The sequence below is a fragment of the Schistocerca gregaria genome, chromosome 8 (genome assembly GCF_023897955.1).
Source record: "Schistocerca gregaria isolate iqSchGreg1 chromosome 8, iqSchGreg1.2, whole genome shotgun sequence".
Classification (NCBI taxonomy): domain Eukaryota; kingdom Metazoa; phylum Arthropoda; class Insecta; order Orthoptera; family Acrididae; genus Schistocerca; species Schistocerca gregaria.
The window spans coordinates 306,173,175-306,245,263 of record NC_064927.1 but is presented as its reverse complement, the minus strand read 5'-3'; the positions used below and the strand labels follow the sequence as shown (position 1 = coordinate 306,245,263).

Below are 72,089 nucleotides of genomic sequence, written 5' to 3'. Positions count from 1 at the left end.
GGTGCTACAGAAGAATGCTGAAGATTAGATGGGTACATCACATAACTAATGATGAGGTATTGAATAGAATTGGGGAGAAGAGGAGTTTGTGGCACAACTTGACGAAAAGAAGGAACCGGTTGGTAGGACATATTCTGAGGCATCAAGAGATCACAAATTTAGCTTTGGAGGGCACCGTGGAGGGTAAAAATCGTAGAGGGAGACCAAGAAATGAATACAGTAAGCAGATTCAGAAGGATGTAGGTTGCAGTAGGTACTGGGAGATGAAGAAGCTTGCACAGGACAGAGTAGCATGGAGAGCTGCATCAAACCCGTCTCATTACTGAAGACTACAACATCAGTAATCAAATAATTGAACGACATTCAGGCAATGTCTCTCTATCTTCTTTTCATAGTTGTGAACTACCTTTGGTATTCTCTTAGCAGGACTAAAGTTTGTTCAGAGAATTCTCCTGCTGTTATCACGTCAAATCATTACAGTCGTGTTCGGAACACTATGAAATACTTTTCGTATAGTACCGGTTAAAACCGTAACGAAAACTGCAAGAAGCCTCAATATCTATACGATCGAGGTTACCGTACAGTTCGGCTTCTGTGTTAACAATCCCTCCATCAGAGGTCAGAACATTTATAACTAAAAAATAATTGATGAATTTCGGCAGTTGCCAATTTCTTCAGATGGCGAATTACTTGCGATTCTAGTTGTCGACTTACATATGGAATGTTTTGTTCCTATTGCACTAGCGTTTAACACTTGCAAACCAACATATTTCAACCGGATGTTCACGACACACTTCTAGTGTGAAGACAAGTATTGCAGTACAAGGGTGCCATTACGCTTCTCTACGGGAAGAAAGCAAGAGGGTGTCCCTGTGTTCTGGTTAACGAGAAGACAGGTTCTCAATGCTTATAGCAAGACCATTGATTCTGGTTTCACACCAGAACCCTCCCACTAGCTGCCTATCTCAGCATCTTCCCCATCTCTGTCTATTTCCTCCTCTCTTTCCAACTTTTCATGCCCACCTCTTCTCTTTCGCTCTCCATTTCTTTCTTCTGCATCTTCATCCATCCCCATCCTAGCTATGTCCATGTCTTCCTTCCCCTTCTCTGGCTGCCCGTCTTCCTGCCCCCCCCCCCTTATTCTCTCTATCATCATGTCATCATCCTCACTCTAATAGGGAGATCGTGGTTCTGGTCCCTACAGTATTCCCCCCCCCCCCCTTATTATCTCTATCATCATGTCTTCATCCTCACTCCAATAGGGAGATCCTGCTTCTGGTCCCTACAGTATTCCCCCCCCCCCCCTTATTCTTTCTATCATCATGTAATCATCCTCATCATGTATTGCAGTACAAAGGTGCATTACGCTTCTCTACGGGAAGAAAGCAAGAGGGTGTCCCTGTGTTCTCTGTCCAGTAATTCATCTGCCGATTCACAGACACGGAAAAAGTATCGAGGTACATCGCGTGTCAGTGACCACCCTGAGAAGGCGCGACAGCTGTGGACGCCCTGGCTAGAGAAATATCGTGGTTCTGGTCTCTACAGTATTCCCCCCCCCCCTTATTCTCTCTATCATCATGTCATCATCCTCACTCCAATAGGGAAATCGTGGTTCTGGTCCCTACAGTATTCCCCTCCCCCCCTTATTCTCTCTATCATCATGTCATCATCCTCACTCCAATAGGGAGATCGTGGTTCTGGTCCCTACAGTATTCTCCCCCCCCCCCTTATTCTCTCTATCATCATGTCATCATCCTCACTCCAATAGGGAGATCGTGGTTCTGGTCCCTACAGTATTCTCCCCCCCCCCTTATTCTCTCTATCATCATGTCATCATCCTCACTCCAATAGGGAGATCGTGGTTCTGGTCCCTACAGTATTCTCCCCCCCCCCCTTATTCTCTCTATCATCATGTCATCATCCTCACTCCAATAGGGAGATCGTGGTTCTGGTCCCTACAGTATTCTCCCCCCCCCCCTTATTCTCTCTATCATCATGTCATCATCCTCACTCCAATAGGGAGATCGTGGTTCTGGTCCCTACAGTATTCTCCCCCCCCCCCCCTCATTCTCTCTATCATCATGTCATCATCCTCACTCCAATAGGGAGATCGTGGTTCTGGTCCCTACAGTATTCTCCCCCCCCTTATTCTCTCTATCATCATGTCATCATCCTCACTCCAATAGGGAGATCGTGGTTCTGGTCCCTACAGTATTCTCCCTGCCCCCCCCCTTATTCTCTCTATCATCATGTCATCATCCTCACTCCAATAGGGAGATCGTGGTTCTGGTCCCTACAGTATTCTCCCCCCCCCCTTATTCTCTCTATCATCATGTCATCATCCTCACTCCAATAGGGAGATCGTGGTTCTGGTCCCTACAGTATTCTCCCCCCCCCCCCCTTATTCTCTCTATCATCATGTCATCATCCTCACTCCAATAGGGAGATCGTGGTTCTGGTCCCTACAGTATTCTCCCCCCCCCCTTATTCTCTCTATCATCATGTCATCATCCTCACTCCAATAGGGAGATCGTGGTTCTGGTCCCTACAGTATTCTCCCCCCCCCTTATTCTCTCTATCATCATGTCATCATCCTCACTCCAATAGGGAGATCGTGGTTCTGGTCCCTACAGTATTCTCCCCCCCCCCCTTATTCTCTCTATCATCATGTCATCATCCTCACCCCAATAGGGAGATCGTGGTTCTGGTCCCTACAGTATTCTCCCCCCCCCCCCTTATTCTCTCTATCATCATGTCATCATCCTCACTCCAATAGGGAGATCGTGGTTCTGGTCCCTACAGTATTCTCCCCCCCCCCCCTTATTCTCTCTATCATCATGTCATCATCCTCACTCCAATAGGGAGATCGTGGTTCTGGTCCCTACAGTATTCTCCCCCCCCCTTATTCTCTCTATCATCATGTCATCATCCTCACTCCAATAGGGAGATCGTGGTTCTGGTCCCTACAGTATGCTCCCCCCCCCCCTTATTCTCTCTATCATCATGTCATCATCCTCACTCCAATAGGGAGATCGTGGTTCTGGTCCCTACAGTATTCTGCCCCCCCCCCCCTTATTCTCTCTATCATCATGTCATCATCCTCACCCCAATAGGGAGATCGTGGTTCTGGTCCCTACAGTATTCTCCCCCCCCCCCTTATTCTCTCTATCATCATGTCATCATCCTCACTCCAATAGGGAGATCGTGGTTCTGGTCCCTACAGTATTTTTTTTTCCACGCAGGATATAGAATGTGATCAAGTTTGACGGAAATCGATCTAGGTCTTTTTACCCGCGGTTTAGTACGGGTTCACATTTACTTCATATATATTTGAAATATTTCGCACGTATTTGTATATATATTTCCCCTGTATTTCTAGCGAATTTCTCCCTGCACGATATTTATGGCGACGTATCTCCTCAACTAAGTGTCGTGCAACGAAAAAAATTTGTAGGGCAGTAATTGGTTTGTGTAGTTAATGTCCGCGAAGTTTGTTTCAAATGGAGTTAGTAGTAAAGAAGCAATAAATTAAAACGTCATTCGTAATGTGGCAGTTCTTCTCATGTATCAGTGTTTCTAATATATCTCCAAAACATATAATTTTGCATATAAGTTAAGTGGAATACGTAAATAATGCCTGTAAAATTTTTTGGAAATATAGTTAGTAGTAAAGAACTAATAAATTAAATCTCCATGCCTGATGCGGCAGTTTTTCACGCATATCAGCGTTTATGACTTCATATGTCTTGAACAATACGTCAAAAAATGAAAGTGATATATTCTCGCGAGTATATTCAATGGTATATGTGAATAGCAGCTGCAAAATCCGGCGGAATAAGGACTGTAGTAAAGACGTAATAAATTTAAGTGTTATTCCTGATTCTTCAATTTTAATGCATGAACACCGAAAATGTAGAAAGCGAGAAACTTCTTTCATCATTTGTACTTGCTGTCAGCGAGCATGAGTCTCGAAAAGAATTGAAATAAGGTGGAAATTTGGTTGTAAGTCCTTCAGTGCTTTCCATCTCATATAGTTGGTGAATATATTCTGGCAATTTGCGTGTCGTCAGCTGCGCTTCTTTTCCACCCCAACCCACCTCTCTGAGAGATACACAGTTCTTACATCCCTCAGTGGTTCATTCCAGTCGGTAAGTTATATGTGTACCAAGTCTGACTGAAACTGACTGAGCGGTTTCGGAGTAGATAAAAATACAATTACTTCATGCAAATAGATGTGATTCGCCGTAGGTCCCGCTCAGTCGAACGCCAACGTCGAACGTGTTGCCTTCGAATCAGGCGTAAAGCTTGACAAGTAAAGACACTGGGATAAAGCAGTCGAAGTTGAAGCTTCCACCAGTACAACTCAAGTGAAAGGGTAAAGTTCTTTATGCCGAGGCACACAAATGTCTATGTTTATATATATATTAATATAGAAGGCAGGTGTGTTAGATACTCCATTGAAACTATAATCCACATTGACGCAACAGACCGAAGCAACAGATGTATCGTTTACTTCCCTTTGGCGAATCAAGAGAAGACTGGAAAGAGTACAGGTGATTCAACCCTCGACTGTTTCAAAGCATCTTATGGGTTCACTGGTTTTCTTGCTTCATGTCAATCTCCGCTAATGAAGAGAGGGAAAGCAGTGGTGCGGAACGAATGTAAGAATGAAGCAGGAAAACCAGTGAACACAGAAGATGCTTTGTAAATAAAAGCCAAACCTTCTGGTGTGAAACTCTTTTTCATTAATTGCAGGAAGCTTAAGACGGCAAAGGTAACAATAATTAATTATACATATCGTTTACTATAGTGTTTCTTAGCCACATAAGCAATTTCAATGCGCATCGTGTGTGTCCAGTAATTCATCTGCCGATTCACAGACACGGAAAAAGTATCGAGGTACATCGCGTGTCAGTGACCACCCTGAGAAGGCGCGACAGCTGTGCACGCCCTGGCTAGAGAAATATTCAGCACAGGGCGTGCTCGGGCAAGCGTCGAGCTCAGCCGCAGGCAACTGTCCATGGGGTCAGCCTTCAGCGCAGGTACCAGGATTAGGCTTCCCCTAAGGCGCGCTCGTCCCTGCTAGATGGAAGCACGGCTGCAACTGCCAAAGGGCTACTTTGTAAATTTAAACACCGTTCTAGTAAGTACTAAATTATTAACCGCACTGAAACTCTGGAAGTAATGTATTATTATATTCTAGTACACATGCCCTGCTCCTGATGGTTAGAATGTGGCAGTTCCAAAGACTGGGTTATCTCGTTTCATATCTAACTGGAATTATCGGAGGCAGAAGAGTGGTTACCGCAGTCTTTGCTGTTCAAGGCGTCTCTGCCCGACCCGTACAATGATAATATGGTTCCTGCTCTCAATTAAAGCATACGAATTATCTTCAATTAACAGCTTAAACAGCAATTAATTAACATAAAACATATTGAATCACTTCAGGAGAGATATGTGAACAGGGTGCAGCAAGTTATTTCGTGAAAGACACGCAAACAAACTATAGTCAACAAATGTCAACCACGTAATTATTTATTTTAGCTGTTAGAGTTTGATTTTATTTTATAACTTTCGCTTCGACTCAAATTTGTGCTACAGCAACACAGTAACGTTTCTGACTTATTTGCCTGGCATAAATGTTTATTTATCAGTAACTCTCTGCACACACATTCACCTATCCTTCTCTTCCCTCTGTCGAATAAATACCAGCTTCACTACACATGTCTTTTCTATCTTCCCATCCACCCACAACTTTTGAATGAAAGTCCAATCAACTCTCGCTCTTCTTATCTCTTCAATCATCCCATCTTTCTGAGTAATCTTCTGTGTCGACAAATTTTAGCCCAGTCTTCGTTCTTCTCCTGGTATTCTTCTCTTTCCATTCGCCGTGAAATTTTCTCTGTCGAATGCTTTAGAAATATAACGTTTGGCAGAGACATGCCAATATCTCATTGTAATATGATGCTACTACCCTGTCTTTAGCAACATCTTCGCTACTCTCACTTCTTATCTTCCGAAACTGCTTCTGTTTAAGTAATTGTGGGAATAATGTTCCAGCAGCAATCTTCTCGACAGTTTACCTTCCGTCTGTTGGCATAAATTACGTCTTCAATACACAAAATACGTCTTCAGTCCACAAAATACAAATCTTTCCTTGTCAACAGACTACAATATATCAGTCCTTCTTCCACCTGCCGCTGCAACTATGAATTATTCTCCTTCTCGTCTTTAAATTCGGAGCGAATCCATTATCCTTCTGGACAATAGCACTTCCTTTGTATCACAATAATACAAAATTGAAGTTAACTTAATAAAATGTACTAGAACACACTTCCTGATATCACATTCCTTGAATTATGAACCTCGTTTGAAGGTTTGTGTAAAAACGGGTGTTACATAAAATCAGTGTTACAATAGTAAAGCATATACGAAAGATACTAATTGAGTTTACTAGGGAGAAAAGGCTACGTAACAATTAGGCTCAATGTAAAAATTTTGTAGTTGTGACGCAGGGGCGATGACATACGGATGTTTGGTTCTGACAGCCAGTCGTGCACAGATAGCGAAAGCGGTGTCGGCACGACAACTAAACGTGCTCGGTCAGGGTGGTGACTGACCTCGGTAACTTAAAAAAAAAAAAAAAAAAAAACAAAAAAAAAAAAAAACACCTGAGTGAAGTTTTCGGCGATGAATCTGAAAGGGTGTCACGTGTCACTTGACGTCCACTCACACCAAATTATTAGTACAATGGCCAACAAATAATAATAATAGCAATAAAGAAGTACAATAAAGAAGTAGAAATTAACGTGGACGCAAGCGTAAAGTGCGGAATCCGTTTTCTAGTCCCGATATGGCACAGATCTTCGTTCCCTTATTCAGCTAGTGGTTATTACTATTTGCAACTGCGAGTAAATTTCGTCTACAAATTTTATCTTAGCAGTTCGTAAACTGCTCCATTGAAATGCTAACCGAAGTAGATATAAAACCTGCAACCACTCGGGGTTGTGTGGCTGACTGACCACCTACACGACCGATGACGTGCCAGTCAATCTGATATCACATTAAAATCTTCTTTCCAATAATTGTGGTAGCAGGGCAGACATTTTGAAATATTTTGAAAGTCGTACCACATTCGTCTGATCGTCTGGTTAAGTAGAGGGCAGTTCTGATCGTCAACTAGCCCCTGCCGTCTTTCCTGAACGTAATACAGATTCACTAAAACGCGACAGACTACTTTTCCAACGACTTTACACCACAAGCACCACATATGGATTGTTCCTCTCGCCAGACTTTGTCTTGCGTCATTGGACTATTTGGATTCTGGTCTATACGTGGGTGAATGAAATGGACATAACATGTTTGGCCGAAAAGAGGTATTCTATGGGCGAGTTGTTAATTTTAGTAACCACAAAATAATTTCGTTCAGTGACTCTACCTTTGATAATGATATCGTAATGTGCGATCAGGAATGAACGTCACGACAATGCCATTAGAGTCGGTGAGCTGACGATACCGCTGTTATTTTGCGAAGGAAACCAACGAGATAATTTACTTTCTCCGAATGAGGCAGATCATGGAGATCCAACATTTGGATTGGCGGAGGGTCCATGAACCAGTCAAAGTCTGTTTTCTTAGAATGAACGTCTATAGAAGCAGCTGCCATCCGTATGGAGTTTTTGAAATGTATGGAATTCTCAGTTACCTGCAGGCCATGACATAAATTGCCCTTAGAATCGTGACTATACACCTCAGTTCTAAGACTGGACGCTATGGTAAACGTTAACTGTATCATACGATGGGAAGTCAGTTATTGTCCGCCAAGAAGTCATAAAATTTTATTGTAATAAAATGTTAAATTTACAAGAACATCATTTTTCGACTTAGGCTCCTTGCCTCTCAATGCATTTGATCCATAGTTGTACAAGCTTCCTGATGGCCGGATTGAAGAAGGTTCTCGGTTGAGCTTCGACCCAGGAATGCAGCGCTTCTTTCACTCCTTCGGCAGAGGCAAATCGACGGGCCCTTAATGCCTGTTTGAACAAACAAAACAAGTGATAGTCAAAAGGCGCAAGATCGTGACTATATGGAGGATGATCAAGTATTTGAAATTTGAGTTTCTGGAGTGTTTCAACAGTGTTGGCAGCAGTATGTGGACGGGCATTGTCGTGTAACAACATAACTACTTTTGACAGCAATCATTAGCGTTTGCTTCGAATTACCCGCTTTAGACTGGCAGTAAGCAGCTCACTGTAACGTACACTGTTTATTGTTGTGCCTCTTCCCCAGTAATGTTCCTGTGTTGGACCCTGTGCGTCCCAAAAATCTGTAAGCACCAGTTATCCTGCGGACGGTTGGGTCTTGGACTTTTTCTTGCACGGTGAATGTGGATGTTTCCATTCCATACTCTGCCGTTTAACCTACGGCTCGTAATGATGGTTACATGTTTCGCCACAAGTAATGATCCTGTCTAAGAAGTTGTCCCCTTCGTTAAAATAGTGATGCAAATGTTCTTTGAACATATCCAAGCGCGTTTGTTTATGCAACCGTGTGAGTTGTTTCTGGACCTATCTTGCAAAAACATTATGAAACCCAAGTCTGTTGTTGATGATTCCGTAGGCAGAACAGTGACTACTTTGAAGACGATAAGCCACTTTGACAATAGGTAATCGTCTGTCTAAGAGAATATTTCATGGGAAAGATTAATGGTTTCTTCATTTGTGGCGGTAAACTTTCGTCCGCCTGCTTCATCGTGCGTCACACTTGTGCGGCCATTTCGGAATTTTTCAGTCCATTCTTAGACATTCCGTTGTAGCGCAACAGAGTTCCCGTACTGATCCTCGATGAATTTCGACCCCTGATAACGACATCTGACCGCAAAAAAAAAAAAGGATCATTGAACGTTGCTCTTCTTTGGTGCAAATAGACAGCGGATCAGCCATGATTAACAGCACGTCAGCGATAACGAAACTAACGTAGCAATGTGTAAATTGCCAAGATATAACAACAAATAAACAAAGAATGCATCATCAACATAAAGCGACAGTACTACCAAAACGACACAGGAATATAATTCAATTGCGGATAATAATTCACTTACCCTAGCTCTTTATGTTGTCAAGTCTGTCCTGTATACCACTGATCATAACGAATTAAACAATGGATTGTACAATCAACTACTTGGGTGTGGGAGAAAAACCGTACACGAATATGATATGTATAAAACTGCTGTATTTGTGCCAGAAGTGATAAAAGGCCAAAGACATTACTCGAACTCTTTTTATTGGAAAAAACACCACTAAACAAAAACATTGCTGATGTCGATAAAGTAATCGAAAAAAACACAATTTAAGCAAAAAGAAAGAAAAATGTTTTCCTCACAAATCATTTCCTCTAGAAGATTCGCCAAATAAAGGACATAAACAGAACTACTAGAGAGTGGTGAGCACAGTATTACCACAAAGTTGTCCGTGGTGGCCAGACGAATGTTACACGACACTCTTGAGTCACAGACGTAATTGGAAATTTGTCGTAAGGTCTTATGGGACCAAACTGCTGAGGTCATCGGTCCATAGGCTTACGCACTATTTAATCTAACTTAAACTAACTCACACTAAGGACAACACGCACACCCATGCCCGAGGGAGGACCCGAACCTCCGAAGGGGGCTGGGTTGGGGGAGTCGGGGTGACTGTGACAACGCGACTCAGACCACGCGGGCAAAAGCTACAGCGTCTGACGATCCGGGACTACATGCAGGCGAGGCGCTAGGATCTTGCAGCCGGAATGGCAGATCCATATAAGTAGAAATGTCTTCTGTCCGGCTGATAAGGCCGATTGGCGGGTAGATCTTCAGGGAGTGTTTCCAATCACGTGATTAACGTAGGAAAACAGTTCACTTTTTGATCACGACCTCTGGCACTGCTATCGATCCGTAGTGCTCAGGTAGTGGGCCGTGGAGGAAGCTGTCTGAGACAAGAAGCTGTATTTTCCTATGCAGCAGTGACCTCGGTCGCACCGTAATCATCTGCTTTGGTTTCACGCGCTGTAATGAAGGCATCTCGGATCTCTGTTCTGTCATGCGGGTAGCCAGTGTCGCAGGCGGACGTGATGAACGCTGCAAAACAGCCAACCGGTTGCAATGAAATTTTAATCTTACCAGGTGTCTTGATCACAAAATCCAAAAGTACCTACACAATTTAACAATAAAAATCAACTTAGAGAAAATCTATGGAATAAATAGATTTCATTCAGAGCAGATTTTGTGAAGGCTGTACTCACATGCAGTAACTGGCGAATACATTTAACAGCAATAATGCTCTCGTCACTTAAAATACTTGTTAATGAAGTTATTATTAAGATCACATAAAATTAAAAACACTGAAACTGATAAAGGCTGGTGACTGATAGTGGAAATGTAGCTATGTGGCATAGCACAGTACACGCCGCTAAGGACTGCAAGTGGTAAGACATTGGAAGAGAAATCAGTTTAAGAGACTCACATGACGAAGTCGCCACAACGCGGACAAGAAACGTGTTGCGCCATCTAGTAATAACCGATAAGGCCAGTTGCATACCGTATTTTACTGTCTATTAGAAGCTAAGCACTATAAGACACATCTTAATTTTTAACAAATAAAAAATAAACTTTTTACCATTTATATTATTAGATTTCAAAGTCAGACTAACAAAAATTCTTAGTTTACAAAATGGAACTGACTTTCAAAATCCCTGAAAATCGTGATCTGAACTTTCTACTTCTTCCTCTTCGTTGTCATCGTTACCTCTTTGATTGAGAGACGATCTTCACTGTCACTGAGAGCATTACTAATCCCGCAATTCTTGATAGATTTGACAACAATGTCTTTTATCTCTCTAAACTACTGTTGTATTATCCAATGAGAGACTTGCTTGATTGTAGGTCGTTTTAAAGCCTCCTAGGGCATGAATTAGCGTTGGGCTTCATCGTCTTTCGTATACACTTAATTTTTTTTATTTTTGAGACATGTAAGTGTTGCATTTGTGAAGACATCCCTGAATAACAGCTAGCCCTGTCTTTCCCTGTCTCAACTTCTCTTTTACAGTGTTTTTTTAAATGACTACTAAACTAATTTAGTACAAGTAGATAACTCTTTTTGAATGAAACATCTCCTTTCCTTGTCTCCCATACTCTGATAATCGATAACTTCATACCAGCCTCGTCCATCAAGCCCTAATCATGTACATAAACAGCAACGCTTGATAGTATTTAGGAAAGTTTTAACATTGTTTTGAGCTTTAAAGTAATCATTTGATTACGTTTAGTGCCATCAGCACAGAATAAAAGGACAACAGTGTAGTGCATTTTCTTATAGCTACTTGTTTTCATAGTTACAGTTTCTGCACCTTTCATGATGACAGTTCTATTACTCGTCACATCCAATGTCAGAGAATCTCAGATGAATGGAAGACAGCTCTCACCAACACACCCCGAGAGGAATGATCCAAAATAGACACCAACAGCTACAGAAACTGGCTGGTTGATTTGGGGGAGGCTCCAAAAGAGAAACGTCATAGGTCGCATCGGATCAGAGAAGGACGGGGGAGGAAATAGGCTGTGGCCTTTCAAAGGAAACATGACGGCATTTTCTCTGAAGCGATTAAGGGAAATCACAGAAAGCTTATATCAGGATTGCCGGACGCGGGTTTGAACCGTCGTCCTGCTGAATGCGAGTCCAGTGTGCTAACCACTGCGCCACCTCACTGGGTAACTACAGAGGGATCTCACACAAAGCATACTATATATTGTCTGAAACACTGCTGAACCTCCAGTTAGACTATCAAATTGGGAAATATTAAGCGAGTTTCTGGAAATGGAGAAGCTGCCCGGAATATATCCAAAAACTCAAAAACCCAATGGCCTAAAAAAAAAATTTTAGAGAAAAATCATATGTAATCACTTTCACTGACTACACCAGGAATCCACTCATCTCTACATTAAAAGAATAAAATCTAAAATGAAGAAAATACAAAGTCAGGTTCATGACAGAATAATCTGACACTATTGAAATAAAAGCTGGTGTACACCAGAAGACAGATTCTCCAAGGCTGTTTAACTGAACCCTAGAGAAAGTAGCTTTAAAACGGCGTACAGTCAAACAAGTCTGTCACTGCATAATGCAATGTAGTCTAGAGTGAGAAAAGACATTATTGTCAAATCTTCCAAGAATTACGGCAAAAGTAATGCTCTCGATGGCAGTGAAGACCGTCTCGTAATCGAAGAGGACAACCATGACGACGAAGAGGAGGAAGAAGAAAGTTCAGATGACGATTTTTAGGGACTTTGAAAGTAAGCTCGTTTTGTAAACTAAGAAAGTTTGTTAGTCTGGCTTTGAAATCTAATAATAAAAATGGTAAAAATTAAATTTTGTAATTGCTTAAAAATAAAGGTGCGTCTTATAGTCCGTAGCTTCTAATAGTTATTAAAATACGGTAAGCAACTGGTCTTATCGGTTGTTACTAGATGGCGCAACATGTTTCGTGTCCGCGTTGTGGTGACTTCGTCATGTGAGTCTCTTAATCTGATTTTTCTTCCAATGTCTTACCTCTTGCAGTCCTTAGCGGCGTGTACTGTGCTACACCACATAGCTATAGTTTCATTATCAATTACAAGCTTTTATCAGTTTCAGTGTTTTTATTTTTATGTGATCTTAATAATAACTTCATTAACAAGTATTTTAAGTGACGAGATCATTATTGCTCTTAAATATATTCGCCAGTTACTGCACGTGAGTACAGTCTTCACATAATCTGTTCAGAATATAAACTGTTTATTCCGTAGACTGTTTAGAAGTTGATTTTAACTTTTATATTGCATAGGTAATTTCAGATTTTATGGTCAAGACACCTGGTAAAAGTATAATTTCTTTGCAACTGGTTGGCTGTTTTGCGACGTCCATCCTTTCCGCCTGCGACACAGGCATCCCGCATGACGGAACATAGATCCGGGATGCCTTCATTACAGCGCGTGAAACCAAAGCAGATAATCACGGTTAGACCGAGATCGCTGCTAGAGAGGAAAACACAGATTCTTGTCTGAGCCAGCGCCCGCCACGGCCCACTAAGCACTACGGATCTGAGCAGCAGCGCCAGAGCTCGCGATCAAGAAGCGAACTGTATTCCTACGTCGCTCACATGATTGAAAATACTCCCAGAAAATCCATCCGCCAATCGGCCTTATGAACCGGTCAGAAGGCAGTCCGACGCACCACCCGGATCGTCAGGAGTAGTAGCCTTGGACTGTGACTCAAGAGTGTCGTGTAACAGTTCTCTGGCCTCCTTAGACAACTTGTGGCAATGCCTTGCAGACCACTTTCTAGTAGTTCCGTCGTTTCTTTGGCAAATTTTCTCGACGAGAGACTTGTGAGAAAAACAGTTTACTTTCTTTTCCTTCTATTATAAGATCAGAATAGGAATCCATACATAGTTTCCTGCTTGAACTGTAATTTTTTTCGACTACTTTGTCGACATCAGCAATGTTCTTGTTTATTGTTATTTTTCCTTATAAAAAGTGTTCGAGAAATGTCGTTCACCTATTGTCATTTCTGGCAGAAATACAGCAGTGTTATACGTATCATATTCTTCTACACTTGCTATCTCGCACCGCCGGCCGGAGTGGCCGAACGATTCTAGGCGCTACAGTGTGGAGCCGCGAGGCCGCTGTGGTAGCAGGTTCGAATCCTGCCTCGGGGCCTCTGGCTTGGATGTGTGTGATGTCCTTATGGTAGTTAGGTTTAAGTAGTTCTAGGTTCTAGGGGACTGATGACCTCAGAAATTAAGTCCCATAGTGCTCAGAGTCATTTGAACCATTTGTCTCACACCAATGTATGTGATTGTACAATCCATTGTTTAATTCGTTATGATCAGTGGTATCCAGTACAGACTTGACAAAAGAAAGTGCGAGGGCAAGTGCATTATTATCCACAATTTAGTTATATTCTTGTTTTTTTGGTGGTACTGTCGTTTTACGCTGATGACGCATGCTTTGTTTATTTGTTGTTATATCTTTGCAATTTGCAAACGGCTAAGTCAGTTTCGTTATCGCCGGCGTGCTGTTAATCATGGCTGCTCTGTGTCTATTTGCAGGAAACAGGAGCAACTTTCAGTGTTCCTTTTTTTTGCGGTCGGAAGGTGCATCAGGGGCCGAAATTCATCGAAGACCAGTACAGGAACAATGTTGCGCTACAACGGAGTGTCTACGAATGGACTGAAAAATTCCTAAATGGTCGCAGAAGTGTTACGCACAATGAAAGAGCCAGACGACAGTTTACCGCCACAAGTGAAGAAACCATTAAGCGTTCACCTGAAATATTCACAAAGGTAGAGTCACTGAACGAAAATATTTTGCTGTTACTAAAATTAGCTCTTCGGCCATGGAATATCTCTTTCCGGCCAATCATGTGATATCCTTTATATTCGCCCACGGATAGACCATAGTCCAAGTAGTTCAATGACGCAAGCCAAAAAAATTGACGAGAGGAACCATCCATATGTGGTGTAAAATCGAACGAAAAGTAGTCTGTCGCATTTTAGTGAGTCTCTATTATGTTCAGAAAAGGCTGCAGAGGCTAGTTGACGATCTGAACTGTCCTCTACTTAAACAGACGATGAGACGAATATGGTACGACTTTAAGAATATTTTAAAATGTCTGCCCTGCAACTACAATTATTGGGGAGAAGATTTTAATGTGATATCAGATTGGCTCGCACGTCATCGGTTGTGTAAGTGGTCAGCCAGCCACAAGACCCCGAGTGGTTGCAGGTTTTATACCTACTTTGGTTACCAATTTAATAGAGCAGTTTACGAACTGCTAAGATCAAACTTTTACACGAAATTTATTCGCAGTTGCAAACAGTAATAACCACCAGCTGTTTAATGGTACGAAGACCTGTGCCAAATCTGGGCTAGAACACGGATTCCGCAATTTACGAGTGCAGTCACCTTAGTTTCTATTTCTTTATTGCTATTATTATTTGTTGGCCATTGTACTCATAATTTGGTTTGAGTGGACGTTGCGTGACATCCTTTCAGGTTCATCGTCGATAACATTACTCAGTTTTTTTTAATTATCGAGGGTAGTCAGCTCTCTGACCGAGCACGCATAGTTACCGTGCCTGCACCGCTTTCGTTATCTGCGCACAACTTGCTGCCAGATCCAAACATCCATACGTCATCGCTCCTCGTCACAACGTGCCCGCATGTCTGAAGGAAGGCCTGCATCGTTATTCTTAATAACACAGACATTGCAATATCGTATCCGAATTTTACATTCAGCGTAACTGAGTTTTTTGTCGGAGTTTTTTCTCCCTAGTAAATTCTATTAGTATCTTTCGTTTATGCTTTAAGATTGTAATGTTGATTTTATGTAATACATGCATTTATACATTTTTTATACAAATCTAAAAAGGAGATTCATAATTCAAGGAATGTGATGACATCTGGGAACGTGTTTTGGTACATTTTATGTAAAGTTGTCGTAATTTAGTGTAATTGTGATACAAAGGAAATGCTGTTGTCCAGTAGGATAAAGGATTCTCTCCGTACTTAAAGACGAAAAGGAGAATATTTCATAGTTGCAGCGGGCTGAGATATTGCAGTCTGTTGACAGAGGAAAGATTTGTATTTTGTTGATTGAAGACTATTTTGTGGAGTGAAGACGTATTTTGTGCCAACAGATGGAAAGTAAACGGCCGAGAAGATGGCTGCTGGAATATTATTAGGGCAGTTACTTAAACTGAAGCAGTTTAGGAAGGTAAGAAATGAGAGTAATAAAGATGTTTCCAAAGCACGGTAGTGGCATCATATTACAATGAGCCACTGAAATGTCTCGGCGGAACTTTATGTTTCTAAAGCATCCGACAGAGTAAATTTCACGGCGAGTAAAAAGAGACGAAGCCCAGAAGAATAACGAAGAGTGGGCTAAAATTTGTCGACACAGAAGATTATTCAGAAATATGAGATGAATGAAGATATAAGATGAGCGAGAATTGATTGGACTTGCATTCAAAAGTTGTAAATGAATGGGCTGATAGAAAAGACAATGGGGAGTGAAGCTGGTATTTATTCGACAGAGAGACGAGAAGCATAGGTGGACTGTGATTGACGAGTGAATGTGTGTACAGAAAGTGATTGTTAAATGAACATTTATGCCAGGGGAGACGAATTAGAAACCAGGCAAATAGGTCACAAACGTTATTGTGAAGCCGTAGCACAAATTTAAGTTGAACCGAAAATTATTAAATGGAAGCAAACTTTGCCAAATGAAGTAAATAATTACGTGATGGGCATTGTTGACTTTACTATGTTTGCTTGTCTTTCACGAAATAACTCGCTGCATCCTGTCCACATATCTCTTCTGAAGTGATGCAGTATGGTTTATGTTAATTAATTGCATTTTAAGCATTTAGTTAAAGAAATTTCCAATGCTTTAATTGAGAGCAGGAATCATATTGTCATTGTACGGGTAGAGCAGAAACGCCTTGAATAGCAAAGATTGCGGTAACCGATAATTCCAGTTCTCCCAGATATGAAGAGAGATAACTCACATCTTTGAAATTGCCACATTCAAACCATCAGGAACAGGGCATGTCTACGAGAATATAATAACACATTACTTCAAGGGTTTCAATTCTTACTCGAGCAGTGTTTACATTTACAAATTAAATAATAAAAACTAAACACTTTTGTGTTCCCAGAAATCGTACCAATAAATTCATGTTATGAGTACTCTCCATACAAGTAACTGGATACACTGTGATACGGTCTTTATCGCAGTTAATTGACAGTATACAGGATGGTTTTTTCCACCATGGTGTTTAATGGATGAGAGGATGTTGTTGTTGTTGTGCCCTTCAGTCCAAAGACCAGTTTGATGCAGCTCACCATGCTACTCTATCCCGCGCCAGCCTCTTCATCTCCGAGCAACAACTGCGATCTATCCTTCTGAATCCGCTTAGTATATTCATCTCTTGGTCTCCCTCTATGATTTTTACCTTCCACGCTTCCCTACAATAACAAACTGGTGACCCCCTGGTGCCTCAGAACGTGTCCTACCAACCGATCCCTTCTTCTAGTCAACATGTGCCACATATTCTCCATCTACCCAATTCTGTTCAGTACCTCCTCATTAGTTACGTGATCTATCCATCTAATCTTCAACATTCTTTTGCCTTATTGTGGCATATATTAGCTTATTTTATGTTTCTGAAGAAGGCTACATTACTCTAGCTGAAACCTGGGTAAAGACCAGAAATATTTCGCAACGGAGTCGGATTTTTGACATATCGATTTCTAAAACATGTTTACTGCACTGTGTAAATTAAAATACTGTCTATGTACATCTGTTTACTGAACAATTTTCCACAATTAAAGTAACATTTTTCTTGTTCATATTAACAGAACTTCCAGATTACCGGGTTTCGGATTAGCGAGACCCTGCTGTGCTGTATAATATTCCCGCTTACTGTAATATGTCGTAATTCCATGACTTTTTTTGGTAAACCTGTTTGGACTGACTTATTACAGTTTTTCGTTGCTCTGAAAATATTTTTTGACGTATTTACTTGCAAATGTAAATTCTGCCTCATTGATTGTTATTATTATAATCGACGTTTATAGTACAATATTAATTTGCAGGTATCACTTACGCCCGAAGTCTAACTATTCAATCAGTGGCTTGCATAATCGACTTTTGCAGTCAAATCGGAAACATCATTCAGCTACTGGCGGTCATGAGTTACTCTGTGCGTCTAATATCCAGTGCTTCAAACATATTCGATTGGATGAAATTTTCTGCTCAATATTGGGCATACCATGATGGTCTGCGAGCTGTTACCGTTCCCAATGACTGCCCTGCACTCAGTTCTGATGCTGTTCTGTATAAACGAACGTTCAGGAGGACTGTTCCCTTTGTGTGGACTTGGTGGTGGAGTCTCCGTGGAGAGATATCTCAGGTCATCGTTTATCACAGACGTTACATAAGGTTCTATCTTCGATTTAAGGTAAGAATCCAACTTCTATGATAATTTGTTTACTGTAAAGTATGATTTGACATTTATTTGAAAATACACTTACTGTGAAGAAAGTATAATTAGCTGAGCAACGAAAAACTTATATTTCACTGATAAATTTTGGTTGTGATCTATTTCTTTAGTTTGAGGATGTTGTATTTGTCTACACGTACCGTACCTTTTCATGTGCCAGTATGTCAATAAAGTATCATTCATGTTTGAAGTCTCTGTGTTCGTTTAGCATTTCGTGTGGACAGTCTCTCTTGTATATGTACATATACCCAGTTCTTCACGTATTTTCATTGAGTTGTGTTAAAAATTGCTGTTTTGAAGAGCGCGCCGCAGCATGTAGCGTGAAGCAATCGTCCTCCGTATCTGGCGATGGCGCCGCTGTGGCAATCGGAGCTTTGGTGTCTCCCTCTGGTGGGTAAGGGTTAAGGTTGCTGCTCACGCGCAGTTAAGCGTCACTATGAGCTCACCAGTCGGTCAGTCTGAGTCAGTCTGGGTCAGTCTCTCGTCCCCGTTGGTTAGGCAGTTAGTGTCTGTCTGTCGTTCGGATCAACGTTTAAAACGGGCAAACGAGAGTCTTTCCACTCCGCCAGTAAGAGAACTCAGCGAGTGGTCCCCCGGTCGGGGCTTAGTTCCTGCATCTGAGTCTGCGCGTTAGGCCGCCACTCTGCTCGAGTTTGTTCAGGCAATGGTCATTGGCGGTTACACCGATCGGTTGGTCGGTCGCGCACTGAGGCACAAGATGACTTGTTCGTCTTGAGCGTCGGCGCATGTGAGGTCGCCACGTGAGTCCAGCGAGCCGCGGCGTATAGCGAGGGGTGCTGACTTCGCGGTCGACACAAGAGCAACAGGAGTCAAAACCACATCGGTGTGGCCGGTGCGACCTGCGACGCCGTGAGACGGGAGATCGGCACGTCTTCCTGCGCCCTTTGAAGCGGCTGGCAGCGAACGATTCGGTCTTCTCGAGAAATCGCAGTTTATTAGAAGTTAAGTCATCGGTGATATCTTTACGATTTACTCTTGTTATATTAACTTGTTTTCTTGGTGAGGTCAACGGCCGCGTTTAGCTTTGGGGTCGTCTCACAAGAGTAGGGGCTGGTTAGAGCAACTTGCGGTTCGGGTTGTTCAGTTATCTCCCTATCAATCTACTGTACGTTAGTAACTGTCTCTGTCATATTTGTCGGATTTAGTGTGTTAACGAATTTATTACTTGGGGTGCAACGGCCTTATACCTGATATATCTTTTGATCTTTGGAAACTTTGATATTATTGCCTATGATATTTAGAGGCGGTATCTGTGTACTGTAGAGCATCTTAACTATTGTTTGGCCAACCTTGTAGAATTTTATATAAGATTGCATTTCATGGGCTTTTATTCAAATGATCAATTTTGTATATAAAGTTTCCATCTTTTCACAGTAAGAGTTTTCTTAGAAGTTAAAATGAAGTTGCACCTCCGGTGACAAGGTTAATATTTTAATTGTTAGTCTTTTGTATCATTTGCACCCCTCCTATGACAGTGTGCATAGTTTGTGTGCTTCTGTAAATTGTTAAAACTCTTAGTTACAAGTTATCTCTTGTGTTGCAGATTTGAACCAGTGTTGTCTTTCTGAGGCTGTTGTGAGCGGTCGTAACTACGATACGCGAATTGGGATGGAAGTCATTACAGCGTTTTTCGTCGCGGCGAGATCTTTTTACGAAATTTCAGTCACCAACTTTCTCTTCCGAATGCGAAAATATTTTGTTGAGCCCAACCTACATGGGTAGCAGTGATCATCAAAATAAAATAAGAAAAATCAGAGCTCGAACATAAAGGTTATCCCGCGCGCTGTTCGGGATTGGAATGGTAGAGAGGTAGTATGATTGTGGTTCGATGAACCATCTGCCAAGCACTTAAATGTGAATTGCAGAGTAGTCATGTAGATGTAGATGTATAACTATTCATATGGACAACGATCATATATGTAGAAAGCCTAAGTATATTGTATTCCCATGTTATTTGAGAACATCAGGAAAGCCTAAACAGCTGTCGTAACAAAATATTGAACTAACTGCAGCTAGTCTCGTCATTTCCATTTCAGAGTATCATTTTATGACTTGTAATGTACTACGGACTCAATCGAACGAAAAATATTAATCATATCGTTGTATGAAATAATGGGGAACGTTCTGCGATATCTACACTAAAAGTTACTCACACTCACTGGTCATACTGGACTGAGAGTCCATTACCGCCGCATCGTATTTTCGCCATCAACCCCTGTCTTGGGCTATTTCCTTCCATTCACCTTCAATACCTAGGCTCCTCAAATCATCCTTCACATTGTCCTCCCATCTACTCCTCGGTCTCCCTACATGACGTTTTCCCTCTAAGTGCCCTACCAGTACTCTGCACGCTGCCCTGCAATCATCCATTCGAGTTACGTGACCCGCACATCGCAGTCTACATGATTTTATAATAATGATTATGTTGGGGCTGGAATCTCATCGTTATGCAGTTTTCGCCACTCTCTGCTAATGTCATCCCTTTTTACTCAAAAAATTTTCCTATAAATAAGATTACTAAATTTAAATAATGTTATAAGTAACAAATAACGAAGTTTATAACACAAAATTATTTTGTCATATGTCTGCGTTCAAGAAACAGCAAAATCCAGCCCAAAAATACAAAATAGAACTATTGAGCAAGAACGTGGATCAATCAAGAATTAAAGGACAAACCACAATATGTACATTGTGCACTTATGCTTCAGTGACAACTTAACCCCACTGAAATTTGATTACATTAGCAAATACACACATGCCAAATATACATATCGCACACTAGTAGCAAAATTCGAAATATATAAAAATTTAATAATCTAATTCATTACAGTAATTTTTTTAAAGTTTCAGAGTCTATTAATTTCATGACCCAGATTATTTAACTATAAGTTAATTATAAAAGTCTAAGTTTATCCTTTACTTAAACTGCATTAATATCATGAAAGACAAATTGCGTTTGTTCAGGCTAACACATATTAAAACTGGCTAAGAATAATTGCGGTGGTTACTGAAGAGCTCTTAGTTCACCAGCGACTCAGCTGGACTTTCCTCATTCACCTGTAAACTGCATCGATACAATAGATGATATACCATAGCATACGAAACACTAAAGAGAGAAACTCACACCAAATCATCAATACCAATTTCAGTTTTACATACAGATACAAAACTCTAACAAGTAACAGGAATCAAATCTACTTACCAAGGATTTGGAATGTAATACAGAAGCAAAATTGTAAAAGAAAGTTACGTAAATCATCTAATAGCTACAACAAATGTTGCACTTGATATGGCAAACCCAGCAATGAGAAAACAAAATGAAATAACAGTTATATTTACAAACACCATGGACAGGTAATCACGTAATAAGAGAATACATAATAAACAACCAAAGTTGCAACACACTAATCTCGAAAGTATATATCAAAAATTACTTGCAAACGATGTAATAGCATTCAAATTAAACAATGCAAATAGCAGTATTAAAATGAGTCACAATGTTGAAGAACTACCAAATAATCCAACAAATAAATATGCAGTAAAAATAGAGAAAAGTATTGAAAATGTTAATGGGTACTAACAGACTGTTAACATACAATATGTGTTATAATAAATCATGTCATGCCAGCATTATGTGCTCATTCTAAAATACACAGGCCTTTAGAATTAAAGGCTCATAAACTTTTTGTAGAGCACATTGCCCTTTATTGAACAGTAGGAGTAATCCATAATACCTCATCTATATGAAACTAAGCAAATTATTATCACAGCTGTATACTTACAGAAATAAATAGAGAATGAATACCTCACATAGTTTGGCAAAACGAATAAAATAAATACAGATTCCAAATAAAGGAATATTTAATTCTTTTTATATTGCCAACATATATACAAATATACAGTATAAGGAACTAAAACGATTGTGTAGCTCAATCTTTTATAATACAGAAACACATCTTCAAAATAAACTCATGAAATTAAAGACTTTCTAAAAATTAAATTAGCTCGTAATTATTTCGAATTAAATTACAAAATGTACACCCAAGCAGATAGAGTAGCTACGAGAAAATATGTACCTGTCACAGAAGCTGCAAATGTCCTCAAAAAACTGCCAAAACATTTTTCAACTCTCAGTTACCAATATTTAATAGAATTATTTACTATGATATATATGCAGCCTGACACTGTAATGCTAATTAGTGGAAATAATATAAAATTCCAAGAAATGTACCAAATACCTAACAACCTACAGTCCAAAATCAGATTTACCGTGGAAATAGAAATAAGTAAATCAGTAAACTATATTGACCTCAGAATTATCAGAAACAACAATCTCGGCACGTTTGACATTTCCTGAAATATTACCGTTACAGCTAACATTATACATGCCACCTAGTTTCATTTGAAGCCAAAAAGCATGCATAGTTCCACTCAGCGATCAATAGACTGATTAATTTACCACCATAAAAAGCAGCAACTCAAACAGAAACTAAAAACATTGTGTTCATAGATCGGAAAAATTATTTTTACCTGTTACAGTAAAAAAAAACTGAACAAAAATCACATGCAACCAAAATACTACTAAATACACAAAGGCATCTAAATGGACAAAACTCGATTAAACCAATAGTAACGTACGTACCTAGAATCTATCTAGGATTAAAGTCAAACAAGGTAAATATCCTATTGAAAATCATGTATACCCAACTAGCCTTCAGCAGCAACAACACGCCCACAGCAAAACTGCATTGAGACAATACAGAATTCCCAGTATATACCCATTTGGGTATACACAAAACTACTTGTGACAACCTTAATAATTTCTATAACGGCGAAACAGGACGATATTTTAGTATCAGATTCAAAGAACACACCAGAAATCGCGTTAGAGATCAATCTAGCTACTATTTGTGTCTAAATGCCCAGTATAACATAGCTGAAGAAATTGTAAATGCATAAAAAATATTGCACAGAATATCAAAAGGATTTAGTATGCACATATTTGAAGAACAGGGTATATATTAGTATGCGTATATGTTTATAACCGACTCTCCGAATATTAAACGAACACGGAGGTTTTGAATGTAAACTTTACCTGTAAAACATTAGTGAGATACCGGAACACGAAAAGGGATAGCCCTTGTGGATAACAAAATACACTCTGACCTCATAAACTTTCACTCATGTCAGTTTTCACTACTAACTGGATGCATGACTTTTATACTTATTATCTCTTTGCTATTAATTCTACCTGGAACATATTTCGCTCAATGTGCTACAATGGTATATCATTGTACGACTCACAGATCAAGAAATATCACACTATTAACACTCAGATGCGTGGAAAATTTCCGCATAATGGATAAAGTTTTAATACGACTGTTTTTTATTAATAAGACACTTCTACATTCGAGTCTACTTCAGGAAATCCCTGACACCTTGTAGCGTTTCTTTCAGCGCTTTTGGATCTAACTTCCCCAGTCGCCTAGTGTGCTGTATTGCACGCAAAGTTGTGTCTCAATTTATCACTGTGGCTACACAATTATGGAGTGACACATTTAATCGGAACACCATATTTACTACACTTACTGTTATGAATTTTATGAAGATTTTTAATGTAAAACGCACAAGCCAACTAATAGTCATTTAGTCACAAAGTTATAAATAACCCGTCTAAGAGTCTATATCCGTTCGTGGGTTGCTGGCTTGCAGGTAATCGTCCATGAAGTGGACATCTGCATATCACAACAGAGCTCTCGGTGACACTTGTATACACCTAAAGTCTGGTAGTATACGCTAACGAGGAAGTATCACTTTTAAATGTTGCACATAAAATTAGCTTATTCTAAAGCTGGAACCAGTGCTTCTAAATTCCCTGAAAAATTACTCGTGTCTTTCCCCATGACGATGATATGATCAAGACAACTGGCAGTCGTCTGAACGCCACAAGATAAGAGTTCGAGATATTGCTGTATATTGACTGGCTACTTGAATGCTAGAGAAAATGCGAACTTTTATATCAGAATAAGCGAAAGGGTGTGTTAATTGCCAAAAGATGTTGCGACTTTTCGTCTAAGGGTAATTGTGGGTAAGCTTTCTTTAGTTAAGGTGTGGAAAAAATTGTACCTCCGGGCAAAGTAGCAACAATATTCTCCACTACGAAGACTAGATACATATCCACAGTCACTCGTGCGTTAACTGTGGGTGTAAAATTTCTACAGATTATCAGGATTGCCTCTTCCTGTCACATTGTAATTCCAAATAAAGTCCATCTCTCAAAGAAAAAGACATATACACTTACTGCGAGTCTTGGGTACTGATGTAGGCTTCAGCGCGATGTGAACTTCATAGTTCCTGATTCTAGTAATTTTACCATCAAATATCGTCGTGTATATCCTTAATTGTTTCTAAGGACTAGTGTAGGTACTGCAGTCCCCAACTATTTTGGGCTGTCGTGCACATTTAAACACAGCTCAGAGAATACATCCAGACATAGGGTATTATTAATTTCTATGACTTGACATCCCCAAGAAACTTGCTGTGGTTGTGGTATCCCTACACCGCACATTCACGCAGAATTGACAACATACAGTGATGCAATGAAAGTCAAGAATTCCTCTTAATATCGCATATTACCTTCTTTCCCGGCGTAGCGCAACACCTCGACGTGTCATATGCTCCACGACTTGTTGGAACTTCCTCGAAGATTAAAACTACCTACCGGACCGAGACTCGAACTCGGGACCTTTGCCTTTTCGGCGCAGTTGCACTACCAACTGAGCTACCCAATCTCGAATCACGCCCCGTCCTTACAATTTTACTTCTGCCTGTACCTCGTCTCCTACCTTCCAAACTTCACAGATGTTCTCCCGTGAAACTTGCAGGACTATCAATACTGGAATATATAATATTGCTGTGACATGGCTTTACCACAGCCTGGGGGGATGTTTACAGATTTTCACTCTGCAAAGGAGTGAGCGCTGATTTGAAACAGTTTTAATCTTTCAGGAAGTTTCAAATCAGAGCACTCTCCAATGCAGAGTGAAAATCTCATTATGGGAACTCCTTTGAAGTTCCCTTCAGAAATATCGAACCTTGCTACTTCCACAGCCGTCCGTAATTATGAAAGCGTTGCGGGCGCAAGCTTTTGTGCACAATCTGACATCTCGATTATGCCCCATTAGTGATCGGCGGGATTCATATCGGCTGATCTGGATAGCCAAAACATTCTCCCGAACTGCCCCTAATGTTCTTCAGACCAATTCGAACAACTGTGGACCAGTGAAATGGCGCACTCTAATCTACAAAAATCCCATCATTCTTTGGGAACATGAAGTCCTGAATGGCTGCAGATAATCTCAAGTAGCCCAATATTCAGTTGGACTAGGGTACCCAGTTAATGTCACGTAAACACAGCCTACATTACTATGTTACTACCACCAGATTGTACAGCGCCTTGTTGACTACTTGGGTCCACCGCTTCTTGGGGTCTGCCGCCACACTGGACCCTTACCAGTAGCTCATTCCAACTGAAATCGGGACTCATCTGACCAGCCAACGGTTTTACAGTCGTCTAAAATCCAAACAGTATGGTCGCGACCCAAGGAGAGGCGCTGGAGACTATGTCGTGCTGTCTGGAAAGGCACTCGCGTTCCTTGTCTGTTAGCATAGCCCAGGTGTTCGCAACAAAATTTTCTCGAGGATCCCCTGATCGAGCATGATTGGAACCTTGTCATATCACAGTGTCAAGTACCTGAAAACCCAAATTAAGACTCTTTTATACGTTTTCTATTTTTGGTACTTAGAAAAACATTGACATATTCATTATCGAAAAATATTGAGCTTAAAAGTTTTTCAATTTAGCCGTCACTGTTATTATTAAATTTTTGATTATTGCTCAAAATATTTGTCTTCAAACCGGGTGTTTAGTATTAAAAACTCCTTTAAAAAAGTAAAAATTGAGTATGAACTGAAAATGACAGGAAAAAATTACAACTGAGTGTAATAGTCTTTCAGGTGTTGTACACTTGAGATAGAATTGAGTAGACTCGTGTGTGAAGTAAGAAAACATTAATTTCATAGAAGGTATTGTTTATTTGAAAAAATACAGTTACAACAGAGCACTCCATCAGTATACAGTTAGTTTTAATTTTCAGTTTTTAATTAGATGAGTTCAATCTGAACTTTGAGTCCATTATTTCTGAAATATTAGGTTCCGAACTTGAAACTTTCACTATGAAATCCGACCACATGTCTAGCCAATTCCTATATTTGTTTTTGATCAAACACATGGAAGAAAATGCTTGCTCACACCCATATGTGGTTGCAAATGGAAGGATCTTTTTCATTTCCTTGTCTCCAAGTTTCCTGGACAGATCCACAAGTTGATCTTGCTCTTATTCAGTGAGGCCTTGAATTTTCTCTATATCTTCATAGGTGAATGGATTCGAATCCGTCTGTCGTCAGCGTCAGGTTCAGCGAAATACTCTCTAAAAGTAGTGTCTAGGCTGCATAGATGCTCGGCTACATTGATCCTGATCTGGTCAGGCAAACTCTCCTCTGATGACTCCAAGAATTGTTTTCAAGTAGAAAAGTTAGTTAGTGACTCGTTTTCTATCCGTGACGGCCAGATCTGACACTTTTTGACCGTAGCACTAACGTTATCATCAACTTTGAACATGTCTACATTTTTTCCTTGTAAACTCAAGTTTATCACATTCAAGTGTTCAAACACAATTACGCAACTGAGCAAAGCCAAGAGAAGTTAGTGAGTAAATCCGCGTACTTTGTGTCAAGAAGGAAGATACGAACGTCGTCTCTAAGTTAAAAAAAAAAAGCTTAGCAAGATCTTACCTCGAGCAAGCCAATTTACTTCCGTATGAATAAGAAGTTGCTCATCCTCACTGCCGATCTCTTTACGCAACAAAGAAAATAATATCAATTGCAAATATCGAGTTTTAATGTGGTTGATGATTTTAACTGCTGCCGTAAGTATCTTTTGCAAAGATTCAGTCAATCTTTTGGCTACTAAGGCTTTAAGGCTTCACGACGGGTACAACATTGAGTCCTTTTCACCTCAAGGCTACTGCTTTGATACGAGCTAGAAGTCAAATTTTTTTCTTTTTTTTTTTTTCCGGCCGTTGATTTCCTCCATCCGTCGACAAGCCTACACATTTTTCCCAGGTAACATCTTATTCATTGAGATAATTACTTAATGCATTAAAAATATCGTCTGCTATTGTATGCAGTAGTTTGCATGAAAAAAGAAAATCTTCGAACACTTGGTCCCAAAAGAATCTTGCTAAAACCGATATTATAGCTTTCTTTGATATGTCTGTGCTATGATCCAATTTTAGAGTAAAGTATAGCCAGCAATGTTTCTTCGATAATAACTGCAATATCAGTACTTCGTCTTTGAGCAGTATTATTTGACAGCGAGACAGTTCCTACTACCTTAGCAGGTGCATCACCTAACATTCTCTTGCAAGTATCATTGCTGATGGCAGTATAAGTTCCCCAGCAATTGTATGGTTTTTCCCAAACTTAGCAACAATTTGAGCCACCTCGTAAGACGCAAGGGTTGCACTTTCATGTACATTTGCATCACAGTGTTTGGTAATTGTTCTACGAGATATTTTCAACTCTCCTAAGCTATTTTTGAAAAATCTAATGACTTATTTTTGTACTCCGTGTGCTTTGTTCCAAGACGGTATCGAAGTTTTGCTGGTTTCATACATTCTTTTGAAAGGCTTTCATAACAAATTACACATTGAGGTTTAGGCTGTTGCTCAGGTCCGATTTCCAAGTAATCAGAGTTATATTTTCTAATTTTTCCAGTAAGGTTAACACTGATCTTGGAAGGGTTAGGTTCAAGGGATGCCGACGATTTAGGTTCAATGGACACTGTCAACTTCGGTTCGAGAGTCACAGACTTACTTGCTTGTACATCAAATGCATTATCTAGCTCATCATCTGTAGGCCTTTCCTGTTTTAACGAACCACTTTTTAACCAACAATCCATTTTTAACCACGCGAACTGTAGCATCCGCGAAAAACAACGTTTTACAAACAATACTATTTGCCTCTATCTCATTCTAGTTTTGCCCTAGAGTGTATTAGTGTCAGTTGGCTCTAGGAAGACGTCAGAACCAGAAGTTAGCGTTGCTAAAGCTCTGATCCATCAGGAAGCGGCCACACTATAAAAATCTGTTATCACACGAAATATATTTAATATACTATTTATTCTAATAGCATCTTGCGGACCCCTCTGGCATACATCGTGGACCCCTGGGGGTCCGCGGAATACCTGTTGGGAGCCTCTGTCATAGCCCATTAACGTTAAATTGCGCAGCACACTCCTAACTGATACGTACGTTGTACATCCCTCATCGATTTCTGCTGTTATTCCACGCAGTGTTGCTTGTCTGTGAGTCCTGACAACTGTACACAAACACTGCTGCTCTCTGTCGTTAAGCAAAAGTCATCGAGCACTGCACTGTCCGAAGTTAGCGTGAAGGCTTGAAGTTTGGTATTCTCGACATAATCTTGACAGAATGGACCTCGACATATTGAATTCCGTAACGATTTTCGAAATGGAATGTCTCACGCATCCAGCTCCAACTACCCTTCCGCGTTCAAAATCTGCAAATTCTTGGCTTTTGGTCGTAATCGTGTTGGGAACCGTTTCAAATGAAGCGCCTAGGTACAAACGACATCTCCGCCAAATCCCTGCCCTTGTATACCTGGTGTACGGCATCCTGCAGCAATCTGTATACGAGCATTCCGCTATTCAGTGACTTTTGTCACCCCAGTGTATTACTATGCTGTAGATAGCGCAACTCGTTAACTCGTTCCTAAATATCCGTAACTGCGTCCCGCCTGACACCAGTAAGCCTGTAAATTTAAAACTGTGTGAGTGAGCCTGTATGAATGCGAATTGTAAGTGAATTCAGCTGAGAGCCATGTGTAAATTTAAAGGTTTGGTGTTACATGGCAAGATTGCAGCCACTTAAATGTTTTCGGGGAAACGAGCACCCTTAATTCTTAGACAGTGCATAGACGTACACCGTTAAGATGGGAGTCATTCACTTCCAGTCTCCTTCTAGAACTACAAACGTCGACCTTATGAATTTTTTATGATAGAAATTTACTTAGCATTGGCAAAACAGCAGTTCGCAAGCCTTTGAATAATGATACGGCACATACGATTGCCATAGCGTGGAGTTTGTAGGCAATATTTCTTCGACAACGGAAAAAGTTATTTAAGAAACACAAAGCTAATGGCATCTTTTGTTCACCAATGGAACCGAAAGCTCTTCTGGGCTCAGACTATGTTGTTTTCTGAGGGCTTATTGTGTATAAGGTTGTTTGTAGCTGTGGGAGCATCGTCGACATACTCGTCTGGGCCAGTGGTCAAGCGTTGTCTCAGTGTGGCACAATGTGGGCTACTAAAATACCAGATTCCTCTTGCCGACTTCTTAGGGCTGGGACAGTGTAGTTAATCGGGAGGCGAATATTCACAGTTCGACATACCTGATGAAGAGAGGCACAGAATGGGATCAAAAGCTGGAAATCTGAAAGTCTCATCTGTTATGGTTGGCAGGAGAGCCAACACCGTGTTACTAGAGGAGACCGAAAGGCACGCGATTTAGCTCACGCAGACTGTCGTGAGGTCTGGAACAGGACAAGCAAATTAGAATATAGGAAAACGGACGTAGCAGGTGCAATACTTAACTTTAATCCATTCATGGAGAACGTCGGTATTGACGGTACATAATTTACAATCTCATTAGTAACTGATAATGGCGCCTTGCTATGTCGTAGCAAATAACGTAGCTGAAGGCTATGCTATCATCTTGGCAAATGAGAGCGTATTTATTCAGTGAACCATCGCCAGCAAAGTCGGCTGTACAACTGGGCGACTGCTAGGAAGTCTCTCTAGACCTGCCGTGTGGCGGCGCTCGGTCTGCAGTCACTTACAGTGGCGACACGCGGGTCCGACGTATACTACCGGACCGCGGCCGATTTAAAGGCTACCACCTAGCAAGCATGACACCACATCATCGATCAGAAAGGGGAGCTGTTGGTCATACAAGGGATGAGCTACGGTAATTCGGATGAGAAAGGCAAGGACCTCCCTGTCCTAGAACACGTTCGGATCTGCAACATTAACAGCAGCATTGCGTCCCAGCACCCAACATTGCCAGCCATTAATCACAAATCGAGGTACCTTCCACGCACCTTCATGCCTCATCCATCCTGTCCGGCCGGAATTTCAACCAGCTCCCACGATGAAATCCGTCTTTCCAACCCTACAAAACACGTCCCGCATCTCACCTTCCTTCTACTTTGCTCCCTCCCACTTCCTCCACCTTGCTGATTGTGAGTCGCTTATTGCGCTACCACAGAGCCCCATCGTCATACTCATCACTCCATCTTCTCCATAATCTTGATCACATTATATGCATCGCCAGTATCATTAATACATAACATAATCCACAGTATCATCGGTGATCTTATTTTCAACGTAATATGAAAACATTTAGAAAGTTTTCGATAACCTTCAATGTTGTCTACCAGTGTTCTTAAAAAATCTTAAAATTTTCATCTTTTTCTCTGTAAGAAACGTACATATTGTCCCCCATTACGTTTTTTTAAGAAATCATCTCTTAGTGTCATCTGTTTTTATATATTTTAAAACATGTTTTCAATTTCCATTACCTATGGCTGAAGAGCAGTTTTCACCAGTTGCCAGCCCGACCCTTTTTGGGAAACTAAAATAACAGTAAAGGAAAGAAACATAGATGAGGAGTGTGTTCGTCGTACCTGAAGGTGTAGGTCAGTTGCGCAGGTGAAATAGTTAGGCAGTTTCACAACGACGTCTGGTCCAAGAACCATTTCTCAAACAACATAATGTTGGGTGAAGTGAAAATGCTGCACTTGGAGGTGGGCACGCTATTTCTACTTTAGATTGAAGACGAAAGTGTATTTACGCAATCAGATCGGGTGCATTTTAAAAACAAATATATGAAAACGAGGAGCTGGCAACACTATCACATACTACAGGGCATCAATATCCAACATTACGGTACCAGCCGTCCTCGCTCGCTGGGTAGACTGGTGGAACATCAAACCCACATCCACCTTTGAGCTATCGTTCGAATCATCGTGAGGCTGCTTTCGATTCTTTGAATTGCATACATGTTTCTATTAACCGTACAGTGCGCACCCATAACTGATTCTCTCAAGTTTAGGTAGGGCGGCCTCCCGATGGGGTAAGCATACGAAGACTAAGCCGATGTTATTTGGTGCTGGGTGTACCCGACAACCAGGTAGCTGGTGCAGCTCGTCTGTACGCTGTATGGTACCCGCAAAGGCGCCATCCCGTTAAGAATGGTTTTCGTCGCCTGGAGCAACCCCTACGGACAACGTAATCTTCGTCCACAAGTAATGAACTCTGGTCGTCTGAGGACTAAATCTTAACCACGACCAGGGGACGTCGTTCTTGAAACAGTTTACCAAATCACCTCGGCAAAGTACCCATGACATTGCAAAACTGTTTCCGGTATCTCAGGCACTGGTTCTTGAAGTGTTGTATGAAGAGGAACTGTATCCGTATCATTACATGTTATCTCAACACCAATGTAAGAAGACTGCATTCGACGTGTTCAGTTTTGTGATTGCTTTTTGCACCAAGTAGAATCTAACGAACATTTTATAATTGACGCGATACGGACTGCACTCGTGTAGATACACCACTGGCCATTAAAATTACTACACCAAGAAAGAATGCAGATGATGTACGGGTATTCATTGGACAAATATATCATACTAGAAATGGCATGTGATGACATTTTCACGCAATTTGAGTGCATAGATCCTGAGAAATCAGTACCCAGAACAACCAGCTCTGGCAGTAATATAGACCTTGATACGCCTGGGCATTGAGTCAAACACAGCTTGGATGGCGTGTACAGCTACAACTGCCCATGCAGCTTCAACACGATACCACAGTTCGTCAAGAGTAGTGTCTGGCGTATTGTGATGAGCCAGTTGCTCGGCCACCATTGACCAGACGTTTCCAATTGGTGAGAGATCTGGAGAATGTGCTGGCCAGGGCAGCAGGAAAACATTTTCTGTATCCAGAAATGCCCGTACAGGACCTACAACATGCGGTAGTGCATTATCCTGCTGAAATGTAGGGTTTCTCAGCGATCGAATGAAGGGTAGAGCCACGGGTTTTAACACATCTGAAATGTAACATGCACTGCTCAAAGTGTCGTCAATGTGAACAAGAGGTGACCGAGACGTGTAAACAGTGGCACCCCATTCCATCAAGCCTTGTGATACGCCAGTATGGCGGTGACGTATACAGGCTACCAATGTGCGTTCACCGCGATGTCGCCAAACACGGATGCGATCATCATGATGCTGTAAACAGAACTTGGATCCTTCCAAAAAAATTACGTTTTGCCATTCGTGCACCCAGGTTTGTCGTTGAGTACACGATCACAGGCGCTCCCGTCTGTGACGCAGCGCCAAGGGTAATCGCAGCCATGGTCTCCGAGCTGATAGTCCATGCTACTGCAAACATCACCGAACTGTTGGTGCCCATGGTTGTTGTCTTGCAAACGTCCCCATCTGTTGACTCAGGGATCGAGACGTGGCTGCGCGATCCGTTACAACCATGCAGATAAGATGCCTGTCATCTCGACTTCTAGTGATACGAGGCCGTTGGGATCCAGCACGGGGTTCCGTATTACCCTCCTGAACCCACAGATTCCCTATTCTGCTAACAGTCATTGGACCTCGACCAACGCGAGCAGCAATGTCGCAGTACGATAAGCCGCAATTGAGATAGGCTACAATCCGACCTTCATCAAAGTCGGAAACGTGATGGTACGCATTTCTTCTCCCTACACGAGGCATCACAACAACGTTTCACCAGGCAACGCCGGTCAACTGCTGCTTGTGTATGAGAAATCGGTTGGAAACTTTCCTCATGTCAGCACGTCGCAGGTGTCTTCACCGGCGCCAACCTTGTGTGAATGCTCTGAAAAGCTAATCATTTGCGTATGACAGCATCTACTTCCTGTAGGTTAAATTTCGTGTCTGTAGCACGTCATCTTCATGGTGTAGCAATTTGAATGGCTAGTAGTGTATTTTCTACCTCGTCTGCAGCCATTATAGATGAAAACAAAACCGGCATATAAACCGTGAATGTGGCTTAGAAGCTCGTTTTCACATAAACCCTTGTACTGGAATCGTGGGATGAGTGCTTTTGGGCCCTTACATTCTGCTGGACAAGTTAAAAGCGCTCCCGTATCTTACTTTTCTATGCGATACTCTGCCTGACGCATTAGAAAACGTTCCACTCGGTGTCGCGCTAGAACGCCCAGTGGGCAACGCAAAGTATCTAGAACGCCCCACATAGCACACTAACATATCTAAGCAATTGGAAGCAACGCCTTCTCCTTATCGTTATACTGATTCACCAACAGACACGCACATCTCAGAGGGGGAAACCATGGCAATTTGGGGAGCTGTGCTCCCATCTTTGATTATATATATAAATAATCATTTGCTGCCAGTTGCTATGATATATATCTTCGATATGCTAGTGTACTATGTGCGGCGTTCTGGGTACTTTGCGTTGCCCACTGGGCGTTCTAGAGCGAAGCTACTACTATTACTTATCGCCGCGCGCTAAAAACGCCAGAGCGGAAGTAGATAAGCGACTCGGCTCGCTGCTGGTTCTCTTGGTGTCCTTGGTCACTGGTCGCAAGTATTCACTGACTGTTACGTCAGTGAATACTTGTGACCAGTGACCAAGGACACCAAGAGAACCACGGGAATGGAAACGCCTCATCCCAGCACAACGAGACTGCGACGCCTGAAGAACAAAGATACCAACAGCTCTTATAAAAGGCTTTAATATGACTTTAATGTTAAAATATGTTTTTGTAAGGCCTTTGAGCCTGAAGATGGGGTATTCCCCGAAACATGTTGCTCAATAAATAATACAGTAGTAACAAATTTTGTGACTGGTAGCGGTTATTTAAATAAACTTTTTCAGAAGATACGATAGTGTGTCAAGACTTTGACAGAGCACTGAAAGACCTGAGTCGAAACAAGGTCCCAGGAGTAGACATCAATCCATTAGAACTACTGTCGGCCTTGGGAGAGCCAGTCCAGACATAACTCTACCATCTGGTGAGCGAGATGTATGGGACAGGCGCAATACCCTCAGAGTTCAAGAAGAATATAATAATTCCAATTCCAAAAAAGCAGGTGCTGACAGATGTGAAAATTACGGAACAATCAGTTTAATGAGTTATGGATGCAAAATACTAACGCGAATTCTTTACGGACGATTGGAAAAACTGGTAGAAGCCAACCTTGGGGAAGATCAGTTTGGATTCCGTAGAAATATTGGAACACGTGAGGCAATACTGACCCTACGACTTACGTTAGTAGTTAGATTAAGGAAAGACAAATCTACGTTATTAGCATTTATATACTTAGAGAAAACTTGACAATGTTGACTGGAATACTGTCTTCAAATTCTGAAGGTGACAAGGGTAAATTACAGGGAACGAAAGGCTATTTACAATTTGTACAGAGACCAGATGGCAGTTATAAGAGTCGGACATGAAAGGGAAGCAGTGTTTGGGAAAGGAGTGAGACAGGGTTGTAGCCTCTACCTGATGTTATTCAAACTGTATATTGAGCAAGTAGTGAAGGAAGCAGAAGAAATATTCGGAGTAGGTATTAAAATCCATGGAGAAGAAATAAAATCTTTGAGGTTTGCCGATGACATTGTAATTCTGTCAGAGACAGAAATGGACTTAGAAGAGCAGTTAAACGGAATGGATAAAGTCTTGAAAGGAGGATATAAGATGAACATCAACAAAAGCATAACAATGATAATGGAATGTACTCAGATTAAGTCGCGTGATGCTGAAGGAATTAGATTAGGAGATGCGACACTTAAAGTAGTAAAGCAATTTTGCTATTTGTTGGTCAAAATAACTGATGATGGTCGAAATAGAGAGGATATAAAATGTAGACTGGCAATGGCAAGGAAAGCGTTTCTGAAGAAGAGAAATTTTTTAACATCCAGTATAGGTTTAAGTGCCAGGAAGTCGTTTCTGAAAGTAATTGTATGGAGTCTAGCAATGTATGGAAGTGAAACATGGACGATAACTAGTTTGGACAAGAACAGAATAATAGCTTTCGAAATGTGGTGCTACAGAAGAATGCTGAAGATTAGATGGGTAGATCATACAACTAATGCGGAGGTACTGAATAGGACTGGGGAGAAATTTGTGGCAGAACTTGACCAGAAGATGGGATCGGATCGTAGGACATGTTCTGAGGCATCAAAGGATAACCAGTTTAGTATTGGAGGGCAGCGTGAAGGGTGAAAATCGTAGAGGGAGACCAAGGGATGAATACACTTAACAGATATAGAAGGATGTAGGTTGCAGTAGGTACTGGTAGATGAAGGAGCTTGCATAGAATAGAGTAGCATGGAGACCTGCATCTAACCAGTCTCCGTACTGAAGTCCACAACAACAACAAATTCTACTGCCTTTCTTGAATGTTAGTGTGACTTGTGTAACTTTCCAGTCCTCGTGTACAGATCTTTTGTCGAGCGAGTGGTTATATATGATCTTTAGGTATGGAGCTATTTCATCAGCATATTCTGAAAGAAACCTAATTGGTAAACAGTCTTCACGGAAAGACTTGCTTTTATTGAGGATATCTACTACTAAGTTAGTCATGTTGGAAGCTGTTCGTGATTCTAACATTTACAAAATGCATCTCAGCGTTTATTAAAGACAGTACATGTAATAACACCAACTCCATAATAAACGATGACGTCAACCCTCTCCACATAGCTGCCTTAGTAGAACGAAACTGTACCGGTTTATGGCTATATTGATTTCGTATAATGCTCGTATATCCTAAGGTGTTATGAAAGTGTTTTAATGCAAGCTTCAAGGTGCAGTGCGGAGCTCTACTAAGGCAACACAGAATATTTACATTTCCTTAGAGATGGAAATGAGCTTGGTTTTTCCGCAGAATGTTCCATGACCCTTCATTGTCCACGTCCATGCGACCAAGAAATTCTAGAGCGATAGGACAGCATGAAGCAGCTCATGAATAGGGGTCATTTTATATGGATATATGAAACTCATACGCCTCTCTACTGTCCATCGCAAGCAGCTTGTAGTGAAATTGCGTGTTGTGGAATATCGTCTCATTTATGTGCGTGGATTCGTGATTTCCTGTGAGAGAGATCATAGTTCGTAGTAACTGATGAGAAGTCATCAAGTAAAACACAAGTAATTTCTATCGTTCCAGAGGTAGTGTTATAGCCCCTGCGCTGTTCGTTATCTATATAAATGATTTAGGAGACATTCTTAGCATCCGCCCTAGGTCTTTCGCATATGACGTTGTCGTTTATCATCAAGTAAGGACATCAGAAGATAAAAACAAATTGCAAAACGATTTTCAAAAGTTATTTGCACGGTGCGAAATATGGTAATTGACTCCAGATAATGAAAAGGGTGAGGTCACCACGTGACTGCTAGCAGTAATCCGTTAAATTTCGGTTACTCGATAAATCAGTGAAATCTAAAGGCCAAAAATTCCAGGGATAACAATTACGAACAAGTTAAATTGGAAAGTTATGTGCGGAAGGCATTTAATTGGCAGAACCATTGGAACATGCAACAAAGCTACTAAAGAGACTGCCTACACTACCCTTGACCGTCCTCTTTTAGAGTTCTGCTGTTCGGCAAAAAATGGAAATGAGCTTTTGGCGTCATTGGCAGGGAGGCCTCTTGCGGAGCAGGTCCGGCCGCCTTGGTGCCGGTGTTGTTACATTCGACCTCGGATGGGGATGACAATATGATAAAGACAGCACAACACCTAGTCCTAGAGAAAATCTCGATCCAGCTGGGAATCGAACCCGGGCCCGTAGGACGGTAATCCGTCACGCTAAGCACTTTTTTATTTTTTTAAATCTCATTTTGTTCGTTGTATCTGCTCTAGGCGGACGTCGAAAGACACCCGTTTCAGTTCGTTGTTGATCCATTAACTCAGTGTTTTTTTTTTTTTTTTTATTTATTGAAGAGAGCAGCTAGCCCGCTGACCGAACACGCTGAGCTACCGTGCCGGCATCCACTCAGCTACCGGGTCGCACACTGCTGCTGGGTGTGGGATCTTTAACAGATTGGATCAACGGAGTACATTTAGGAAGTTAAGAAAAGAGCAGCACGTTTTGTGTAGTCAAGCAATAGGAAAGAGAGTGAAACTGACATGATAAAGGAGTTGGGAATGGACAGCGTTAAAACAAAGGCGTTTTTCGTTGCAGTGGTACCTACTCACGAAATTTCGATAATAAGCTTTCTCCTCCGAAAAAGAAAATATTTTGTTGACGCCGATCTACATAGGAAGAAACGATCAAACTAAAATCAGGGAAATGAAATCTGGCTGGGAAAGACATAGGTGTTCGTTTTCTCCTCGCGCTTCTCGAGATTCGAATAATAGACAATTATTGTGAAGGTGGTTCGATGTACCCTCTGCCTAACAAGTGTATTTTGCAGAATGTCCATGTAGATGAGAGTCTTTTGCCCACCAACAGTGTTGATTTGTGTGTACGATCATTTTTATGCAAGATGGCGCTCCACCGCACATTGCACAGCCAGTGAAGTAGCTGACGCAGAGGCATTTTCGAAATGCTACAATTAGCTGCCATCATTTCGCTACAGCCTTACCGTCCACATCACATGATCTCAAACCATGTGACTTTTGAGACACTCCGGTCTGTTGTGGAGGATGCTGTATCTTGATTTCAACTTGTGGAAGATAACGGTGGAGAGAATGTCTGGAGCTAGTATTTCCGCAGTTAATAACCGATTTCATTGTTGCTTTTTATGCGGTTTTTTGCTTCAGGACCATTAAAAACTGATTTAATTGTTGTTTTTATGCATTTTTGACTCAAGACATATGGTACGACTCTGCCGCGGTTGATGGGCTTAGTTAAACTTACTTAACTAATAGTGTCACAACTGTTGGAAGCCAAATTTGAGTGCATCGTACTGCATAGTACGGTTGTTTGAGTAAGCATTTAATGTCACAGTTGTTATGATGGCGAATCGTTTGTCAATTCAAGTCGAACTTATTTACATTATGACGCTTTCAACAACATCTAGCGGGATTTTTCTTTTTCGTAAAGTTTACCCATTATTTGATAAACTTTTGTTCAAATTTTACGTCACACAGAACAGTGGTTGTTTTTTTACAGCGTTTTGAAACTGGAATGTTAATTATACACTCCTGGAATTTGAAATAAGAACACCATGAATTCATTGTCCCAGGAAGGGGAAACTTTATTGACACATTCCTGGGGTCAGATACATCACATGATCACACTGACAGAACCACTGGCACATAGACACAGGCAACAGAGCATGCACAATGTCGGCACTAGTACAGTGTATATCCACCTTTCGCAGCAATGTAGGCTGCTATTCTCCCATGGAGACGATCGTAGAGATGCTGGATGTAATCTTGTGCAACGGCTTGCCATGCCATTTCTACGTGGCGCCTCAGTTGGACCAGCGTTCGTGCTGGACGTGCAGACCGCGTGAGACGACGCTTCATCCAGTCCCAAACATGCTCAATGGGGGACAGATCCGGAGATCTTGCTGGCCAGGGTAGTTGACTTACACCTTCTAGAGCACGTTGGGTGGCACGGGATACATGCGGACGTGCATTGTCCTGTTGGAACAACAAGTTCTCTTGCCGATCTAGAAATGGTAGAACGATGAGTTCGATGACGGTTTGGATGTACCGAGCACTATTCAGTGTCCCTTCGACGATCACCAGAGGTGTACGGCCACTGTAGGAGATCGTTCCCCACACCATGATGCCGGGTGTTGGCGCTGTGTGCCTCGGTCGTATGCAGTCCTGATTGTGGCGCTCACCTGCACGGCGCCAAACACGCATACGACCATCATTGGCACCAAGGCAAAAGCGACTCTCATCGCTGAAGACGACACGTCTCCATTCGTCCCTCCATTCACGCCTGTCGCGACACCACTGGAGGCGGGCTGCACGATGTTGGGGCGTGAGAGGAAGACGGCCTAACGGTGTGCAGGACCGTAGCCCAGCTTCATGGAGACGGTTGCGAATGGTCCTCGCCGATACCCCAGGAGTACCACTGTCCCTAATTTGCTGGGAAGTGGCGGTGCGGTCCCCTACAGCACTGCGTAGGATCCTACGGTCTTGGCGTGCATCCGTGCGTCGCTGCGGTCCGGTCCCAGGTCGACGGGCACGTGCACCTTCCGCCGAACACTGGCGACAACATCGATGTACTGTGGAGACCTCACGCCCCACGTGTTGCGCAATTCGGCGGTACGTCCACCCGGCCTCCCGCATGCCCACTATACGCCCTCGCTCAAAGTCCGTCAACTACACATACGGTTCACGTCCACGCTGTCGCGGCATGCTACCAGTGTTAAAGACTGCGATGGAGCTCTGTATGCCACGGCAAACTGGCTGACACTGACGGCGGCGGTGCACAAATGCTGCGCAGCTACCGCCATTCGACGGCCAACACCGCGGTTCCTGGTGTGTCCGCTGTGCCGTGCGTGTGATCATTGCTTGTACAGCCCTCTCGCAGTGTCCGGAGCAAGAATGGTGGGTCTGACACACCGGTGTCAATGTGTTTTTTTTTTCATTTTCCAGGAGTGTAATTCCTCTGCATTAGTACCTTCGTCTTTGCTGATATTGTTAGTCCCTCGTATTGCTTCTCATCGTCTTTTATTGAACTAAAATCAGATTACAGGTAGTTAATTGTGTACAGGTTAACTAGCTGTACATTACAGATAGTTAATCTCTCTCTCTTTCTCTCTCTCTCTCTCTCTCTCTCTCTCTCTCTCTCTCTCTCTCTCTCTCACACACACACACACACACACACACACACACACACAGAGAGATAAAAAAAACAGACACATACATAAGCACAAACAAACACACAGTCTGACAGTTACAACATATAGTGGTACCAAGTGAATGTTCCACTCATATAGCCCAAAATCGATGAACATCACTAACGGCATCCCCTTCATAAATCGTACTGTCGCTCGTACCATATGAGACTCAAAGGAAATCTCCTGTTCTCTATCAGAGAACGAAGTCCGTCGTTACTGCAGTGCATATAGGACCAACAGTTCTCTAATTTGTATAATCTACCAATCTTTCCAATTTAAACTATCTTCCAATGCTTTCTGTAATCCCTTAGTTCTAAATCGCATAAATTTACATCTTTCCTCCAAAATACCAGAATAAGCTGTCCATTTTGCTCCTCCTTCGTCATTCCAAGAATACTGTGTATTGGCAATTACAATGCTAGATGTCATACCTATCCAGACCTCTCGCTTGTCTCTAAGGGGTATCAGTCATTTCTACAAATAGTATGTTCCTTTTTGGTAGACACATAAATCCATTTCCGTCCACAACGACAATTTTCATTTCAAGAAATAAGTTTTCCCAAGTTAATTTGGGAAGTCATCGACTTGAGAAAATAACTCTCTCTCTCTCTCTCTCTCTCTCTCTCTCTCTCACACACACACACACACACACACACACAAACACACACACACACACAGAGAGAGAGACAGATCCATATGTTATATTTTCAGCCCTACAAAATTCGCATGATAAAAAATTACCAGTTTATAATTTGTATTTGTGATAGATTTCGTAGCCTGATACCGAAAAATTCCAGCTAATTTGTTACGACGCGTACAATAAGTTTTATGTTGGTTTCTAAAAACCGTATTAATAATTCACCGTAGAATTATTAAATTCTCCTCAAACTGAGTAGTTACAGACGTGCGTATTGCTGACTTCAGAATGATGGATACACATAAATGTTACTGTGTTGTGAATTTTTAGGAAGTGATGTCTCTGATGGAACTTGTCACAATGTAGTACAGAGTTCTTTTGAGAGAAACAAGGAGAGAAACTGCTTGTAAAGCATGTAATACTTACATCCTCTGAAAAGGGCCTCTGAAAAGGGCAGATTCCTGTAAATTAATAAAGGTCCACACACTTTCTGCTGGTTTGATTTTATTTAATGCTATATATTCTTACAGAGAAATCAGTGGTTTAAATTGGTGCATCTTTATTGTAAATACCACGCAAAATCTGCGCTGACCGGGATGCTATTGTCACAGGCGTTGTTTGTAACGTGCATTAAGCCATGCAAAGTGTTGTTCTGCAAAACTTTAGCATATTAATCAGATTTGATACGCGGATCCTGCGCCGTTGTTGTAGATATTATTCTTGATGTTGTTGTCGATGGTGCTGCTGTATTTTGAGTTGTTGTAGTTGTCGCAGTTGTAGTCTGGAATATAGAAAAATAATCTTAATTATCCTGAAACGAATATTTACTTCGCACACAAACAGTGATTTCTATTTTTCCTGAAATAAAAATGATTCAGTTTCCTTGGCTTCAGCAGTTTACTTAAATTTGTAAAAACGTGTAATCATTCTACATTGCAAAAATGTAGTTACATACTGGCAGTTTCAGACGGCTTGGTTTCTGAAATACAACTATCTGCATTGAGATAACGTTTTATTGGCACAACAGTTGATGGCCGTAACCGATAATGTGATGATTTCCTCTTGTATTGGAGGGAGAATATCACGTAATTTTGCTATTCACACAGAGTGAATGGCTGACATTTTCTATGAACTCATTTGCTTTGGTGGTACATATTAGAGAAGTTTTTTGTAATAAGCTGAAGTGTATTGGAACGGGCCGTAACTACAGCCTGTTGCCTGTTGGAAGCAGTGGTGTACCGACATCCAACTACATGGGCATGGATGAACAGAATGGTAGTTTCAACTGGCGAATGATTCTTGTTAATCTCTGCTGCACTACGGTACACAGTTTCAGTCTGTCAACTAAAGGAATGTTCTGAATATGGGTACGAGTTGTTTTATGTTAGTGACATAGAAGTTTCGATGATTTTGTCACCACATTTCTTCACAACACTGGGACGTTACGAGGAACCGGCTTGGAATTAACGGACACTGGTCTGCATTTGACAGTAGGACAGCAGGCAGAAGTGGAACCCAGCAGGGCAAGGACTGTGAGACGTCCAAATTCCGAACAACTGGCTGGCGGGTTTTTCCGAATCCATAACGTATTTATTGTCTGAAAGGGTAAAGACGACACAAGAGCAGCAAAGATAGACGAAATGAAAGACGAAACACTTATATTTTCAACGGAAGCGTTCCAAATCCTAAAGGCATTATGCAGATATACCACGCACACCAGAAAAAGCTTCAAGCTAGACTCTACACTGGTTATTATAGAATTTAGTATTTTACATGAAATTTTTACTCTGCCGGGAATTGTGTGCTGGTACGGAATTGCAGACAGAATAAAACTGTGTGCCAGACCGATCCCGTACTCGAAAAGTTTCACTTGCAGAGAAGTGCTCTACCTAGTGACCTACCGAGGTGCGGCTAACGACTCGTCCTCACAGATTTACTTGTGCTATTATCTGTCTCCTACCATCCAAACTTCACAGAAGTTCTCCTGCGAAACGTGCAAGGCTAGCACTCATGGAAGAAAGGATATTCAGGAGACATGGCTTAGCCACAGTCTGGAGGATGTCTCCAGAATGCCAATATCTCTCTCCAGCGGTGTGTGAGCTGTTATGAAACTTCCTGGCAGATTAAAACTGATTGCCGGAGCGTAGGAGACCAGGTACTGCTGGAAGTAAGGCCGTGATGATTGTTCGTGAGTCGTGTTTAGATAGTTCAGTCAGTAGAACACCTACCCGTGAAAGACAGAGGTCCCTAGTTCAAGTCTTGGCCCGACAAACAGTTTTAATGTGCCAAGAAGTTTAATCTCAGCCCACTCTCCGCCACTGAAGTGAAGGTGTGAGGACGGGTCGTGAGTCGTACCTGGGTAGCTCAGTCGGTAGAGCACTTGCCAGCAAAACGCATAAGTCTCGAGTTCTAGTTTCGGTCCGCCACGCAGTTTTAATCTGACAGGGAGTATAAAATGTAGTATTGTTATTAATTGCATCAGATTATAAAATTAATGACAAGTAATCTAATAGGGCACTCTGAACGCATGATACATCGTCAGTAAACACCGCAAGAAACTACATTTCAAATCAGGCATGTCTATTAAGTGTAAGTCGATATTTAAATTTAGACACATATCTCGAAGGGAGCATGAGTTCCCAGATCGTTACCAAGTAATCCTATGGGAAGAGTAACCACATTGGTTTTTTTTATTTCGTAAGTGTATATAATGCTCCTAAAGAGTTTTACCTTGGGAAACCGGATGTTGGCATACATTCGTGACTGTATTGATAGCTTAATAACTACGTTGATATTTTAACGATAGTTTGTAAAATGGCTACAATAATTTAATCTTTTTCTGAGACTTATATGTCTATGTATAACTGGCATTCATTTGAATGGTGGCCATTATTTAAGCTACTACTTTAGATTAAAGAGTGTGATGTGAGAGAGAGCTTGTAAGAGAGAGTATTAGATTGAGTCTTTTGTTTGTCTTCTTCTTTTGCGAGCCGTTGACAGTGTTTTTGTCCTGAGACTGTACATCCAAGGAGTCACAGGCGAGCTAAATACTTCACCATTTTAGTGGACTATCAATAATTTCGTGCGCACGATTTAAGGAATTACTGGACGTAGGTTATTTGACTTGGCTTTCTGTGATTTACTATGCTTGGCTACATGAACATTTTGTTTATGGGATTTAGAGAAGCTGTGAAATGATTTTATGAACTGCAGTGAACACCTGTATTCCTGTCTTACAGATTTTACATGTTTTTCACACTGTCTGTCCACAACATTTGAGTTGAAGTTGCGATTAACAATCGGGAACTGCGTATTCGTGATTTCCTGTCAGGAAGGTCGCAGTTCGTAGTAATAGACGGCAAATCATCGAGTAAAACTGAAGTGATATCAGGTGTTCCCCAGGGAAGCGTCCTGGGACCTCTGCTGTTCCTGATCTATATAAATGACCTGGGTGACAATCTGAGCAGTTCTCTTAGGTTGTTCGCAGATGATGCTGTAATTTACCGTCTAGTAAGGTCATCCTAAGACCAGTATCAGTTGCAAAGCGATTTAGAAAAGATTGCTGTATGGTGTGTCAGGTGGCAGTTGACGCTAAATAACGAAAAGTGTGAGATGATCCACATGAGTTCCAAAAGAACTCCGTTGGAATTCGATTACTCGATAAATAGTACAATTCTCAAGGCTGTCAATTCAACTAAGTACCTGGATGTTAAAATTACGAACAACTTCAGTTGGAAGGACCACATAGATAATATTGTCGGGAAGGCGAGCCAAAGGTTGCGTCCACTAAAGAGACAGCTTACACTACACTCGTTCGTCCTCTGTTAGAATATTGCTGCGCGGTGTGGGATCCTTACCAGGTGGGATTGACGGAGGACATCGAGAGGGTGCAAAGAAGGGCAGCTCGTTTTGTATTATCGCGTTATAGAGGAGAGAGTGTGGCAGATATGATACACGAGTTGGGTTGGAAGTCATTACAGCATAGACGTTTTTCGTCGCGGCGAGAGCTTTTTACGAAATTTCAGTCACCAACTTTCTCTTCCGAATGCGAAAATATTTTGTTGAGCCCAACCTACATAGGTAGAAATGATCATCAAAATAAAATAAGAGAAATCAGAGCTCGAACAGAAAGGTTTAGGTGTTCGTTTTTCCCGCTCGCTGTTCGGGAGTGGAATAGTAGAGAGAGAGTATGATTGTGGTTCGATGAACCCTCTGCCAAGCACTTAAATGTGAATTGCAGAGTAGTCATGTAGATGTAGATGTAGATGAAATCTTAAAGTTGTCTTTCCTTGAATTACTGTGCTGTTAATGCATTTTGCTCACACATATTATTGTATACAATATTGTTCTCGCACTACATGCTGCAAAACTACATAATTATTTAATATTTAATTATTTTCCATTTGCACATGTAATCACTGTGAGGTCACCATTCTGGTATGTGAGATTAAATAATACTGATTTGGTTTGTAATATAACCCTATAGTTTCTTCAACATGAGTAATCCTATTGGACTCGTCCAGTCATTTTTCCTCCTCATTTCTACTTCTTGTTAACTTGCTTATTTGTGTACTCTCACCAGGAGCAGCCTGCCGCCAAAGACCTCCGTTCATGTTATGGACACTATATGGTAAGAAATATACCTCGGAGCTGCGTGTACTTTCCTAGGATCCGGAGTCCAGTGAGATACAGCTGTTCCCATATGCTAGGAGGTATTGGGGCATGGGTAATAACTATAAGCCTAAAAATACCCCTTGTCGGGATTCCTCATTAGTTATTTCTGCACCATGACAATGGACATGAGAAATGACAGGATTCTCTTAATGCCAATGGTTGACAGAAATCTGTTCAATTCCATCCAGTTGATAGAGTATTAACGAATCTTCAAGTCAATTGTAATTTCTATTGCTTTTACTTCAGCTAGCCCACGCGATAAAGGTCAACCAACCGTCCGCTTGACATCCACAGAATGATCTCCGTACTTGGTTGAGTACAATACTAACTCAGTTTCAAACGACAAAGCCTCATAAATCTCAGTATCTTTCGATATTATTACACTGTTATGATTTTTAGATAACCATCTGTGCAACACATACGATCTCCAATGTAGCTAAAATTTATTTATATATTCGCTGTTTTTTAATAGAAGAGATTATTTCTAACTATCGTACCCACTTCTGTCAGCAGTTATGGTTTAACTAAGGAGAGCTCCCGCAGATTGTTTCATATATCATCGAGCAGATGTTGAAATGGCTAAAGAACAGTGACTGTAGCCACATGTATCATATGTTTACTTACATACTCTGCTCTATTTGCTTACAAAATGTGTTCAAAATTAGTCCCTGTCAACTAGTGCTTTAAATTTCGAAACATGATAATGGTGCTACAGTGCTTGCTATGGCGCCTACGAAAATACATTTGATACTTTATACATAAGTTTAGTATTATTATTTTTTAATAATTTTTCATGTATGGGTCATTTTATTTAAGGTACTAAAGGAATGTTAACTATTGAGAATGAACCTTTGAACAACATAAATTCGATGTACACGTTCTCTCTCAAACTTTCTGTGCTTGGATGTGAATAGTATTTGGATAAATTTTTTACTTTTCACTGGAATAAACATTCAAGGACGTGTAATTTTCTTTTTCAAAGATAGAGATTTCGTCTTAAACGGACACAAGTTATAGATTAATAACAAAATGAAATTACGTTGCTAACCACAAATAAAATCTCCAACAAAATCAAGTATTTTCTTTTTCATGTATTTTTCTCTACTTGCGGGAACCGTACAATGTAGGAGTGCCTGTGCTCCTCTCGTAGCGTTTAATATAATATTGAATTGTCTAAAAGTAAAAGCAGAAATCGTGCTCTGCGCTCCGTTGTCTTAAAACAGATCCATTTCTGAGGAAAAGAGAAGAAAGGTAACAGCGAAGATCGCTCAGTAATGTATGACAAGCAAAATTCACTCAAAAGTACTACAATTTAATTCTTGTTAACTGCAGAGTGCCTAGCTTAAATTAATATAAATTCTGTAAGGTTTGGGATTGATATTTTATCGTTCACTGCGAACTGAGATGCTCAAATACCTTACAGCTACTTTAAACCCATTTCAAGCATTGATATCATTGAGTGCACAGATGATGAACATAACACATTTTAATACACCGGTTAGGTGAATACAACTACTTCAGGTTCAGTACGAGCTATTTTAGCAATGAGGATCTAAATTTTATGTGAACAGGGTTTAAACTATATTATACATAGGTGGCGAGTTAGGTGAGCTATTAAATGATATCGATAACATGAAAAATAATAAAAAAAAGTAAATTAAAAACAAAGAAAGAGGAAATCCTGGTGAAATATAAAGTGTTAAAGTTAGCAAAGTTCATCATTTTGAGAAAGGCGGTTGCACCTTTTATAAATGTTGTACACTGTAAATCAAATTGAGTTTACAAAATTAGATACAAAGCCTTCAATATATTACCAGAATACACATATTATTGCTTCTATGCTTTCATATAACTTTAGAAGCATAAACGGCGTATATCATAGTAAATAAGACACAAGGTGAGTCGAGAAATATGAGTTTTACTTATAATTCATACCTGTGTTCTTTGGTTTAGGCACTGGGTATTGCAACCATCGAGGAAAAACCGGCTATAAAGGGAAGCTGTAAAATGAAAGAAAACAATACTTTGTTATTCACTTCTGTAAGCCACTTAATTAGTCTGTAATACTAGAGACCATCTTACGTACAACTTCATAATAAAACATGAAGTCATCAAACACGTTTCTGGTAACAAAACCAAGTTTGTTACTCAGAATTACATATAAAAGATAAGATCTCCAGCTTCTGGCATTTTTTTAAAATCGTAGTCATTCAACTCTATCTCTGAGAATTTCGCATCGACAAAATTACAACGAGAATTAACTGATACACAGAAACAGTGTTCCCCCTTCAGATTTTTGATATATTGCACTACATCGAGTTCAGAGTTTATAGATAAAAAAATGGAAGCATGTTCTGCCGGTTAAATTTTTCCTCCTGAATTTTTGACAGTTTGTCATTGTCTATCGTTTTAAAAAGCACTTTCCTGTTTTACACCATGGAATCAATGGAGCGAGACATGAAATCAACATACACATTCTTAGCTGGGGTAAGAGTCTTTTCGATGAGAGCCTGGGCCATTTCGCTAAATATTACTGTCTTATTTGCATTGGGGAGGAGCAATACAACAAATATTATTACAATTTCGAAGAATCAGAAAAAGTACAAGGGTTATTAGAGATGATAACGCCTGAGTAGGGAGGTTTCGCACAACTGGAAGATAAAACCTGCAGGTTACTTCTGTACTCATGGGCTGGTGATGCAAATATAAAGCCGTTCCAACTGAAATGGTGACTTCACCTTCTAGATGTGTACCCTGCCTGTCGAGGCTCTGATGGCCGAGTATAGCTGGTGGAACCGCAACATCTGTTGAGAGGAAATAATGCACCATTCCGCAACTCGAGGGAGATTACATTGGCATCCCTGTCACTAGTATTATTTATTATCTTTTGGCCTTCCATACACAGATACGTCAAGACCCACACAATTCAAATAGGTGTAGCTATGTGAGTTAACGAGCATATCAATCTCATTTAAATATATCATCGAAAGTGTCAGCCTTCAGGAATTGTAAGACGAACCCTGAACCGTGTGCCACAAAGCCGGCAGAGTCGATCGAGGTGGGGAAATTCACAGGTGTCTATTGTGCTGAATGAGGCTGAGGCGCTGTAGTGTGGGAGTGAGACACATAAGAACCTACGTAATAGGGAAATCCCGTAGAAGTCGTTTGTGGCCAGGGAGACCTAGACTTGTTAAATATGACGGACTTAAGATCGGCCTCAAAGGGAAACATTTATGAAAACTATTCAGTTATGAAGTAATTCGGGGAATGAAGCAACAGTAATTTTAATCTACTATCCTTCATAAATTTTCATGATGATCTCAGTAAGATTTGGATATTGATAATATCTCTAATAGTTTAGGATTTAGTGTCAAAGTGAAATTAACAAGTTATGTAACAAAGACCTGAATGCTGAAATATGAACGCTTTGGTCAATCTCAACGATCGTCATTTCATACAGAAGCGCTTCATTAAATTTAAAAATGTTTTAAATATCAACACCGTAAGTGTATTTGCTTAAAAGGTGGTAAATTTTAATTATAAGTATTTTCAATTAAGCATCATGTCATCATTTTCTCCACACAAAACACATTAAATGATGGTAGCATGACTCCTTATTGAATCATTAATTAATAGAATACTTGTTGTAAAGCTTAGTGCATAATCGTCACTTTTGTTCTTTATTGATTTATCAGAAAGTACATTGGTGCAAGGCTTCTGGCCGTGGCATTCAAAGCTAAGAAGAAAATTATGGAAGAATTTACTGTTTATAATGTAATGGATATTAATGTTACTTCATTTATAACGTGAAAGTGATCAAGCTTTGATTATTTAAACATGTTAAAACGTAAAATAATGTAGAATAAGCTGTAGCCAATCACATGGACAGCATCATGGAAGGTAACTGCACTAGTTAGTTGAGCGACAATGTTTTGCCCGCGGTAAAACGCGCGGCCGGAGACGGGCAAAGGGACAGTCGGTCTTCTGTAGCTAGGAAGTTAAACGACTTAGGAAATTTCGCGTTGTGTGGTATCACGGGACTTAGTCTCTGAGCGGTGAGTAGCCGCGCGCCTGGTGTGAACTCAAACTTTTCGTGTAAATAACGAAGTGGAGTATTGGACTTGTGTTTCGCGATGAGTTTGTGAATGATCGAACTCTGTCGAATGAATATGCGCTCGAGTAGAATAGTAGCTCTAAATACGACGACTTTCGCTATTAGTTTGCTTTCTGAATAAATATTATTCTAACCGAATCGCAACTGTGTGGCCTGCATCATTTATGGGTTGTTAATTTAACACCTTATTTTATTAGCACTGTTGTAATATTATATATTACGATTCTTTGGTTCATACAATCTCGCAAACCTGCTACCTAATTAAGGGCGTTTAATGCGACACGTGTGGTTCAACACCTAGATGAGTTTGAGCGAAGACATTTCGACTAACAGCAACCGCATGTGAGCCAGTAGAATCTTTGGGATCTTAGGTAAAATGTCCACACGGAATGTTAGTTCATTACCCAGGGAATATATGAGTTGCTAAATACAGCAGCAAGAAGAAAATTAGAAAACACTGTACTTATAGAAAGCACGGAATAACTACAGTGAAGAAACACGCTGGTTACCAAGTATACTGTGATATAGAGTGGAGACCTACAATATCAATGAACAAAAAATTGCGAAACATAATCTTTTTTCCCATTCTGACGGGATTGTTGCGTCCCGCCACGAATTCCTTTCTTGTACCAACCTCATGGTCTCAGAGAAACATTCGTAACTACAGTTATTTGTTAGGTGTATTTCAATATCTGTCTTCCTCTACAATTCTTACCCTCTACAGTTCCCTCCAAAATAATGGAAGTTCCTCCTTAATGTCGTGTAACTGTATAAAGGACAGACTCATATCTGAATGATCAGAGGAGGTGGTTAATGTGTAACATTGTAATTACTGATATATGATGCTTCAAATGGCTCTGAGCACTATGCGACTTAACTTCTGAGGTCATGAGTCGCCTAGAACTTAGAACTAATTAAATCAAACTAACCTAAGGCCATCACACACATCCATGCCCGAGGCAGGATTCGAACCTGCGACTGTAGCGGTTGGTCGGTTGCAGACTGCAGCGCCTAGAACCGCATGGCCACACCGGCCGGCAATATATGATGGGGCGGTTGTAATTGTAAAGATTACGTGTAAAAAAATTTTCAAGTAATGACTTTGAAAGATAGCGTGCCGCAGTCCGAGCACTGGTTGCGGAAGGGTTCAGCCACCGTTCGTCTCGTTAACGGCAGATTTGAGCTTCGAGATGTGCTCATATCAGCGACTGTGCTCGCATGAGATTGCTATCGAGTGTGCCATTTGTGCAGTGGGCAGAGAAGAATTCGTTGACACAGTTCAAACCACTTAAAAATATTTATTACTTGTGGTAAGTTTCGAAAATAGAGCTTTTTTTGTTCCGTTGTCTCCAGTGACCAATGTCTACAGAAGTTTAGGACATTCGACAACTACAGCATCACTTGAATGTAAACGTGACTCGTAGAGCGTGTAGTAATTTAAATCTGAGGCTACTGAAGCATCTCAAGATGTAAATTTTTCTCCAATATAGTATTTCGTAGCAGTGTAAACAAACTTAAGTCATCAATTACATTATTGACCTGTAACATTATCGTCAGGAATAGGTCCCTGACTCCAAGAAACCTGCTGACATGTCGAGTATCATAAATATGTAACAATATTTAACAGTTATATCACATTTAGATTCTTTCAAATATCCCTCAGTAAATTTAATTTAAGTAACAGCCAATTTTCCAGGTACCGACCTTCAGCTTAGTGTTATTTAGTTTGAAAGCAATTATTCTATTTTGTTTGAACCCTGGCGCTAAACAAGTTGAATACTGTATGAAAATGGATTTTTCTTCTGATGTAACTGTGTGTTGATTGCTTGGTGTACAATATTTAAGTGTTGTTTTAGGGTTTGGTATTTCATAATGTCATAATTCATTTAGTTAGTGGGGAACTTTCGTTTATCTGTTGTGTTTACCATGTTTAAAAATAAATATGTCTACGTAAAGGCTAGAGTGCAACGGCGGTTGTGTGCTGTCATGTTCAAGGTCATTTCATCGTGACAGTAATCACAGAACATTTTTTGTATTAAGAATGCTCTTTCCAAATTTTTGAACTGTGTTTTGAACATAATAAATTGAATAACCACATTGAATATTTAGCCAGTATGATACAAAATTACTAAATCGAATTGTACACTCTATCGTATATTATGTATGTCACTGCTATAATCAAAAAATTCTGCAGGGAAATCTGTCGTGATGTACTGGGGCTGTATTATTTCACATACATCTATGTTCGTGTCAGACAACTTCGCTATTCAGCCAAGTGTTAATAGTTACTTCCCTGAAAGATCTGTATCGTATTTAACCCTTATATCAATCAATATTTTCATATCAGAAATATTCTCGTTGACGGAGTTTTCATTGCTATTCTCAGCAGGCAGTTCTGTAGATTTCACCGTTTGTTAACAGATGTGCAGAACTATAGACCTATATCTCTAACGTCGATCAGTTGTAGAATTTTGGAACACGTATTATGTTCGAATATAATGTCTTTTCTGGAGACTAGAAATCTACTCTGTAGGAATCAGCATGGGTTTCGAAAAAGACGGTTGTGTGAAACCCAGCTCGCGCTATTCGTCCACGAGACTCAGAGGGCCTTAGACACGGGTTCACAGGTAGATGTCGTGTTTCTTGACTTCCGCAAGGCGTTTGACACAGTTCCCCACAGTCGTTTAATGAACAAAGTAAGAGCATACGGACAATCAGATCAATTGTGTGACTGGATTGAGGAGTTCCTAGATAACAGAACGCAGCATGTCATTCTCAATGGAGAGAAGTTTTCCGAAGTAAGGGTGATTTCAGGTGTGCCGCAGGGGAATGTCATAGGACCGTTGCTATTCACAATATACATAAATGACCTGGTGGATGACATCGAAAGTTCACTGAGGCTTTTTGCAGATGATGCTGTGGTGTATCGAGAGGTTGCAACAATGGAAAATTGTACTGAAATGCAGGAGGATCTGCAGCGAATTGACGCATGGTGCACGGAATAGCAATTGAATCACAATGTAGACAAGTGTAATGTGATGCGAATACATAGAAAGATAGGTCCCTTATCATTTAGCTACAAAATAGCAGGTCAGCAACTGGAAGCAGTTAATTCCATAAATTATCTGGGAGTACGCATTAGGAGTGATTTAAAATGGAATTATCATATAAAGTTGATCGTCGGTAAAGCAGATGCCAGACTGAGATTCATTGGAAGAATCCTAAAGAAATGCAGTCCGACAGCAAAGGAAGTAGGTTACAGTACGCTTGTTCGCCCACTGCTTGAATACTGCTCAGCAGTGTGGGATCCGCACCAGATAGGGTTGATAGAAGAGATAGAGAAGATCCAACGGAGAGCAGTGCGCTTCGTTACAGGATCATTTAGTAATCGCGAAAGCGTTACGGAGATGATAGATAAACTCCAGTGGAAGACTGTGCAGGAGAGACGCTCAGTAGCTCGGTACGGGCTTTTGTTAAAGTTTCGAGAACATACCTTCACCGAAGAGTCAAGCAGTATATTGCTCCATCCTACGTATATCTAACGAAGAGACCATGAGGATAAAATCAGAGAGATTAGAGCCCACACACAAGCATACCGACAATCCTTCTTTCCACGTACAATACGAGACTGGAATAGAAGGGAGAACCGATAGAGGTACTCCGGGTACCCACCGCCACACACCGTCAGGTGGCTTGCGGAGTATGGATGTAGATGTAGATGTGTTTGGTACTTGTCGGAACGATAGCGTTGCTCCGGAAGTCCTTAGGTGCGCGATCGCTTAGCCAAGAGATTTAGCCAGGTGTGGGAATGTTACAAAGTGAGTTCATTGTCTTAGCAGGAGGCTTTAATGCTAGAACGGTTAATGACTCCTTAGATAATGTAAGAGATATAATGGAAGCGATGTCTTCAATTCGTAACTTATTTGAGATAAGAATGACTAATTCTTGTTCTCTGCATCAAATGGTTCCTGATATGGACAGCAAGAGGTCAGACATCATAGAAAACACCAAAATATTTCACAGACCCCAGAGCTAATAGAAAAGGTGACATCACAACGATCACTGCTTAGCGATTTCAGAAAAAAACATTTGCTATGGATGTGGTAGAAAGATGTTGTTGTTGTTGTTGTCTTCAGTCCTGAGACTGGTTTGATGCAGCTCTCCATGCTACTCTATCCTGTGCAAGCTGCTTCATCTCCCTGTACCTACTGCAACCTACATCCTTCTGAATCTGCTTTGTGTATTCATCTCTTGGTCTCCCTTTAAGATTTTTACCCTCCACGCTGCCCGCCAATGCTAAATTGGTGATCCCTTGATGCCTCAAAACATGTCCTACCAACCGATCCCTTCTTCTAGTCAAGTTGTACCACAAACTTCTCTCCTCCCCAATCCTATTCAATACCTCCTCATTAGTTACGTGATCTACCCATCTAATCTTCAGCATTCTTCTGTAGCACCACATTTCGAAAGCTTCTATTATCTTCTTGTCCAAACTAGTTATCGTCCATGTTTCACTTCCATACATGGCTACACTCCAAACAAATACTTTCATAAACGACTTCCTAATACATAAATCTATATTCGATAATAACAAATTTCTCTTCTTGAGAAACGCTTTCCTTGCCATTGCCAGTCTACATTTTATATCCTCTCTACTTCGACCATCATCAGTTATTTTACTTCCTAAATAGCAAAACTCTTTTACTACTTTAAGTGTCTCATTTCCTAATCTAATTCCCTCAACATCACCCGATTTAATTTTAACTACCTTCCATTATCATCGTTTTGCTTTTGTTGATGTTCATCTTATATCCTCTTTTCAAGACACTGTCCATTCCGTTCAACTGCTATTCCAAGTCCTTTGCCGTCTCTGACAGAATTACAATGTCATCGGTGAACCTCAAAGCTTTTATTTCTTCTTCATGGATTTTAATACCTACTCCAAATTTTTCTTTTGTTTCCCTTACTGCTTGTTCAATATACAGACTGAATAACATCGGGGAGAGGCTACAACCCTGTCTCACTCCTTTCCCAACCACTGCTTCCCTTTCATGCCCCTCGACTCTTATGACTGCCATCTGGTTTCTGTACAAATTGTAAGTAGCCTTTCGCTCCCTGTGTCTTACCCCTGCCACTTTCAGAATTTGAAAGAGAGTATTCCAGTCAACATTGTCAAAAGCCTTCTATAAATCAACAAATGCTAGAAAGGTAGGTTTGCCTTTTCTTAATCTTTCTTCTAAGATAAGTTGTAAGGTCAGTATTGCCTCACGTGTTCCAACATTCCTGCGGAATCCAAACTGATCCTCCCCGAGGTCCGCATCTACCAGTTTTACCATTCGTCTGTAAAGAATTCGCGTTAGTATTTTGCAGCTGTGACTTATTAAACTGATAGTTCGGTAATTTTCACATCTGTCAGCACCTGCTTTCTTTGGGATTGGCATTATTATATTCTTCTTAAAGTCTGAGGGTATTTCACCTGTCTCATACATCTTGCTCACCAGCTGGTAGAGTTTTGTCATAACTGGCTCTCCCAAGGCCGTCAGTAGTTCTAATGGAATGTTGTCTACACCGGGGGCCTTGTTTCGACTCAGGTCTTTCAGTGCTCTTTCAAACTCTTCACGCAGTATCTTATCTCCCATTTCGTCTTCATCTACATCCTCTTCCATTTCCATAATATTGTCCTCAAGCACATCGCCCTTGTATAAACCTTCTATATACTCCTTCCACCTTTCAGCCTTCCCTTCTTTGCTTAGAACTGGGTTGCCATCTGAGCTCTTGATATTCATACACGTGGTTCTTTTCTCTCCAATGGTCTCTTTGATTTTCCTGTAGGCAGTATCTATCTTACCCCTAGTGAGATAAGCTTCTACATCCTTACATTTGTCTTCTAGCCATCCCTGTTTAGCCATATTGCACTTCCTGTCGATCTCATTGTTGAGACGTTTGTATTCCTTTTTGCCTGCTTTATTTAGTGCATTTTTATATTTTCTCCTTTCATCAATTAAATTCAATATTTCTTCTGTAACCCAAGGATTTCTAGCAGCCCTCGCCTTTTAACATACTTTATCCTCTGTTCCTTCACTATTTCATCCCTCAGAGCTACCCATACTTCTTCAACTGTGTTTCTTTCCCACATTGCTGCCAATTGTTCCCTTATTCTCTCCTTGAAACTCTGTACAACCTCTGGTTCTTTCAGCTTATCGAGATCACATGTCCTTAAATTCCCACCTTTTTGCAGTTTCTTCAGTTTTAACCTACAGGTCATAACCAATAGATTGTGGTCAGAGTTCACATCTGCCCCTGGAATTGTCCTACAATTTAAAACCTGATTCCTAAATCTCTGTCTTACCATTATATAAACTATCTGATACCTTTTAGTATTTCCAGGATTCTTCCATGTATACAACCTTCTTTTATGATTCTTGAACCAAGTGTTAGCTATGATTAAGTTATGCTCTGTGCAAAATTCCTTCTCTCCCTTGTCCTACTGACGAATTCCAGTCACCCATGACTATTAAATTTACGTCTCCCTTCACTACCTGAATTTATCTCATCATAGATTTCCTCAATTTCTTCATCATCTGCAGAGCTAGTTGGCATATAAACTTGTACTACTGTAGTAGGCGTGGGCTTTGTGTCTATCTTGGCCACAATAATGCGTTCACTATGCTGTTTGTAGTAGCTTACCCGCATTCCTATTTTCCTATTCATTATTAAACCTACTCCTGCATTACCCCTATTTCATTTTGTATTTAGAAGCCTGTATTCACCTGACCAAAAGTCTTGTTCCTCCTGCCACCGAACTTCACTAATTCCCACTATATCTAACATTAACCTATCCATTTCCCTTTTTAAATTTTCTAACCTACCTCCCCGATTAAGGGATCTGACATTCCACGCTCCGATCCGTAGAATGCCAGTTTTCTTTCTCCTGATAGCGACGTCCTCCTGAGTAGTCCCCGCCCGGAGATCCGATTAGGGGACTATTTTACCTCCGGAATATTTTACCCAAGAGGACGTCATCATCATTTAATCATACAGTAAAGCAGCATGTCCTCGGGATAAATTACGGCTGTAGTTTCCCCTTGCTTTCAGCCGTTCGCAGTACCAGCACAGCAAGGCCGTTTTGGTTAATGTTGCAAGGCCAGATCAGTCAATCATCCAGACTGTTGCCCCTGCAACTACTGAAAAGGCTGCTGCCCCTCTTCAGGAACCACACGTTTGTCTGGCCTCTCAACAGATACCCCTCCGTTGTGGTTGCACCTACGGTACGGCCATCTGTATTGCTGAGGCACGCAAGCCTCCCCACCAACGGCAAGGTCCATGGTTCATTGGGGGGGGGGGGGGGGAGGAAGATAAACAGGCGAATAGAAATTACAGGTACGACACATATTGTCTACAAGAAAAGTCTGTATGTTAACTATATCAAAAGCAAATAATAGTAACAGCCAATTCAGTAGAACTAGTTAATGACTTTGAGGAGAAATGTAAGGATATGATGAACATAAACGATATCGTTGAAAGTTTTTGGACAAAAAAAAAAGAGTGTGTAAAGTGATGGTATGGGAGCGTTGAAAGTAAAGCAAAGTAGAGAGAGCTGTCAAATGAAGCTAAACAATTTATTAATGGAAGCTGCAACAGGAAAGCTGTGATACATACAACTCTCACACAACTCTAACATAAAAACACACGGATATGCGTGCTGGAATACAGCTTTGAAGATATTACAAAAAAAACTCACTTTTCAGATGAGTGGCGCAGCAGCAATCCACATAATATTAGAGGAACAATGCAGGAAGAAGTAGGATCAAGTATAGAAGAAAATACTACAGCGGATAAAATAGAGCAGGAAAAATCAGTACTACCTCCAAAAAAGAAACGAAAAGAAAAGAACCAGCAGGCAGCAATCGTATTAATGATGAATAAGTTGCATACCCATTAAACAAAAATTGCCTGGTTTGGAATCAAATGGGCTTTGGTATATCACTTCACATTACTCTAGAGCTTTCTTTGTTGATATAGACTTTTAAAATAACATGCTAAATTTGATCTGAAGATTCCTAGATAGTAATTAAATAAGCGAATTAAACTAGGAAGTACTGAGGACTTCCATATTACCTCTGCTGTAGTACCTTTCGTGGGACACTGAAAACACATCTCTGTCATATCAAGTGCCAAAATTGAAATTGTTATTGTTTAGTGAACCATTAATTAACAGATAAATGGCACTAATCATACGCAAGAACTTAAGAGAGTTATTGAATTGTGCATAATTATACATACCTGCAGCGAAAACATTGTCGGCTTTGCGAATCTGAGTTGCCAGGTTCAAACATTCTGTAGAACAGGACACCTGTGCGATGCTGATGCCTAATAAAAAAGAAAAACGTTGTAACTCTACAGGCTTTCCGGGCGAGATCTTGACATGTGGAATAATCGCATCTGCTGCCGGATGTTTGTGTCGCTCTGGCACAATATTTCGGCCACGTAACTCGTTGCCTTCTACAGGTGCTACCTGAGACTGCCGTATTAGAGGATCTTGTCCCGTATTTATGCCCAGAAGGCGCTGGGTACCAGAGTGACACAAATATCTGGCAGTAGACCCGATTATTCCGCATGTCAAGAAAAAGGTTGTTTTATCAATGTGAAAAAGACTACATGGCATATGCAGACTGTACAGTGCACAATGGGTACATGTGCAGGTATTTTTATTGCTAACCGAGGAAGGTGTACTGATAAACATTACTTCAATATTTATGTGATTTAATGAATAATAATTACAGCTATTACAAGTTATGTATTTTTTGGTTGGCTAGTACCTCCAACAACATGTGCCAAGAGCAAGCCATTATGTTTATGTTCCCCTGATTAGCAGGTCATGTCTTAAAATGTGGATGTGTGAATACAAAACGGTCAATCTACATTGACGGGTGTAGTCCTCTCAGTGGTGCAGCTACGACAGTACAGAAAACATCAGTTCATAAAGCTTTTGATGTGTGTGGTAGAAGACTGTTCGATATGTAGAAATAAAATAACCACCACATTGATCTACGTGCGTATCAGGGTACCACATATAAAAAAAATCTGCGCTTACACTCAGCTTCGTCACTGGGAGCACAATTTAATTTGATAGTGACACAAATTTAATTTGTTACTAACACAACCCCTCCACCCCCATGAACCGTGGACCATGCCGTTGGTGGGGAGGCTTACATGCCTCAGCTATACAGATAGCCGTGCCGTATGTGCAACCACAACGGAAAGGTATCTGTTGAGAGGCAAGACAAACGTGTGGTTCCTAAAGAGGGGCAGCAGCCTACCAGTAGTTGAAGGGGCAGCAGTCTGGATAATTGACTGATCTGGCCTTGTAACACTAACCAAAACGGCCTTGCTCTTCTGGTACTGCGAACGGCTGGAAGCAAGGAGAAACTACAGTAGTAATTTTTCCCGAGGGCATGCTGCTTTACAGTATGGTTAAATGATGAAGGTGTGCTCTTAGGTAAAATATTCTGGAGATGAATTAGTCCCCCATTCTGATCTCCAGGCGGGGACTACTCAAGAGGACATCGTTATCAGGAGAAAGAAAACTGGCGATCTACAGAGCGGAGCGTGGAATGTCAGATCCCTTAATCGGTCAGGTAGGTTAGAAAATTTAAAAAGAGAAATGGATAGGTTAAAGGTAGATATACACTCCTGGAAATTGAAATAAGAACACCGTGAATTCATTGTTCCAGGAAGGGGAAACTTTATTGACACATTCCTGGGGTCAGATACATCACATGATCGCACTGACAGAACCACAGGCACATAGACACAGGCAACAGAGGATGCACAATGTCGGCACTAGTACAGTGTATATTTACCTTTCGCAGCAATGCGGGCAGCTATTCTCCAATGGAGCCGATCGTAGGGATGCTGGATGTAGTCCTGTGGAACGGCTTGCCATGCCATTTCCACCTGGCGCCTCAGTTGGACCAGCGTTCGTGCTGGACGTGAAGACCGCATGAGACGACGCTTCTTCCAGTCCCAAACATGCTCAATGGGGGACAGATCCAGAGATCTTGCTGGCCAGGGTAGTTGACTTACACCTTGGGTGGCACGGGATACATGCGGACGTGCATTGTCCTGTTGGAACAGCAAGTGCCCTTGCCGGTCTAGGAATGGTAGAACTATGGGTTCGATGACGGTTTGGATGTACCGTGCACTATTTAGTGTCCCCTCGACGATCACCAGAGGTGTACGGCCAGTGTAGGAGATCGCTCCCCACACCATGATGCCGGGTGTTGGCCCTGTGTGCCTCGGTCGTATGCAGTCCTGATTGTCGCGCTCACCTGCACGGCGCCAAACACGCGTACGACCATCATTGGCACCAAGGCAAAAGCGACTCTCATCGCTGAAGAAGACACGTCTCCATTCGTCCCTCCATTCACGCCTGTCGTGACACCACTGGAGGCGGGCTGCACGATGTTGGGGCGTGAGCGGAAGACGGCCTAGCGGTGTGCGGGACCGTAGCCCAGCTTCATGGAGACGGTTGCGAATGGTCCTCGCCGATACCCCAGGAGCAACAGTGTCCCTAATTTGCTGGGAAGTGGCGGTGCGGTCCCCTACGGCAATGCGTAGCATCCTACGGTCTTGGCGTGCATCCGTGCGTCGCTGCGGTCCGGTCCCAGGTCGACGGGCACGTGCACCTTCCGCCGACCACTGGCGACAACATCGATGTACTGTGGAGACCTCACGCCCCACGTGTTGTGCAATTCGGCGGTAAGTCCACCCGGCCTCCCTCATGCCCACTATACGCCCTCGCTCAAAGTCCGTCAACTGCACATACGGTTGACGTCCATGCTGTCGCGGCATGCTACCAGTGTTAAAGACTGCGATGGAGCTCCGTATCCCACGGCAAACTGGCTGACACTGACGGCGGCGGTGCACAAATGCTGCGCAGCTAGCGCCATTCGACGGCCAACACCGCGGTTCCTGCTGTGTCCCCTGTGCCGTGCGTGTGATCATTGGTTGTACAGCCCTCTCGCAGTGTCCAGAGCAAGTATGGTGGGTCTGACACACCGGTGTCAATGTGTTCGTTTTTCCATTTCCAGGAGTGTAGTTGGGAGTTAGTGAAGTTCGGTGGCAGGAAGAAAAAGACTTCTGGTCAGGTGAATACAGGCTTATAAAAAAATCAACAGGGGTAGTGCAGGAGTAGGTTTAATAATGAATAACAAAATAGGAGTGCAGGTACCCTACTACAAACAGTATAGTTTACCCATTATTGTGCCCAAGATAGACACGAAGCCCACGCCTACTACAGTAGTTCAAGTTTATATGCCAACTAGCTCCTTAGATTATGAATACATTAATGAAATCGATGATGAGATAAAAGAAATTAATGAGATTGTAAAGGGAGATGAAACTTTAATAGTCATGGTTGACTGGAATTCGGTAGTAGGAAAAGGGAGAGAAGGAAACGTTGTAGGTGAATATGGATTGGGGCTAAGAAATGAAAGAGGAACGCACCTGGTAGAATTTAGCACAGAGCACAACATATTCGTAGCTAACACTTGGTTCAAGAATAATAAAAGAAGTTTATATTCATGGAAGAAGCCTGGAGATACTGACAGGTTTCAGATAGATTATGTAATGGTAAAACAGAGATTTATGACCAGGTTTTAAATTGTAATGCATTTCCTGGGTCAGACGTTTACTCTGACCACAATCTACTGGTTATGAACTGCAGATTAAAACTCAAGAAACTGTAAAAAAGTTGGAATTTTAGGAAAGGGGACCGGCATAAACGGAGTACAGAAGAGGTTGTACAGAGTTTTAGGGAGGAAGAAGGGAACAGTTAACAGGGATGGGAGAAAGAAACACAGTAGAAGAAGAATGGGCAGCTTCGAGGAATGAAGCGGTGAAGACAACAGAGGACCAAGTAGGTTACCCTTGGGTAACAGAAGCAATATTGAATTTAATTGACGTAAGGAGAAAATACAAAATCGCAGTAAATGAAACAGGCAAAAAGGAATACAAACGTCTCATAAATGAGATCGACAGGAAGTGCAAAATGGCTAAGCTGGGATGGCTAGAGGACAAATGTAAGGTTGTAGATGCTTACCTCACTAGTGGTCGAATAGATACTGCCTACAAGGTAGCTAAATAGATCTTTGGAGAAAGGAGAACCACTTGTGTGAATATCAAGAGCTCAGATAGAAACCCAGTTGTAAGCAAAGAAGGGAAAGCAGGAATGTGGAAGGAGTACATAGGGGGTCTATACAAGGGCGATGTACTTGAAGACGATATGATGGAAATGGAAGAGGATGTAGATGAAGATGAAATAAGAGACACGATACTGTGTGAAGAGTTCGACATAGCACTGAAAGTTCTAAGTCGAAACAAGGCCCCGGGAATAGACAACATTCCATTAGAACTACTGACATCCTTGGGAAATCCAGTCTTGACAAAACTCTACCATCTGGAGAGCCAGATGTATGAGACAGGCGAAAGACCCTCTGACTTCAAGAAGAATATATTAATTCCTTTCCCAAATAAAGCAGGTATTGACATATGTGAATATTACCGAACTATCAGTTTAAAAAGTCACAGCTGCAAAACATGAAAGCGAATTCGTTACAGACGAAGGGAAAAACTGATAGAAGCCGACCTCGGAGAGGCTCAGTTTGGATTCCCCAGAAATATTGGAACACGTGAAACAATACTGACCCCACGGCTTTGAATATAGATTAAGAAAAGGCAAACCTACGCTTCTAGCATTAGTAGACTTTGAGAAAGATTTATACAATGTTGACTGGACAACTCTCTTTCAAATTCTGAAGGTGGCATGGGTAAAATACAGAGCAAAAGAATATTTACAATTTTTTACAGAACCCAGACGGCAATTATAAGAGTCAAGGGACATGAAAGGGAAGTAGTGGTTGGGAAGGAAGTCAGGAAGGTTTGTAGCCTCTCCCCAATGTTATTCTATCTGTATATTGAGCACGCAGTAAAGGAAACAAAAGAAAAATTCGGAGTAGGTATTGCAATCCATGGAGAAGGAATAAATATTTTGAGGTTCGACAATGACATTTTAATTTTGTCAGAAACAGCAAAGGACTTGGGAGAGCAGTTGAACGGAATGGACTGAATCTTGAAAGCAGGATATAAGATGAACATCAACAAAATAATACGAGGATAATGGAATGTAGTCGAATGAAGTAGGGTGATGTTGAGGGAATTAGATTAGGAAACGAGACACTTAAGTAGTAAAGGAGTTTGGCTAATTTTGGAGAAAAATAACGGATGATGGTCGAAGTAGAGAGGATATAAAATGTAGACTGGCAATGGCAAGAAAGCATTTCTGAAGAAGAGAAATTTGTTAACATCGAGTATAGATTTAAGTGTCAGGAAGTCATTTCTGAAAGTATATGTATGGAATGTAGCCATGTATGGAAGTGAAACGTGGACGGTAAATGGTTTGGACAAGAAGAGAACAGAAGCTTTCGAAATGTGGTGCTACAGAAGAATGCTGAAGATTAAACGGATAGATCACATAAGTAATGAGTAGGTATGGAGTAGAATTTGAGAGAAGAGAAATTGGTGGCTCAACTTAAATAGAAGAAGGGATGGGTTGGTAGGACATGTCCTGAGGCTATCAAGGGATCGACAATTTAGTATTGGAGGGCAGTGTAGAGGGTAAAAATCGTAGAGGGAGACCAAGAGATGAATAAACTAAGCAGATTCAGAAGGATGCAGGTTGCAATAGGTACAGGGAGATGAAGAAGCTTCCACAGGATAGAGTAGCATGGAGAGCTGCATCAAACCAGTCTCAGCACTGAAGACCATAAAAACAACACAAAATATGCAGAAAGCCCAATTGAACCTTAGATTTGTCTCCTAAATGGCATCTTCGTGGACCCACGTTCGCTGGAACGTACTGTATGCCTTACCTGTATCATACTGGATTCAAGTAACAGAACCAGTTAATGAAATTTAGTTGTTAAATTTGTTGCGAAGAACAACTACATGGACAGCAAAAATAATAAACAGGATAGTAAAAATAACAAGCATTAATTTTATTCATCAAATAGTATGTGAAAAAGAAATACAGAATTTCCATTGTGGCTGTTTCGTAAATTTCACGATTAGTCTGCATTACTGTATTGCCAGTTTGACTTACTATAGTGAGACATCTACTTCCAGTGGGAGAACTGTTCAGGAACTGATGGTCGCTCAGTCAGCAGTCGATAGATGCACGTTGAGAGTTACTAGTAGATACCAAAAAACAATGAAATCTAACAATGAACAGATGGGAGAGCAACACGTAGTCATGACTGTAATAAAAATGAAATTACAGTGACTTCTAGCCAGGGGAATGTATGTCAGGTGGTCAAAGAGAGTTCCTTACTAAGATACAAGAGGATAAGAAGACGACACCCTTACGGAAGGTGTGATGGCACTGTATGGCCGTTAAAAGAGTCTCCATTGAGTACTGAGTGAAAGGGGTAGGGAGAGCTTAAATACACCCCTGTGATGGTAAAGTGTACCAGCTGGGCTAGATTCCAATGTCCATTTCAAACACTTACGACATAAGGTGTAACTATCCGCACAGTTTCAGTGAAATATTATATGCACCCAGGCCATTTTATTAAATCTGGGGTTTTGGACAAATAGAAACCAAAGCGACAGAATCGTTGTCCAAGGTTGTAAAATCCTGTCCCACCGTGCCGGAAGTTGATAGAGCAGAATAAAGAGCTGTAGTTTAAGTATGATAACCTAACTATCTGGAGACAATGGGTGAGGTTGATAGAAAACATGTCGCTCACAACTCACACGTTTACTTAAAGAAAAATTTTTACGGGACGTTTTAGCGAAGAACAAAGTTTGCTAGGGAAGGGGATATAATTTCACAACTGTTTACGACATGCCTAGCAGGTAGGAAATTTTAAAAGTTTTAGTGCGAATAGAGAGCCAGAAATCTACTGTAGTACATCTCTGTTGAGAACGCCCTGAGACTTTTTGTTTTATGCGTGTATGTAGAGATTTCTGGCTCTCAATTTACAGGAGTAGAAAATGTAGAGCTATCCGTGTGAAAATGCCACCTGCCACATCATATAGCAATCTTTTCTAAATCTCTTTGCAACTGATACTGATCTTCTGATGACCTTACTAGACGGTAAAATACAGCATCATCTGCGAACAACCTAAGGCTTAAAAAACTGTTTTCAAGCGACAGGATTATACTTCATACTTTCACCCCTTATTGGCACAGACCGAAAGCACGATCTGTTCTCCATATATTCACTGCAGCGAGCTGCGTGAAACATTTGCACGTTTATTGCTCAACTTCGAGTCACACTTTTAATTTTAATGCTTCTTGAAGCAGTTTTATAAATCGTTAACACACAAATAATGTATACCTGGGGGGACCGCCGTTTGGCTGCTATAAGAAGCAATGATTCGCATGGGGCTAGTGGTCAGTTTAGATGGCAACAAGGCTATACAGACCTACATCTACGGTAAAGAAAGTATTCAATGTTATTGATTATTAAAAACAAGACACAAATCTCTTTTAATGAAACAGCGGCTTACAGACGAAGACCGAAAATTAAGTTTCTTTTGACCGAAACGCAATTAAGCAAAAAGAAACAATTACTTACCTATACAAGCAGCGACTACGAGAACGGTAAACAGTGTTTTCAGCATCGCGAACGTACGGTGGCGTCCGGAACAGTGGTCTTTAAATACTTTTCACCGTCCATTGTTTTACAGAGGTCACCGTGATAGTTATTATCTGTCAAAAAAATGTCATGTGTAAATCTTATATGTGCGTATCACCTAATTAGCAAGAAGATATTCTATTAACTTCCTGATAAGGCAGGGGAATGCACCAACGGGAAGTGCATTACCTATTCATTTATGTCAATAAAACCGGTAAGACCAGTGTCTCAGCCCTGGCCAACTGAGACAGTTGATTTGTTGGAAAGTGGGAATTTCCGTTGTCAAGGCCGAAAGAACAGTAAGACTAGTCGCTAGTAACTATGTTCGCATTTGACGCATCTAGATCAATCGTGAATGACGTATGTGACGATCATCAGCAATATTGTCGAGACGCTGAACATTTTAGGCGACGTAATTAGATGCGACGTCTATTCTGATCGTCACAAGCCGCCAATCAATTCGTATGTATATATTTTTTGAAACATTTTTTCACTTTAAAATGTATACCAGAAAGTAAATGCAACAAACGGCCTGTCCCTTATGGTTCATAGACACTGAGTTTTCGTGTTTCTAAGAATAATTATTTTGATTATCTGCCTTGCTAATAAGTGATGCTGTTGACTTACTTGTTAGGTGCGTTTTTTCCGTAAGCAATTTGCGAAGCGAAGGAATATCAAAAAAAAAAGAAAAAAAATATGGGTTTTCTGGGAAATGCTATCAGGTACATCACAAGCTCAGATTTTCACAGAAACAGATCTGTAGATACTTAAAGAATACAAGTGCCTTGATTTGTCTCATTTACCGAGGATGGTATGAATTCATAGGAAGTCCTCAAGTATGGGACTCTGAATAGTTGCAATGAACAGTCAGTATTGCCCGGATTTGCTTTTAAACAAGGTGAAACCTGCCATGTGAGAGAGACGTCTTGGATCTCATGGGAGAGCCGTGATTCTCCAGTAAAACAACGTAGGTCCTCGTATTGCTCAACTAATCCTTGAAACCATCAACAAAAATTTTTGGGTACTACCTCATCCCCCTTACAGTCCTGTTTAGGACATGAAAAACTTTATGGGGAGATAGTTCAAACATCAAGGCAAAGAGTTCATTGCAGCCGGAAAAGAAGCTTGTATCCTGTTGGAACAAGTGCATAAATGCTCAAGGGGATTAATCTGAAAAAAGTATTGTTTTGTAAAAATAAATGTTTTTCCCTCAAGATCAATTTAAGTCGTTAATTATAATTAACACTCGTAGATACATATTTATAAGATTGTGTATTTTAATTATACTGTTCGTTGCCTAACATTTATATACAATGTTAAAAGACATGTTCCTTGTATGACGTAAATGAAAAGTACGCAGTTTAGCGGTTTCTCAGCCAACTTCAAGACTTCACAAGAAAAGAAGTGTTATAAACATTTAACTTGTAACACTATGTTGTTTAATTAACTATTGTGCTCAACATTGTCCTTCGTGTACAGTGCAATTTCAACGTTACGTAACAGTTCTCATACACGGCACTCGATGGAAGTGAATCCTTGCCAATATCGTTCAGTTACCTAAGAACCAGTGTGCCTTTTAGAGGCTAGTCAGGTGATACACGAGGATCGTGTAATAAGCCAAAAACTAGTTTGAAATAAATAATAGTCACTAGAACAAAAACGATGTATTTGGTACACAACCTTAAGTATGAAAGTGTTCTACCAAGAAATAACAGAGGAATCTGTAAACCAGAGGAAATTAATAGAGTATATAATATGTGTCGACAAAGCTGTCCAAGTACAAGTTGCTACGTTGAAACATGAATTTACGTACATCAGTTCGTTAGCTATTAATACAATACAACGAGGTAGCAAAACAAATACAGGGATTAGCAGTTCTCGACAACCCCCTATCCCAGTGTCATTGTCAATGAGTTGACAAACGTACCCAAAGTACCATTCTCGGCAGCACCTAACTATCATTCACCCAGCGAGTCAACTGGCAATAATGCTGACTTCGAATGTTACGTAAAGTTTAAAGCTTTCGTATATTTAAACAGAATGGAAGAATGTCACCCACTGCATTTCTTTCCTAATTCAACGACGTCTTTGTGCTTCATAGGGGAGAACGGCGAAAATCATACTGCTTGATGAGTTTCTTGGACGTTTCACACCTACTTGATATGAAATTTTTAAACAAGTACTGGTCATTTGACTTGTAAGTATATATTCGCTCAGAAATTTATTTAAAAATACTGTTCTCTGAATGTGGCATATAATAACTTACCGATAATTTCACAGCTTTGTGCGAAACCAATTGACCATCAAGATTCATGACATACGTCAAGGATATTGTTCCGAAACAATGTACAGCTAAAACTATAAGGGAAGTTCAAAAAGAAACGAGCTGGAGGAATAATTACAGAAACCAGTATCTGTATGTTAGAAGTATTGACCACGGCTGTTGAGATACTTGTCCCACTGTGACACAAGGCGGTGATGGCTGTCGCATAAAATCCTCGTGGCTGCGATTTTAACCATTTCTGCACGTACAGTTGGACTTCGTCATCCGACCACAACATCCTAAGCAATTAATAGAGTATATAATATGTGTCGACAAAGCTGTCCAAGTACAAGTTGCTACGTTGAATCATGAATTTACGTACATCAGTTCGTTAGCTATTAATACAATACAACGAGGTAGCAAAACAAATACAGGGATTAGCAGTTCTCGACAACCCCCTATCCCAGTGTCATTGTCAATGAGTTGACAAACGTACCCAAAGTACCAGTCTCGGCAGCACCTAACTATCATTCACCCAGCGAGTCAACTGGCAATAATGCTGACTTCGAATGTTACGTAAAGTTTAAAGCTTTCGTATATTTAAACAGAATGGAAGAATGTCACCCACTGCATTTCTTTCCTAATTCAACGACGTGAATCCAAATATTCTGACACAAGACGTTCAAGGTGATGCAGTCAGATGATTCTCTGAATCATCTCCTCAACACTAGAAGTTAAAAGACTAACGTGCTACCACGACAGAACATCGGGATTTAGCAACACTTCTTACAATAGTTATTTTATAACGAACTTAGATAATGCTATCTAAATATCGAGAGCAAATATCTAACATTAAATACAGGTAAGTTAGGCTTAAAGCTATATTAATAAAAACAATGTGATTGTTGTTAGTTTTGAAAAGTATTGCTTCCTTGCAGTGTAAGCTTTCTGTGAGCTTACGTAAACTTTCAACACAGGAATTCGTAAACTTTGAACATGAGGATTGGACTGCAAGAATATGTTGCAAAATCTGACAGTGAGGAAGTGGCTTTAAAAGGGCGTGTTTGGTTCCCTGCCTATTTAATCATTCACATTCACTCTTTCTCCTCTCTCATTCCTTGTCCCAAGCCCTTAATTGAGTTGTGTAACCACTTTCGGCTAGTAATAGCGAATACTGTGTTCAAGAATCACAAGAGGGGAAGGTTTACTTGGAAAAGGCAGGTTAATACGGAAAGATTTCATCATGGTCAGACAGAGATTCCGAAATCAGATACTGGGTTACTAAGGCGTATCCAGCAAAAGATATAGACTGAGGTCATAGTGTAGTAGTGATGAAGAGCAGGATGAAGTTTGAGACATTAGTGAGGAAGAAACAATACGTAAAGAAGTGGGGTGAAGAATGACTAAGGAATCACGACAAACGCCAGTAGTATGTCTACGTTCGTTCTGGAACACATTGAATACATATGTATGCAACGAGGACGCTTACTACACTGTACCGTATCTATCTGAATCATCGCTCTCTGACCGTTGTCCAAAGTCGGGCAGCCGTCCAGATGAGTAGGTTACGTACACTCACACACACACACACACACACACACACACACACACACACACAATGTTTACAATTAAAGTTTTCTTTGTGATCAAATACACTTTGACATGTTTCTTTAAAGGATACACACACACACACACACACACACACATAGACACACACACACACACACACACACACACACACACACACACACACATGCACATACGCACCACAAACACACACACACACACACACACACACACACATACACACACACGTTGTTTACAATTAAAGTTTCCTCTTTGATCAGTACACACACACACAATGTTTACAATTGCAGTTCTCTCCGTGTACGTGTAGAAGGCTGGAGGAGGGAGCTTTATTCTCTGGGGAATGTTTTTGTGGCATACCTTCGGTGATCTCGTCATTCTGGAAGGCGTAATGGATCAACAAAGTTACGCATCTATCCCTGGGGGACCATGTCCTCTCCTAAAGGCAATTTGTTTTTCCTAGGCGCGATGACATCTATGAGCAGGACAATGCAACCTATCACACAGTTAGCATACGTGCGTGGTTTGATGTGTTTAGCCTACTCCCATGGCCACGTAACTCCCAGATTTTAAACCCAATTGAGAATCTAAGGATCCACCTCGATTAGGGAGTTCGCGTCATGGATTGTGAACCGAGAAATCTAGCGCAGCTGACCTCAGCACTGGAGTCGGCATGACTCCACATCCCTGTCAGTACCTTCCAAAACCTAGATGACTCTCTTGCTGTATATGTTCTCGCAATGGTCTGCACGGCAATAGGTGGTTATTCAGGCTTTTGACAGCAGGTCACATTAATGTGACTGGAAAGTACATTGTGTTGGTTTTTGGAATGAAGACGCACGTGTTCACGCTAGTATATCATGTGCGAACCTCTTCTTCTCTGTAACTACACAATTTGCACATAGTTGAACATGCTTAATGTAGGCAAGTCTCGATTTCCCTCTTCAATTTTTACTCCTTTAACTTACCATAATTACCAAACTGACATTTCTGTGATGCCTCAGGATGGTCTCACCAGCTGATTTCTTCTTGCAGCGAAATAATGTCGTAATCTTCTATTCTCAGCAATACAAGTTAAAAACTCTTTTTTGGTTATCGAATGTAACTGTATAATCTATAGAGTTCTTCTATAAAACTGTCGTTGTGTTGTTGCGGTCTTCAGCCGAAGAACTGGTTCGATGCAGCTCTGCATGGTACTCTATTTTGTGCAAGCCTCTTCATCTCCGAGTAACTACTGCAGCTTACATACTTCTAAATATACTTACTGTATTCATCCCTTGGGCTCCCTCTATTATTTTCACTCCCCACGCTTCTCTCCATTACGAAAGTGGTGATCCCTTGATGCTTCGGGATGCGTCCCGACGACCGATCCCTTCTTTTGCTCAGGTTGTAACTCAAATAATTCTTCCCCACAAACAAAACGCAACAAATATCTCTTCTCCCCAATTCTGTTCAGTACCTCCTCATTAGTTACATGATCTACCCATCTAACCTTCAGCATTCTACTGTAGCACCACATCTCAAAAGCACCTATTCCCATTTTGTCTAAACTGTTTATCGTCCACGTTCCACATCCACACTTGGTTACATTTCAGACTATTACTTTCAGAAAGGACTTACTGAGACTTAAATTTGTATTTAATGTTAACAAATTTTTCTTATTCAGAAACGCTTTTTCTTGCCAGACTACATTTTGTATCCTCCATACTTCGACCATCATCAGTTATCTTGCTTTCCAAATAGCAAAATTCATATTAAACTTTAAGTGCTTCATTTCCTACTGAAATTCCCTCAGCATCACCTGATCTAATTCGACTACATTCCGTTATCCTCGTTTGGCCATTATTGATGTTTAGCCTATATCCTCCCTACAAGATACTGTCCGTCCCATTCAACTGCTCTTGCAAGTCCCTTGCTGTTTCTGCGCTAATTGTAGTGTCACTGGTAAACCTCAAATTTTTATTTCTTCTCTCTGACCCTTAATTACTACTCCAAATTTTTCTTTTGTTTCGTTTATAGCTTTCTTATTATACATTTTGAATAACATCGGGGATAGGGTACAACAATGTCAACATCCCTTCGCAACCACTGCTCACCGTTTGTGCCCCTCGACCCTTATAACCGCCTTCTGGTTTCTGTACAAATTATAAATACCCTCTTGCTCCCTGTATTTTACCCTTGCAACCTTTGGAATATGGAAGAGAGTATTCCAGTCAAAATTGTCGAAAGCTTTCTCTAAGTCTACAAATGCTATAAACGTAGGTTGTATCATTCCTTAATCTATCTTCTATCACATCTGTCAAGGCCTGCTTTCATTGGAATTGGTAGCATTACATTCTTCTTGAAGTCTGAATGTATTTTTCCTGTCTCATACGTCTTGCCCACGAACTGGAAGAGTTTTGTCATGGCTGGCTCACTCAAGGATAACAGTAGTTCTAACGGAATGTTGTCCACTCCCGGGACCTTGTTTCGACATAGGTCTTTTAGTGCTCTGTCAAATTCTTCACGCAGTATCATATCTCTCATTTCATCTCCATCTACGTCCTTTACATTTCCATAATATTGCCTTGAAGTAAATCACCGTGGTATACACTCAATGTATACTCCTTTCGCGTCTCCGCTTACCCTTCCTTGCCTAGGACTGGTCTTACATCTGAGCTCTTGATATTCATACAAGTGGTTCTCTTTCCTTCGAAGATATCTTTAAGTTTTTTTTTATGCAGCATCTATCTTACCACTAGTGATATACGCCTCTACATCCTTACATTTGTCCTCTAGCAATTCCTGCTTAGTCATTTTCCATTTCGTGTCGATCTCATTTAGACCTTTGTATTCCATTTCACCTGCCTCATTTATTGCATTTTTAAAAAATATTTTCTCCTTTCACCGATTAAATTCAATATCTCTTGTGTTATCCATGGACTTCTACTTGCCCTCATCGTTTTACGTACTTGGTCCTCCGTTCCCTTCACTATTTCGTCTCTCAAAGCCACGCATTCTTCTT

At 40.9% G+C, this 72,089-nt stretch overlaps 1 protein-coding gene across 1 annotated transcript; it reads right to left on the bottom strand.

Annotated features, from left to right (window-relative positions):
* Window positions 1-41,408: 41,408 nt before the first annotated feature.
* LOC126284402 (uncharacterized) lies at window positions 41,409-65,235 on the bottom strand. Its single transcript, XM_049983307.1, has 4 exons — window positions 65,176-65,235; window positions 57,818-57,904; window positions 47,356-47,420; window positions 41,409-41,527 (listed from the first exon to the last, which is right to left on the bottom strand). Exons 1-4 carry the CDS (start codon window positions 65,219-65,221, stop codon window positions 41,417-41,419), a joined length of 309 nt encoding a protein of 102 aa, XP_049839264.1. The 5' UTR covers window positions 65,222-65,235; the 3' UTR covers window positions 41,409-41,416.
* Between the last annotated feature and the right edge of the window lie 6,854 nt (window positions 65,236-72,089).

Coding starts and splice junctions, on each gene's coding strand:
- LOC126284402 (XM_049983307.1), bottom strand. CDS start 65,221: ATGCTGAAAACACTGTTTACCGTTCTCGTAGTCGCTGCTTGTATAG. Junction 47,421..57,817: donor CGACAATGTTTTCGCTGCAG/GTATGTATAATT, acceptor TTCATTTTACAG/CTTCCCTTTATAGCCGGTTT. Junction 41,528..47,355: donor GCCTAAACCAAAGAACACAG/GTATGAATTATA, acceptor TCTATATTCCAG/ACTACAACTGCGACAACTAC.